Here is a 72,089-nt window from a genome sequence, read left to right on the forward strand (position 1 = left end):
GTTATCAGAATCACTGAGTTGCCAAAATAGTTCATTTTGCATTCATTATCCAGATGAACTAGTAATGTTGATAAACTTCGGTTTGTGATCCTTTAGTTAGCTATAGGATGCAAAACCAAAATCACAAATGAAAAATGTCACAAAGGGTTACCTGTTTTCTTCAGAAACAAAGAGCTGTAGGCACATCAGCGGGTGATTCCAGTGAGCATGAAAGAGAAATGGGTAGCAGAATCATGTAAACCAGCCTCTGATGTCCTCGCCTCTCCCATCAGGGCGTTCTACCCACACTTCCTCTGCCCAAGACAGAGTGTGATGGTGCCTCCATGTCTGCCCAGGAATGACATGTGGTGTAGTTAAAAGCATACTAGATCCACATTCAAATCCCTCTCCAGCACACTGACTGGATAAGGATATTGACAAGAAGAATGTTTCTTAAATTTTTAATTTCTTTTCTTAGTTAAGTAATATATGAATATGAGCTCATTTTAAGCAACTCAAACAACACAGAACAATATCAGGCAAAGATGGAGTCCTCCTTTCTTCTTACCAATCTCACGCTCCTCTCCAGAGACATATTCCCAGTGGAATTTCTGGGTGCATGTCCATCCAGATCTTTTCCTGGTGTGTGTGTATATATACACACATTACATATATATAATACATATAATGTATTATATATATTATATATGTATTATATATTATATATATTATATATATTATATATAATATATATATAGTCATAATATATGACCAAAACCTACCTATCATCTGTCTATCTAGCAAATCATTTTGTAAATACTCCTCAGCAATTTACTGTAATTCACCAACACGCTTTGGCGTTCCCTACTTGTGGGAACTGGATTTCCAGTATTTATGTATTCCCTCAGTAAGTTATTTAACCTCTGAGCTTCAGTTCGGATCTCTTCTTTGTAAGATGAGGATAATGATGCCGCTTTCACAGGCTTATAGAGCGTGTAAGAAAGAAGCCATTTGCAGAGCAGGGATTCATGGATTCCCTCCTGGTGAGCACTATGTGAAATCTTCATCTTTATTTGTGGTTTGTATATTTATTTTCTGCCTTCCGCCCCACTGGGAAATATTTCCCTTGAAGGCAGAGTCTGTGGCTTTTTAGTGCTGTGTCCCCAGTGCCTAGAACAAAGCTGGTGTATAGATGTGCACACTAAATGCTTTCTAATTGGCTGGCTAGCTAGCTCCTCAGCCATACGCATCTATACTGGTCCTGCCCCAAACTTCCAGCTGAGCACGAGTCACCAGGTGACGAAGGTCTGCTAGCCTATTGTAGGTGTAGGTGGTCAGGCCCGTGGTTGCCTGCTAGAAAAGAGTACATGGCAAAAGGCAGAGACAGATGGAGAAGGTCAAGCAAACATACTCTGGGACACCAAAGAGATGGGGGATGAGCAGGAAGGTGGTGTCAGAACACGGGGCTGAAAGAGGGTGTTAGCAACATGGATGCCTACCAGTGAGACTCCAGCTGAGTTGGCTGATTATTTTCCACCTCCTGGGTGGAAAAGGCCTGGGCCACAGATATAAGCAGGTCCAAAAGGGGAAGAACTCTGCCAAGGAGGTCTGCCTCTAGGAAGACAGCACCTAGCCTCAGAAGGAGCAGGGGAGCTGCCCATCAAGGGAGTCTGGAATCCCACAGTGTTGGAACTGAAGGGGGTATTGGCAGTATCTAATTCTGATAAAATGCAGAAGTACGGAATTCTGATTCTGTAGGCCTAGGGATGCGGTCCAAGCTCTTGGTTATACAGAAGAAGAAAAGATCCAAGCAGCGTGCACACACTAGGAGCTGGCAAAGCCCGTGCATCTGACACAGTGAGGGAAGCCAGAGTTGCTCAGCAGGAGGGCCTGGAAGGTAGCAGGAAGTCAGGCATGTGGTGTCCCGTTCACTCTCTCCAATGCAAGGCAGCAGAGCACCTCACAGGGCAAAGGTTCTCCAAGTCTGGACCCCATACCAGCAGCACCAGAACACCCTAGAACTTGTTTAAAAAGAAATCCTTAAAAAGAAAATCCCACCCCAGATCTACTGAATCACAAATTCTAAAGGTAGGATCCTGCAATCTGTCTTAACAAATCCTCTAGGTGATTCTGGTGCACAGCAGTGTTTGAGAGCCTTGCCACAGGGGATAATCAGGTAAACATTTATATTGCCTTCTGAAAAAATTCAACTTGCTTCTGGATATGGGTGTACCTAGTGTTCTGGAAACTCATTGCCAATATACTGCCAATATATTGGAGAATTTGAGAAATGACTCCAGTTTTCTATCCAGAGTAAACGATCAGTTCCAACAATGTCCAGAAATCCATTACATACTGGCAACTGATGACACAACATCTCAACTCCAGCTCAGCTGCCAACAATGGGAACTGCTGTGGGACACAACTGCCATCATCATCATCCCATAACCATCCCCATCCCCATCACCCACATTTACATAATGCTTACTGTATATCGGGCACTGTAGTTAGAACTTTATATAGCATACAAAATCACACAGTTGGTACTATATTTGCATTCTCCCATTTTATAGATAAGAAAACTGAAGCAAAGAGAGATTAAGTGAACTGCCAATAATCCCACTGCTCCTGAGGGTCAGAGCAGAGTTTTTAACCTAATTACATGGCATCCTATACCTCTACTCCTTAAGTCTGTGCAAGACAGGCAGCCTAGGTGGTGGTTAAGAGCACTCACTCTGGGGACGGGTCACCTGGATTTGAATCTGGCTCTGCCACTTACTAGTAGTGATCGCTTATTAACTGGTCTTCTGGCCTCTAGTCTCACCACCCTCTTCCTGGAAATCCATTCCAAAATAATTATTTTTCATATTCAACTATATTTCAGTCATTATCCTCTTTAAAACTCTTCCATTTGTTCCCTATGAGATAAAATCTAAGCATACTATGCCATTCACAAAGAAGTTTCCACATACTCATCCTGCTTCCTCTCCTACCATTCTTCCCTTGTGCACTGAGCCATAGTCATCCCAAACAATTTACCAGTCCCTGATTAAATCAGCCTGTATTTCCTTGACTGGAATTTCCTACCATCCCACCCTTCCCTCACTTGGAATTTTCCAAGTAATTCCTACTTAATTTTAGTTTTGGCTAACCATGGCTTTCTTTGGGGAAGTCTTTCCTGGGGACTCCCCATATAAGCTTAAGGCATCCTTTTCTTTCTGCTTCCATTGGCAAAATCCCCACCATAGTGGCTCTTATACTGTGTTGAAATTTCCTGCCAATCTGTCCTGTAGCCTTATGAATTTGAGGGAGCAGAAACTGTCATTTCATCTCTGCATAGTCACAGGGCATATTCACAGATGCAAATAAATATTGGTTAAATAAATGGATGGAGTAAATAGGGGGTAGGAGAGCCCTTTACTCCAGGGAAGGCAAGAGACAAAGTTCAAAAATATCTAGAGAGGGAACTGAAGTAACAACAAAGTCATAATAGTTGGTGCGAGATAATGCTCCAGGAATCCAATGTATAAACAATGCAGCATCCTAAGCACAGAGCTTCATTTCCTGACATGACATCATTGAGATATCTTCAACTGGGCACACAGTCCTAGGAGTCACTTAACTGAAAAATGTTTTTACCTATCTGAAGATTTCTTGGTACTCTCTATGACACAAATTTCTGAAAGTCCCAATAAGATTCTCTCTTCGTGGCTCTTGAAAGGGGTTCTCCTAGTTGAGATTTAGCTCACAGCTGCATGGATGAGAGGACCCACCCTGAGGATGACCGCTCACAAAGGCCACATGGAGGAAAAAGTGAGAACAATGGCTGGAGTAAAAGAAAAGACCTTAGGGGCACCTGGGTGGCTCAGTCTGTTGAGCGTCAGACTCTTGATTTCAGCTCAGGTCATGATCCCAGGGCTGTGGGATTGAGCCCTGCATAGGGCTCCACGCTAAGCATGGAGCCTCCTTAAGATTCTCTCTCTCTCTCTCTCTCTCTCTCTCTCTCTCTCTCTCTCTGCTTCTCTCCCCAACTCACTCTCTCTCTCTAAAATAAATAAAAATAAATTTTTTAAAAAATCTTAAATTATCTGAAAACGTGAAAAGTCCAGACCTAAGACTTTAACCATCAAACATGTCTTAAGAAACTAAAAGAAGACTTTCTCTTAAACCTAAATTTTCCTTTTGTTAAATAATAAAATGAAACTACCCAAAATATACTTGAAGTTTCATTATATGTTCTGCATAGTTTAATGGTACCTCTAACAGTGCTTTAGTTCAATCTGCTTGTCACTGATTTTCTTTAACATTTTTATTTTTTTTAATGTTCATTTATTTTTGAGAGAGAGAGAGAGAGAGAGAGAGTGTGTGTGTGTGTGTGTGTGTGTGTGTGTGTGTTGGGGAGAGGCAGAGAGAGGGAGGCAGAGGGTCTGAAGTGGGCTCTGTGCGGACAGCAGAGAGCCCGATGCGGCGCTCAAACTCACAAAGCACTGTCAGCCCAGAGCCTGCTTGGGATCCTCTCCCCTTCCCTACTCATGCACATGCATGCTCTCTTTCAAAAATAAATAAACATGTAAAAACAAAGAAGTACAGTTTGGAAAGAAGAGGTGCATGACAGGAAAAGCATATGTGGAGGGCAAAGTTACAGGGACACCCTGTGTGTTCTCACCTCAAGGACTTTGCATGTGCTGTTCCCTCTGCCTAGAATTCTCCCCCAGTAGATATACAAGTGGCTCACCCCCTCACTTCCTTCAGGTATTTATTCAAAAACCACTTTCTCAGTAGGAGCTTCCCTGCCAACCTTATTTAAAATTTCAAAACTTGCCACCCCCCAAAGTTTCATTTTCCCTTTTCCTGCTTTAGATGTTCTCTTTAGTATTAACCACTATCGAATCTATATTTTAATTATCTTATTCAATGTTTCTTCCACTAGAATGTAAACTCTACAAAGCAGAGAATTTTGTCTTGTTTACCACTTGATTCCCAGCACCTAGAACAGTGCCTGGCACAGAGTAAGTACTGACTGAGTAGACATTTGTTGAATAAATAAATAAGTTCTATGGAGGAGAAAGGGGTTGATGAATGGGCTATTATGAAAATATCAAATTGACAGAAATAGAAATTTTACAGGAGAGAATCAAGTTCATGAGTTTGGGCAGATGGTTTGGAGACAATTGGGGAAAACCTGGAATGTCCTGCCAAGGGCTTATAAATAAAGGGCTTTGGGGAGAATTTGAGGGGTCATCTGGTCTACTTCTGTCATTTGAAGGCAGCCCTACCCATAAGTCATCCCAGACAAAACAAGCTATTCAGCTTTCTATTTACACAAGGTTCATTGCATGTTCCTTAGAGGCTGGGGCAAACATCACAGAGCTCAAATTTACGGTCTGGCTGTTCCATTTTCAACCTCAGAGGGGGATATTTATGTCTTTGCAAAGCTGAGGCACTGAATTCCCTCCCAATGTTTCAGAAGATTGGTCCTGGTTATAACTTCCATTCACTCTAATGGAAAAACTGGAAAGGAAAGGGTGGTTTAGTGTGAATATGATGTTTTTCCATTCTAAAGTCCCTGAAATCTACATGGGGCCCCTGGCTTGTTGGCAGTTACCACTATGGTTGTGCTCACCAACAGAGAAGTTGCTAGGCAGTTGAAGCCTTGGGTGGACAGTGTATTCATTATCTGGTAATGTGCCCAAGGCAGGGTCCTAAACTCCACCTGCATCCATTTCCAACACCTCGTACCTATTTAGATGAGAAGAAGAGGTACAAGAAGACATGAGACATGAGGGAAACTGGACTTGTAGTTTGCTTCTACTCCAACTGCACGCTGTCACTTGGGTATACAGGACATTCACAAGTGCGGGTGTCCGCTGGAAATATAAGTCCCAACCTGCTTCCCAATGGGGGCGTGTGTTGTAACAGAGAAAGGTGAACAAAAGGAAATGACATGAGGAAGAAGTGGAAGATGGAACAGAAACAGGGAGACTTTGAGTCAACCACAAACCACACAATGTAGGCATTCAATATCTACTAGCTGAATTAAATCATTTGCTGAAAGCTGAACTTGTTTTTAAGGAACATTTACTCCCATTTAATTGGTTGAAATGGGTCTTAACATAACTGACAATAAGCTATTGCACCAACTAGCAAAAACACACTCCTGGATGTGTGCTCTGATTGATGAGAAAAACAACCCTAATTAACATTTGAAATTCTTCAGTGAAATATTCAACAAACTAATAAAACCAATTAAAACAAGTCAAATAAATAACCTATTTTCTAAATTATTTTTCTTGTATTTTTCACTCCATATCCAATATCTACTATTTGCTTTTCCAGTACAAACATTACACAGCTCGTATATGTTTCATAGGTAATATTCACCAATTTGGGGGAAAAAAACCCTGAAAACATCAATAGAGGTAAAATGGACGGTATAACACTGCCACTGAGCTTCTGTTTTATTGTGAGCCTTTGCTTCAGGTTTCCTTTTATAGTTTCATGGGCAAGGGCACTAATGGGACTAACTGTCCCATAATCTTCCACTTTTAAAGTTAGGCTCATCAATAAACTAGTGATATGTATATAAACTACAGAGCCTTCTATTTCAAAGAAGTAACTTTTGTGTCTGGAATTTGAAGTACTGATTCAAAAAAACAAAGGATTTAAAATAAAGAAAAGATATAACCCTTATTTTACTTTTAAAAAAAATTTTTTTTTATTTGAGAGAGAGAGAGCGAAAGCATGAGTGGAGGAGGGGCAGAGAGGGAGACAGAGAATCCCAAGCACGCTCGCACTGTCAGACCAGAGCCTAATGTGGGGCTTGAACTCAGAAACCGTGAGTTCATGACTTGAGCTGAAATCAAGAGTCAGATGTTTAACTGACTGAGCCTTCCAGGTACCCAACTCTTATTTTACTTTTGTCCTTCAATATATTTTTTTAATGTTTATTTATTTTTGAGAGAGAGAGAGAGTGAGAGAGAGAGAGAGAGAGAGAGAGTCAGAGCAAGACAGGGAGGGGCAGAGAGGGAGGGAGACAGAATCTGAAGCAGGCTCTAGGCTCTGCACCCGGACACGGGGCTCCCAACATAGGGCTCAACTCTTGATCCGTGAGATCATGACCTGAGCCGAAGTTGGACACTCAACCAACTGAGCCATCCAGGTGCCCAATGTCCTTCAATATATTTTTATTAATCAGTTTGCCATTATACTTTGCCCGCACAGTCAAAGGACACAGATTCCATTGACAAATCTCGAAAATTGTTGATGGTCCTGGGCTCATAATTTCCAACTTGATAGTGTTAAGACATTTCTAGAAGGGAAGGGGAAAAAATGAATATTTATTAAACAGCTTCTCTGTGCCTTCTTTTTTGTGTGTTGAATGTTTTATATGTCAACTCACTTCAGTGTAGGAATAATATCCTTATTTTACCTCTGAGGAAACTGAGACAGTAACTGGCCCATGGTCACACTGCTAGAAATAGCAGAGCCAGAATCAAATCCATGTCTGTCAAATTCCAAGGCCTGGGCTCTTGTCCAGGTGGGGACAGGAGACAGGACTATGCATCAACTGGAAGGAGCCTCAGAGATTGCCTAATCGAGCACAGAACAACCTCACCCCCCCCCCTCATTGGCTACAACTCTGCCAAAAACACATATTGCACAGACCAGAACACCAAAAATCAGATCATTTCAATGCTCTGCCAAGCCACAAGTTATGCAAATGGTGAGTGTACTCATAGAAAGTGATATTTAATAATTTTAAAATGTAAAATTATTTTTACATTCCCCCATTTCATCTTTTTAAAGTCAACTTCATTGAGATAGAATTCATATTCAGAAAACCTCACCATGTAAGGTATACAAATCAATAGGTTTTGACAGATGTATATGCTCCTGAAACCACCCTGACAATCAAGATACAAAATAGTTCCACCCATCCCCAAAGACTCCTTGTGTTCTTCTCCTCTTCCCTGTACCCACAGCCTGAAGCAAAAACTGATCTGCTTTGGTCACTTTAAAAAAATTTTTTTTTAATCTTTATTTATTTTTGAGAGAGACAGAGACAGATGAGAGCAGGGGAGGGACAGAGAGAGAGGGAGACACAGAATCTGAAGCAGGGTCCAGGCTCTGAGCTGTCAGCACAGAGTCTGATGCGGGGCTCGAACTCACGGACTGTGAGATCATGACCTGAGCTGAAGTTGGATGCTTAACCGACAGAGCCACCCAGGTACCCCTGCTTTGGGCACTTTTGATCAATTTCCACTTCCTAGATTTTTATATATTTGGATTCACAAAGTATGTTCTCTTTTGTGTCTGAATTCTTTCCCTTAGCATAATGATTTTGAGATTCATCCATGTTGTTTTGTGTAATAGTAATTTGTTCCTTTGTATTGTTGGGTAGTAAGTACTCCATTGCATGGATGTACCACATTGAGTTTCTCCATTACCTGTCGATGGACAGTTGGGTGATTTCCAGTTCTTTTAGCTATCATGAATAAAGTTGCTGTGAACATATGTGTACAAACCTTTATGCTATCATCTGTTTTCATTTTTCCTGGGTACCTATCTTGTGGTACACCCCACAGTGGTGTGGGTTGGCCATACATTAGGTACATGCTTAACTTTTTAAGAAACTGACAGTCTTCCAAAGTAGTTACACTATTTCACATTCCCACCAGCAATGTTGTGTTCCAATTTCTCCACATCCTTGCCAACATTTAGTCAAAATGTTCAATGTTTTTAATTTTAGCCATTTCTGGTAGATGTATAATGGTTTTCATTTGCATTTCCCCAGTGACCAATGATGTCGAACATCCTTTCATGTGCTTATTAGATATGATAATATCTTCTTTTGTGAAGTTCCTGTTCAATTCTTTTATTCATTTTTATAGAGTTGTTTGCCTATCAAAGCATTTAAGTGTCCTCTGTATATTCTATACACAAATTCTTTGTAGGCTATCTGTTATTGTTGCTTTCAAGGTTGGTCCACAAATTCTTGGATATTCCTTCCTTCAAGAGGTGAAACTTAGTTAAACTCCCCTTGAATGTGGGCTGGATTCAGGGTCTCACTTCTAGTGAATAGAATATGACAGTTATGAGATACCTCTTTGGAGAGCAGGGCATAAAAAGACTGCAGCTGTTGTTTCCAGTGTGTTCTCTCATGCTCTCTCCTGAGCTACTCAGTTAAGGAAAACTCAGCTGCCATACCCTGAAAACAGGCAGGCAACCTATGGAGAAACTCACATGACTAGGAACTGAGATATGCTGGTGGATACTCTGCCAACAGCCACATAAGTGGGCTTGGAAGTGAATCTTCCCCCAGTCAAGACTTCACATGACTACAAGCCCAACCACCACCTTACCTGCAATGTCCCAGATTCTTAGCCCTTGGAAAAATGTGAGATAATAAATGTTTATTGTTTCAAGTTGCTAAGTTTGGGGCTGACTGGTTGTGTGGCAATAGATAACTAACATATATACATGGCAAAATGTTCTCCCATTCTATGGCTTATCTTTTCATTTTGCTAAGGGTGTCACTTGAAGAGCAAGACTTTTTTTTTTTTTTAAGTTTGATTTATTTATTTATTTTGAAAGAGAGAGAGAGAAAGAGTATATTTGCATGTGAGTGGGGGAGAGGCAGAGAGAATCCCAAGCAGGCTCCACAATGTCAGCACAGAGCCTAGTGTGGGGCTCGACCTCACAAACTGCGAGATTATGACCTGAACCAAAATCAAGGGTCAGATGCTTAATTGACTTAGCCACCCAGGTGCCCCTGAGAGCAATGGCTTTTAATTTAATAGTCGAATGTTTTTTTTTCTTTAATATTCAAGATTTTTGTGTCAATCCAAGAACCTACCCCAAGGACACAAAGATTTTTTTCCTATTTTCTTCTAGAATTTTTATCCTTTCTGTTCTTAGGTTTAAGAACCATTTTGTATAGGGTTTGAGGTAAGAACCAAGGTTTACTTTCTCCTTGCAAATATACAATTGCCCCATATAAGTATACAATTTTGGTCAAACTAGGTTCTTTTCATTTTTATAGACACTTTAAAATCATTTTCTCAATTTCTACCAAAATAAGCTCCTGAGATTTTGACTGGGAATGCATTGAATCTATAGATCAATCTAGGGAAAACTGAACACTTAAAAATATTGCATCTTGGCTGTGTATTTTTCATACCATCATTGACCTTGTGGGATTACCTGTATGAAATATCACACTTAAAGGAAATTTCCTGTTGTGTAATTATTTGCCTTTTTCTCAATTTAGTTTTATAAATTTTAGATTCAAGTCTAAACTCAACTTGGATATGTCTCAGTTTCCTAATCTATAAAGTGGAAAAGAAAGATACTTCCCTCTGAAGATTGCAACTGGAGGGACAGAGTAGAAAAGAATTTAAGAAATAGAGTCCTATTTGATTCTAAGAATTTGTGAGGGATAAGTGTATTCCTAAAATAATTTTTAAAAACTATTCTTTAAGAATGCATCTTAACTAAAAAATTTGCTTTGTTTTGATTTCATTGTCTGCTGATCTACAAACGGGTTATACAAGCAGCTAATAATTCATACAAACTTGATAAGGAGCTGGTTTTGTTTCATTCATTATTCAACAAATATTTACTATGTACCAGGCCTGAATTAGGCACTGGGTATGAGGGGTGTGTGTGTGTGTGTGCGTGTGTGTGTGTGTGTGTGTTCTTGGTGTGCATAACATACCTACAATTACGTATTAGTTTATCTCATCTGTATGTAAACTTAGATGAAAGCTATAATTGCTCTTACTCTTCTCCTTGTATCTTTTGAGCTAGGACAGAAACTATGAATCACTGATTATTTCAACCAGTTCGCACTTTATTTTGTCCCTGATATAGTTGCAAAAACAAAATTTCTCTGGCCTGTGCTCTGAAGTTTGAAGAAGGAGAAGATGGAAACTGAAGTTAGAAGTAATGCTAGCATGATGACCTCTCCCTACTACAGGCATCCTACATCACAGGGGAAACACAATAGCTAACAAGTATTTACCATGTGCTTATTGGGTGCCTGGACTTGAATATATTTAAGGCTCTTTATGTCAATATTGTCACAACCTAGACCAGATGGTTTACCTGTAATAACTTAAGAAGGCTGAAAAGATGCCAGCAGACTGCTGGGAGGTTCCTGCAATCTTCCAGGTGAGAGGCAACTTAAGTCTCCACCAGTGGTAGCAACAGAAACGGAGAGAAGTGGATGCCTGTGGAGAATGTCACAGTGGCTGATGGACTAGATATGGGGTTTGAGAGAGCATAATGAATGCCAGGTCACTGCAATTGCAACATGGTTCATTTGTCTTATTCGTGTTGAATTTAAGGTGTTTTTGAGACCATCAAGTGGATACGTAAAGATACATGTGTCCTAGCATTCAAAGGAGAGACCTAACCTGGAGAAATAAATTTTCAAGCCACAGCCATGTAGACAAGAATTCAACCTTGGTCAGAGAGCTTGTCAAAGGAAAAAGAAGAGCGAGAAAAGAACAAGCGGGGCCCAGGACTGAGCCTTTAGGAATTCCAACTTTTAATGGCTACATAGAAGAACAAGAGCCTAAAAGGGAATTAAGGAAGAATGGAGAGAAAGTTGGAGAGCCAGTAGAGAAAGGAAATCAGGAGAGTGTTTCAAGCTGAGGGCAGAGTGATCTACAGTGTTAAATGCTGCTGAAAAGTCAAGCAAAATAAGAACTAGATTGGACAACAATGTTATAATAGGATATAGTTTCCAGCGAAGGAAAATCTTATTAGTGAAAGAGAGAGGAGGGGGGAAACGGGGGAGGGAGGGAGGGAGGTAAGAAAGGAGGGAGAAAGAGAGGAGGAGAGAAAAGAAGACATGTTCTTACGACAAAAAAGAGAGAGAGAGAGAGAGAGGCATGACTGATTCTTGGCACTCTCTACCTATGGATTAGAGATTCCAAGTTTCAGATTCTTCTTCTCATTATCTTCTTTGGCTAGCAAGTAGAAAATGACTTTCTTCACCTTTTGACAGAATTATGTCAGTGCTGTCTCTTGAGAAGAGTTCTAGATGTGAGATTGTCTAGCTCAAAAAGAAAAAAACTACAACCTATCACCACTTACATCAACATACTCCAGAAGGAAATATCAGGCTCAGCGAGCATCTTCAGTCCCCATAAGATCCAGTTCATGACATCTCTATAGCCTGAAGCACCTAAGACAGTTAGCAGTCTGTAACCCGATGCACTGATTTCATAACCATCATTTAGGCAACTGACAACTGGAGATGTGTATAGAAATTCTTCTATTCTCAGGGGTAAACCAGCTTTGAAATAGGGAGAGGGGCATATCCAAGAAATGAAAATAGAGGTTATTACCACGGTATACAATTTTCCTAAAGTTGCTTTTTGACATAGGAATTTTTTGGAGATTCTCAGCAGATAGACTTTTAGACTAGAAGTCAAGACGCCTGAACTTCATTTTCTTAAATAAACCAACTTGCTTCATGGTGCGGGCAGGCCATTTCACCACACCAAGCTTCAGTTTCCTCATCTTCAAATTTAAAAAGATGTCTAGCCTACCTATGTTTCACTGCTGTCATAGTGACCAAAGGCCACACACACAAATGTTCCTTAAAAACACCAAACGACATAAAAATGCCATGAAGAGATTTGCATTAATGTTTTCAATTCATGATGAATATGACTTAAATTTCCAAAAATGGTTAAGACAAACAATCCATAGAATGTCCCTCTAAGAATTTACAACAGAGATTTTAAAAGCTTGTTTTATTTAGGCATCATAATCCATATCCTATAATTTCCATGGTATTTTTAAAAGTTCCTCCCTGATGCTGTCTCAAGAACAAACAAATAAACCCACAAGCAAATGTCTTACTTTGGCGTTACGCTTTAAAATAAAATAAATGTCACCCCCACACACCCACTTCAAATTCTTATCCCCTCCATGAGACCTTCCCTGGCTTTAGCCTCACAGCCACAGGGATCAGCTTGTACTGTGCCCTTCTACTCCGGTCTCCATTTGCTCTCCTTATGTGTACGTTTTGCCCCACCAGGTTCAACTATGATAAAGAGAAACAACACTGAACAAGGCCAAGTAGCACCCATAGCTCTTTTACAGTTCCTCAGAGGACCTAACCCACACCAGACACGTATGTTTATTAAATCCTTAAATTGAAATAGCTGCAAGCAGTGTGTGGGGTAAAGAACAAAAAACTCCGAAGTTATAAAACTCTGGTTCCAGCTCAGTTCTGCCACTTACTCGCTGGTGGTGGTAGTGAGTAATTCACTCAACATCCTTGAGCCTTCTTTACCTGTAAATGAGAAAGCTGGACTAAATCCAGTCAGTCCCTTCCAGTTAATTCTATAAAAATTAAGTTTGTATTTATATATTCCTTCCAGCAATTACCTTCAAAATCTCTCCCTAAAAAGTACCACCTTAGGTCTGTTTTCAGATCTAATTTCTGGTCACTCACTACTTACTGCTACTACTACTACTACTACTACTGGTGTTTCTATTATTAACATAGTATTCATTGAGTACCCACCATGGATCTTGCCCTGTGCCAAGTGCTTGTATTATCTCATTTAATATTCACCTCTCTGAGACAGTATGCCAAGCAAAACTTGTAGTGCAAGCTATAAAAACCAATTTTGGCTAAAACACAGGAAGGAGAGTCCACATGCTGGACAACCAAAAAGAATCCCTAGAATCCCTATTTTTCAGATCAGGAGCTTCAGGCCTCACAGGGCTAAATAACTTGCCCAAGGTCACAGAGAGGGAAGTGGCCCACTCAGTCTATAACCCCAGTAATGCTCTGCTCCCCTCAGTCTCCATAACGTCCAGTGAACATCCAGACTTCAAGAACAGGTTAGTTTGGGCTACAGGTTTCATTTATCTTTATCATCTTCATTACTGCCATCACCATTATCATGATATTTAAAGACAGAATCTACAAAGTTGTGACTCACTGACCAATCTGCCCACAAAGACCCAAGTCACCAGAATGTACCTGTCGATAACAATAGACAAGAAGATGTATGTCACTTAAAATATTTTAAAAGTAGTTCCCATGGACAGAAATGAGAATAGATAACTCCAGACCGGGGCAAAATCATAACTCTTAACTAGGAGCCAAAGGTCAGCAGCAGGCCAGTGCTGGAAACTAGCATTTTCATCTCCTAAAACAGCTACCACTTCGCTAAGAAACTCGGTAACAACTCTCCAAATTGCAATCTGTTTTCTCTGCACCCATTTCCATCGTAATTATAAAAGAGGAAAGTCACTGGTCTGATAATAACAGCCCAGCCAAGAGGACACTATACACTTAAAAGAGTGGGATCCATATCAAGAAAGACTGAGGAAAGCTTCCTCTTCCCCCTTCCATATACCCTCAAAGGGCATCTTCCAGAGCATAAGAGAATGCTATACAGTCAGGTCCCGATCATGCGGGGCATGGCAGGAGAGAAAGAAGGGCAGCATGGGTAAATTACCTATTGATTGCCTCCCAAACCACACATTATGTTATAAGCATCAGTTTCCTCCACTGCAAACCCTGTCTCATAACTAAAAATGAGAAACTAAATTTCCAACCAGGGGTTGCTCTTCCTGCCCTGTTCCCAGTGCTGGCTTCCAATCCTCTTCACTAGAGGAGGTAATAAGCAAGTGAAGGACCTAAAAGCCAGCACAAGGGGGATGGCAGGAAGAATCCACTGGCAGGGACAATCCACAGGAACCATAAAGGCAGCTACTCACTTCTGAAGGAACCAAGGATCAAGCTACATTCTTGTTCCCTAAGTATGAATTCCTTCATGCTATGGTATTAAAATATTGAGCTTTGATCAATTTCTAGAAATTATTTTCTTGTCTCTAAACCCATATGTATAATCTGCTCCACCTCACTGGAGAAAGCGTGTGAAATATGTATACTCACTTGCCCTTAGTCATCTGATTCTAATTTAAACACACTTCCCAGCTTCCTACTCCAACCATAACTATTCATTGCACTGAACATAATAATTCGCCTAAAACAAGCAATAAAGGGAGCAGCGCTTCCTTCTGTGGCCAGGAACTTTCCCAAAGCTTAGGCCTGCCAACAATGACATGCCGTTCACTCTAGTGCCTTTACCACTGCTAATAAGGCCTCTTGTTCCTTTGAAGCCACAACTTTTGGAGACAAAGGGCAAAAACAACAGACAAAAAGGATGGATTCTCAGAGCAGGCATGTTGCTAACTGCCGCATACTGAAAACCCTCTATTCCTGGTAAGCCCACCAAGAGATTACTTAAAGGTCACACACCAATGATTTAGAATTGTTCTTTTAAAATAAACAATAATGGTATTACTTGTAGACAACCACACCAACATTATTTTTGATAATCAATGGATTATCAACAGAGGAAGATTATTTGTACAGATTTTGAAACAATGCAATACATTTTGGAAAGGTCTATTGCTCTCATTTGTAGCCTTGATTGGCTATTGGCTTAATTTATTTTACACACCCACGGGCTAAAGTACTAAAATCAATAAATTAATATTCCCAGCAGTGAATCCACAAAAGGACTTTGAGGCCTGCTTTGGGCCAATCACTCTGAGAAGCAGATGAACCAAATTTGAGAGCGTTGAAGGGATATCAAAATAGAGAAGAATGACTTGCCCATCATTGTCAAGAACTAGGTTTTCTGACTTCTACTCGGGGCACTTTCCCCTCCACCATTTGAACTTCATGCTTTAAAGAACAGATACATCAGTTTAGTGAGGAACGAAATGTTATAAGACACCATAAAGCTGAAAACATCCCACTTAGATTGAAGAGAATTATACATGATGAGGCACCACCCTCACTTCTCTTCCCCAAATTTATTTGTAAACGCTATTCTAATACCTTTGGAAATGTCTGCAGCTCTCTTCACGTAAAATGCACCCTCTCCTGCTCTCTGCTGCCCCAAGATCTACTTGGCCTACTTGGAGTAGTAAGCACAATGGTAAGTAGTAACTACAATACTCCAGGAAGCCCTCTTTGATCACTCTGGTCTTCAACACCCCTACACTCGCCAAGACAGAGGCAGCACAGCAAAGAGGAGACAAATGAGGGTTTCAGTAAGACAGCTACAGGTCTGAACCCCAAATCTTCTCTTTACCAAGTATACAGGCTTATGAGTGTTACTTATCCATGAAGTAAGATCATATGTTTTATTCATATTGTGTTTAGCTTAAAAACAAAACCAAATCTTTTTAGCATTATTGCCTACCCAGGGCTTCCCAAACAGTATGCCAAACACATTTATGGCCTAAGAATGGATTACACTGGTCATAATCAGTCTCTTCACCACTTGGGGCATCCAGAGAGAGCTTGAGGTAACTGGGGTGACTGGAGTGTTCCAGGCTTACCACTTCTGGCCATAAGCAGCTACAATCCCCTTGGTTCCCATAAGAAGCATCATGACTAGTTGTTTCTAGCATGTGCTGCTCCACCCGGCATGCACAGCACAATGAGGAGGGTCCTCTACTGCCAGGTCATCTGTGTCAGTAGCCAGCTTTGGACTAGCCGTCATCCATAATGGATGAAACAGTTGCAAAGGGTAGTCGAAGACTGGGCTAGTGGTGGGGTCAGAGATGGGAAATTAGATGGGACAGGAACTCCTGGAAGGCTTATATCTAAGCAGCAGACCCAAATTTCTGTCTTCACCTATTTTGGATACTTTGTCCACTTAAGGTTGATCTTAACTTTTTAATATTATACAACCCAGTTGCAGGATATTTATTTAAAAGACATCATGTGAAGAGTGACACTACAGAAAATATCAGAATAGGAAGCTCCAGGAATCAGTACCTCTTCCAAAACAATCCTTGGCAAGAACCATCAGAATCAACTATTTGGGAACTCTGGGGTCTAGTTCCACACCTACAGCATCCAGGGGGGGGGGGGTGTGCAATTAAGAAAGGGGCTAATTACACTGTATGTTAACTAACTCAAATTCAAATTAAAACTTGGGAAAAATAAAAAAATAAGGACAAAATTTTTAAGAAGAGGCTAATAAATTCCAGTGAATACTGACATTTCACTTAGCAAATACTATCTCCTACTACAGCTTTACAACAGGCAGCTATGACTACAATGGCCTAATTTCCAAATCTGGCTTGCTGGTACCCAGGTGGGATATAAAGATTTTATACCCCAAACATCAGTGGCTTGTACATTTTGATCTCTCTGGTAGATCACCAAGGGACAACCACAGAGGGTGGCCATTATTTTATAATCCTCTAGGCTGAAGCTAGCTTCCCTGATGGAATCTGTCAAAGGATTTATAGAGTCAAACAGCTTTTTTTTCTTCTTCTTTTTTTAAGTTTTTTAATGTTTATTTATTTTAGCGAGAGACAGAGAGAGCACAAGTGGGTGAAGGGTAGAGAGAGAGACACACACAGAATCTGAAGCAGGCTCCAGGCTCTAAGCTGTCAGCACAGAGCCTGACACAGGGCTCAAACTCACAAACCACAAAATCAGGACCTGAGCTGAAGTCGGATGCTTAACCAACTGAGCCACCCAGGCACCCTTTTACTTTCTTCTTTTCTTACTGAATCAAGGAATTTAAGGAAATTTCTGCCAGATCACTGGCTGTCCACAGAGATAATGGAATAGAGAATCTAGTGACCACACATAACAAGGAATATTATTTCTGGAAAAAAAATGGTTTGGGAAAGTGTCTAAACCAATGGTAACTGCAACCCTTAACAATCCTGTGGGGCAGGGCGGTGGCGGGGGCAGGGAGGGAAGAATCTGTATCTTAAAAACTAGAAAATAAGAGCAAAGTCAACCCAAAGCTAGCATAAGGAAATAAATAAGAAAGATTAAAATGGAGATAAGCAAAATAGAGAATAGAAAAACAACAAAATCAAAGGTTGGTTCTTTAATAAGATCAACAAAATTGACAAATTTTTAGCTACAGAAAAAAAGAGGAAAAAATGCAAATAACTAAAATCAGAAACGAAAGTGGAGAAATTACTCTAAACCTTATAGAAATGGAAAGAACTACAAAAGAACACTATGAACAACTGTACACCAACAAATTAGATAATCTAAATGAAAGGGACAAATTCCTACAAACCTGAAATTACCAAAATTGACACAGGAAGAAATAGAAAATCTCAATAGACCTACAATAAGTAAAAAACATTGAGTCAGTAATCAAAAGCCTCCCAAAAAAGTAGATTCTAGGACAAAATAGCCTTAATGATGAATTCTACCAAATATTTAAAGAAGACTTAACACCAGTTCTGCTCAACTCTTCCACAAAATATAGAAAAGGAGGGGATACTTCCTAATACATTCAATGAAACCAGCATTACACTGTTACCAAAGCTAGAAACCACAAGAAAAGAAAACTATAAACCAATATCCCTTATGAACATAAATGTGAAAATCCTCTACAAAATACTATCAAAAAATCCATCAGCACATTAAAAGGATTATATATCACCATCAAGTGAGATTTAACCCAGGATTGCTAAGGCAATTCAACATAAGAAAAACAATAAATGTAATATACCACATTAATAAAGCTAAAAAACACATGACTACCTCATTAGACACAGAAAAAGCATTTGACAAAATTCAATATCCTTTTACAATAAAATACACTCAGTAAACTACAAATAGGAAGGAATTTCCTCAACATAATGTAGACTTCAACATTTATGAAAAATCAACAACTAATATGGTACTTAATAATGAAAGACTGAAAGCTTTCCTCCAAAGATCAGGAACAAGAAAAGGATGCCTGCTTTCACCACTGCTATTCAACATTGTATTGGGACCCTAGTCAGAACAATTAGGCAAGAAAAAAGAAATAAAAGAATCCAAATTAGAAAGAAAGAAGTAAAACTATCTCTATTGTAGATGACATGATTATACAGAGAGAAAATATGAAAGGTGATCTACCCCTCCCCCCTCCACCAAAAAAAACCCCTACTAGATGTAAGAAACTCAGCAAATTTTCAGGGCACAAGATCCAAAAAATTCCATTTGTAATAACATCCAAAAGAATAAACTACCTTGAAATAAAATTAATCAAAGAGATGATAGACTTGTACACTGAAAAACTATAAAACACTGCTGAAAGATATTAAAGAACACCTAAATAAATGGAAAGACATCCCATATTCATGGATTAGAAGAAAACAGTATAAAGATGGCAATACTTTTCAAAACTATCTACAGATTCAATGCAATCCCTATCAAAATTCCAAAGTTCTTTTTTGTAGAAATGCAAATTCAATCCTCAAATTCATATGGAATTGCAAGGGGCCAGAATAGCCAATACAATATTGAAAAGTAAAAACAAAGTTGGAACATGCACATTTCCTGATTTCAAAACTTACTACAAAGCTAAAGTAATCAAAAGGCAGTGTGGTACTAGCATAAGGATACACATAGAGACCTATGGAACAAAATAGAGAGCCCAGAAATGAATCCATGCAAATATGGACAACTGATCTTCAACAGGGTGCCAGGAATACTCAGTGGACAAAGAATAATCTCTTCAACAAATGATTCTGGGAAAACAATATCCACATAAAAGAATGAAATTGAGACCCTCAATCTTGCACCATACACAAAAATCAACCCAAAAAAGACTTAAATGTAAGGCCAGAAACTGTAAACCTCCTAGAAGAAAATATAGGGGTAAGTTTCATGATATTGGTCTTGTAACGATTTCTTGAATATGATACCAAAAGCACAGGTAACAAAAGCAAAAATAGACAAGTGGGATTACATTAAATTTAAAAGCCTCTACAGAGAAAAAAAAATTAACAAAGTGAAAGGCAACCTTGGAATGTTAGAAAATACAAATTATATATCTGATAAGGGGTTAATATGCAAATATATAAGGAAGGAACCCCTACAACTCAATAGCAAAAAACCAAATAACCTGGTTTAAAATGAGCAAAGGACTTGAATAGACTTTTCTCCAAAAAAGCCATTTAAATGGCCAACAGGTATATGAAAAGATTCTCAACACTCCTAATTATCAAGGAAATACAAATCAAAATCACAAGATACCATCTCACACACCTTTTAGGTCATCCATTATCAAAAAACCATAAGATAAGTGTTGGCAAAGACATGGAAAAAATGGAACTCTTCTATTCTGATGGTGAGAATGCAAAATATTGCAGCCACTATGAGAAGCAGTATAAAAAATTAAAATATAATCACCAAACATATGATCCAGCAATCCCACTTTTGAGTATTTTTCCAAAGAACTAAAATCAGGATCTCAATGAGATACATGCACTCCCATGTTTATTGCTGTATTATTCACAATAGCCAACATGTGGAAACAACCTAAGTATCCATCAATAGATGAAAAGATTTTCAAAATGGGATATAGTCACACAATGGAATATCATTCAGCCTTAAAAAAAAAAAAGGAAGTTCTGCCATATGTGACAACATGATGAATCTTGAAGACATTATGCTAACTGAAAAAAAAACAGTCACAGAAAGACAAATACTGCATAATTTCATTTATATGAAGCATCTAAAATAGTCAAATTCATTGAAACAAAAAGTAGAACGAGGAAGGGGAAAATGAAGAATTGCTGTTCAACAGGTATAATGTTTCAGTTCTCTCTCTGCCCCTCCCCAACTCACACTCCATGTCTCTCTCTCAAAAATAAGTAAACATTAAAAACTAAAATAAAATAAAATAACATGGCTAATCATGTGTTCTATGAATTTCATCTCGATAAAAAACTTCACAAGAATTCTACAAATTAATGTTTCATTATTGTTTGAAAAACCTGGAAAATTAACTTCATTTGTCAGTAAAAGCAAAGGAAGAGCTGTTACAGTCTTTAAATATAATTTCAGCTAATATCAACTTTTCAATTGTGTTAAAATTTGTTTTAAACTTTGTTTCACATATGTGTTTGAACCAATTTTCTCACTAATGGTGGTTCTCAAAACTCTGAAGTTAGCATCATTAGAATGTCTTAATCAGGAATTATATGCAGCCATTTCAAACATAAATGTTAAAAAAAATGATTATGTTCATAAAAGCAATTTCAAGTCTCCTTAAAATATTTGAAAAAAAAATTTTTGGAAAGTTTCCACAAATTCAATATTTGATATATCCTCTAATATTTTTGCATTACATTTTTCTTACCACAATTGCACAGTATAAAAATGTTTTTGTTTTTGTTTTTTTTCACTCAAATCCCATATATGTAACCCTCAATTACTTCCAAATTTATCCATATACTATTTAAGTATTTTTTTCTGTGTGCACCATGGCGTGAAAAATGTTAGGAAGTTGGAAGGTATCTGCCCTTCAAAATCAATTAAATACTGCATTATACTTTTTATCGTTAAATTTTGTTTTCTCGGGCAGATCAAAATTTGCTCAAGAGCTGTGATCATGCCCTCAATTGCTGGACTTCTTTTGTATTTTCCATTGCAAACAGTGTTGGGTAGCTCAATAAATCCTTGTTGAAAAGAACTGAATCACTAGGAAAATGTTCCACTCTTTCAGGCTGATGCAAGCCTGGCCTTGAGGTGTTTACTTTGCAACAAGCCCAACACCGTATTCAGAAAGACACATGGTAAATATTTGGCTGTCTAGAGAATCTCAAGAGCTTTCTCACTTTTATGTGCTTTCAGCTGTGGTCCTGCTGTTCCCTCAAACCTCCAGAAGATTTGTGTGCCTTAGGCTAAAGCCAGATGTGCCTGTGACTGTTGAAGGAAGTGGTAGCACCACATGGAACATCATCCTTGAACTGGAGTCATCATGTGACCATGGACAACCCACTCAACAAACAGGAAAGCATGAATGATTCCTCCATGGGATTTAAAATCTAATGGAGATGGAACAGTCTATTTATCCTGTAAGGTTCTGAAAAGAAAAAACAAAACAAAACAAAAAACCTCTCATTTCAACACTCACTCCTCATGAGGAAAAAAAAAAATCTGTGTGTTTTGATTTCTTAGTTTGTTTCTTTTGAAGTTTTTATGTATTTATTTTGAGAGAGAGCATGAGTGTGAGCGGAGAAGAGACAGAGAGAGAGAGAGAGAGAGAGAGAGAGAGAGAGAGAGAGAGAATCCCAAGCAAAGCCTGATTCAGGGCTCGAACTCATGAAACCTGGGATCATGACCTGAGCAGAAATCAAGAGTTGGATGCTCAACTGAATAAGCCACCCAGGCGCCCCTGTTAGCTTGTTTCTAATTGAGAAATATATCAGAAGATCCAGCTTTACCAAAATTGGAAGTGTTAACTGTACTTGCACACTGCATTGCCAAAAAGTACACGGGAGTACTCTTCTCTAACTAATATAAATAGGTGGAGGGGGAGTCTATCTTGGGCCAGATTTAAATGTGGAGACAAATTCCTGTAAAGTTTGTGTGGTAGTTTTAAAATAAAACTTCACTAGGTACCCTGCTTATAAGAGACTTCGTAAAAATTCTACAGAATAAACAATAGCTCATAGAAGAAGAGAAGGACAAGCAAGGACTGACTGAGATCATCACCAGGTCTTAAGGCTATTTTTACTCACAGAATGAAAAATGAAGGAGTCAGTATATATGGGCTCTGACTCTTTAAGTGTCCAGCATTTCCACCTTGGTGCTCCCGCAAACCTCAGAAGCACATGCCAGCCACATGCATTTATTTCTGGAGAGACTCCTATGCCTCAAATGGAACACACACTTAACATTTTTTTGTCCATGTTGCATTGGGCCTCATTCCAGGAATACATTCTGTCCATCATGGCTGGTTGACCCTCATAATAGACCCCTGGAGCTCCCACTGTCACCCATGTAGGGTGTTACAACTAACACCAAGCCATTTCTGGAACTTTTTGACAATCAACTAGCCTATCACTGAGATCTTAATTAAGGGAGAGGCTGAGGAATGGAAAAGGAGAGGGTGATAAACAAGCTAACAGCACTGACCTTTAGCTGACCAGGGGAAGAAGAAGAGAAATGATTTCCACAAAGCTAAGGACATTAATCTATTGAATCACAGTTCCCTTACTATGCCATCCACATTTCACCAAAAGGGAGAAAGAAGGAGGGACAAGGGAATATTAGGAGCAATAAAAATTTTCCACTTCTGAAATCCAATCTTTTCTCCAGCAAGTGTATTTCAGTCTAAGATGGGCTTGCCTTCAAACAGGGACACATCAAGCACAGAGCACTAGAAGGGGAAAAGCAACATAGAAACCAGAGTCAGTTATTCTACTTTGCAGATGGGGACACAAAAACGTTGTCCCTTGTCCCAATCCAAAAAAAAATGAGTTGATGAGAGAAACCCAGGTTTCTTGACCCTCAGACCTGTTCTCTTTCTACCTCACCAACATTCCATAATCAACGCAGAATTCTGATCTAAAATGCATCTTATACGGGGAACTTCTCTATTTCCACTAGCGAGACCTTCAGGAATGAAAGAACAATAACCTTGGGCTATACAACAAATTAATCCTGTTAATATAAACCCATCCACCAAAAACCTACTTATTTTGAGTCTGTACTTGCCAAACCACCATCATGTAATTACGTTACTCCCACTATTCTTTATCCATATGCGTTAAGATAGAAATTATCTATATTTTATTAACCCTGAAGCATCCAAAATAATGTCATAAACTTTGACAATATTTAGAGAAGATAAAACTGATACAGTTTATATAGTATGATAACCAGAAATCCAAAAATATCCAAATCCTGTTCTACCAAACATCCTTCTTCCCTGCACACTAATGAGGAAGCATATACTCAATGAGCTCCATGCTACTAAGAGTTGATCAAAGACCTTAAATACCAAAAAATAGCTTCCAGTCTTAGATTTGGGGGACTACCTTAGCAGGCCTGAACAGGATATCCTATTTCCTATCACAAATGACAATCTGAGAACCAGCAAATTCAGATGGAGAAAGAGGTTGAATCTTTACAAAAGACCTTGGCTTCACTCCCTCACCCAAGGATATAATAGCAAGGGCAGAATAGAAGACTATATGCATAAATATGCATTGCTTTTAATGCAGTAAGCCTTCCGGTGAACACGGCTTAGTCAACCTCTTGGACTATAACCAATCACATTAGTGGCTCCTCAGACAATGATGATCATTATCATCTTGCAGAGATGCTGCTACCGATGTTCATAGCCATATAATGTAACTATGATACAAGATATGGGAAATCTGAAATCAATATAAAAACTTAACTGCCCCAGGACCTCACTGGCACACACTCAGATTAGAGAAGGCCACTTTACACAAACCTTCTTGGCCAGTTCCCATCTGTCTGACTCCAAAGCGAAGGAAAAAATATTCTCGAGTCCAACTCATCCAAATGTTTTCATAGAATATTTTCACCACCTCTGTAACAACAGCCACAATTTACCTTCTCTTTGAGTACCCCCAGGTCAAAGCTCATCTTTGAGAACACTCAATCGTGCAGCAGATTCTATTTTCCAAGGCAAAAGCAAACAAATCCCACATTCTTAACTACCAGTATTCCCAAGCTGGTTTTCACACTACCTGCTATGAAGAAAAGAAGATAAAAAGTAAGTGGTAAATTAGGATGACTCAAAAGTGAGTCATAGTATTTTTGAGCTTTCTTCTTACTTCTATACTTTTTTAACTTGCTAAAAATGAAAAATATATGTGTAAATGCATCCAAGTCAGTGAGATTCAGAGAAAACACAGGGTCATTTGTTAATTGCTATGGCACATAGGTCTCCATGTTTCAACTCTAAAAGCACTGTCTTCCATCTCATACATTTCCTAGGCATCCACTATGTTCAAGGTGTTGTTGGTATGCGAAAGGTATTGTGAGGAATACAAAGATGAACAAGATTCCTTTCATGCCCTAAAGAATCTCACAATCAAGTAAGAAAAGCAAAAACAATAATATAAGTGCCACTAAGGTATTTTATCCTAGTATTAAAAGTCCATACTCTGGAATCATATCTCCCAGTTTGAAATCTCACTTTGGCCATGTGTTATTAGAGAGGAGCCAAGATGGCAGGACAGCATGGAAGTTTTTTGTGTGTCTCGCATCAATGAAATACAGCCAGACAAAGACTAAACCATCCTACACACCTAGAAAACTGATTGGAGGATTAACACAACGATCTGCACAACCTGAATTCAGCAGAATTCAGCAGGCACGAGGCACGGAGAGGTGAATTTGGGGAGCGAGAAGCCGCGAAGGGTAAGGAGCTGCTTTTGTGGGCGGAGAGAGGATGCTCATGTGTTATTAGCCTCTGAACCTTGTACTTTGACTGCTCGGAGCCTCAGTTCCCTTACCTTCAAAATAGAGGTAATAAAAAATAGTATCAACTTCAGGAATTGTTTTAAGGGTTGCATGAGATTTTTTTTTCCATGTAAGTCAAAATGGCTAGCATACTTAGTAAGAATTTAATAAATTTTGCTATGATTATATAATGAGTGACATGCACAAAGTTGAATACATATTAGGTGGTTTGAATAGCTGTCCCTGCAAACAGTGAGCAAGTGCAATCCTTGGCCCTCTCTTGATAGATGATAGATGGTAGGTAGGTAGGTAGGTAGATACATAGATAAACAACAGATAAGGAAAAAAGTTAAACCAGCTTTCTTTTACCCAACGGAGCTTAAAGAGGGAATTATCTCCCACTCTCACATCAAGAAAAATGGGATTACTTTTACTTTGAGCTGGTGCCTGTTGTCCTTTCCCCAGCTCTGCCTGAGAGAGTGCTCACGGTCCTAGGGGTAGGGGGATGTTTCCTTGTTTTCTTTGATTGCAAATTTCTTCGGAATGAAGATTCTAAGGCCAGGTTCAGACTAACGCAAAATTAAAATGCGGGGGGGGGGGGGGGGCGGTAATCTATCAAATAATTTATATAGTAGTGATCTAAAAAGTCCACTAAATCAGTGTGAGAAAAAGCAGTGAATAATACTCAAAACTCTAGTAACACTTGTCAATAGTGCCAGTATGAACTATCCTCTGCATTTTTAAGAAAGACTTAATTAGTATAAATTATCACTGGGGTCAATTCATTCATTCATTCAAAAACTATTTGCTGGCTACTTATACTATGTCAGGGACTGTTATAAGCATCAAAGATATAATAAGGAACAAAACCAATGAAAAGCCCTTTCTTTATGAAATTAATATTGGCAATTCAATATTATTCGGTCTTCTATGTGCTTACAATGATCTCCTCAGTGCCATAGGGAATACAAACTATATCAAAGCTATTGGGCATTGATCTTCAGGTGCTTTATAATCTTGGTTAGCCATGGAGGTGGAATGAAAATAAAACATACACCTATGAAGTGGCTCATTGCAACATAAAGCAAAACAATGCAAAACAGGATTTGAGACAAAACAAGTGGCTCAGGTAATCAGAGTTCAAAAAACTTGAATAGGGGTGCCTGGGTAGCTCAGTCGGTTAAGCATCTGACACTTGACTTCAACTCAGGTCATGATCTCATGGTATTGAGTTTGAGCCCCACACTGGGCTCTCCACTGGATGTGGAACTGCCTAAGATTCTCTCTCTCACTCTCCCTCTGCCCAGCTTGTGCTCTCTTCCCCCCCCCCCCCGCCCCGCGCTCTCTCTCTCTCTCTCTCTCTCTCAAAAAACAAAACAAAACAAAACAAAAAACCAAAAAACTTGAATGTACTTGTACTTAGCAGGCACATTTGATAAATAAATCTCTCTTCGAGCAAGCGAAGTTTTTAATAAACAATTTTCTGGAATTTGAGGACTGAGTAAAATGGTAGAAACAAAATAGGGTGGTCCAGATAGGGTGGGTTATTTCTATTATTGCTTATTTGCTTGCTCAAAAAAGGATACCCTATAATTTACTAAAATTCAGAGTAAAATAGCACTTTGTGGCCCCTGAGACTTTGATGAAACCCTACTATTTAAAAAATCATATTGCCAGTTACAGATTAATATTGGCCAAAGTATTCAAATTACACAAAATTGTATTTTATGCAGCCAAGTATAAGTGACTTCCAAATGCGTTTGATTTATGTCCAAGTTTAGACCATAGCCCATTTGCAGAATGCCTGACACTAAATTTACTTGATTAAATTTCCCAGTCTCACTGTTTTCCAATGATGATTTCTAAATTAGTCTTTTCCTCATGTAGCTCAAAAAGCAATAATGACAGTGTTTTGGGGTGAGGGGATAGGGGATGAGTGGGATTTTTTTATTGTTCTAAAGTTAAAAACATCATTTCAAGATTTATTTTTAAAAAAGAAGAAGACCTACCAAGTCAGGAGGTAAATTCAAGTACCCTAATTAGATTACTTCTAGCAGGGCAAGTGGACACGGCTTGCTCTTTTGTGTTTCATATTTGTTAAAAGCCAGGTCTGGGTGATAGCAACATGGTTTATCGTCAACAAGTCCAGAAAGTGAAATCATGTGAAGCCATGTTGTATCTGGCTTCCTTGCTTTTCCAATACCGTGAAAAACTTACTGCCTTCTGATACATTAAAGTGCTTACTGCAAACATTTTTGAGTGAAGACATGGTTCCTTCACTTACTGCACTCTGGGTCTATTGGCAGAAATAAGTACACTAATAATTTAAGGTCATAATCAAAAGAACAACTAACTGTTAGGTGCAGCCTGATTTGAAGCTCTCCAACTTTTAAATTCTAAGTGAAAAAGGCTGTATTCTGGGTAGAGTTTTTCCTGAACACTTTTCTCCACTCGGTAACAAAGTATATACGTCAGGGGTCAATAGTGAATTAGCTATGCTTAAAGCCCTGGTAATAAATATTGGCCTTAAGGAAATTAGCACATAGTTTAGAAGAAAGATCAAGGAGCCAAGGAATCTAGCCTTTCAGGGAATAGAAAATTTCTCTTTTTTAAAAAAAAATTTTTTAATTTACTTATTTATTTTGAGAGAGAGAACAAGCAGTGGGGAGGGGGGCAGAGAGAGAGGGAGAGGGAGAAAATCCCAGGCAGGCTCTGTGTTGTCAGCACAGCCCCGATGTGAGGCTCGACCATGAGATTATGACCTGAGCCAAAACCAAAAGTCAGATGCGTAACCGACTGAGCCACCTAGGCACCCTGAAAATTTCTCTTTTGTAAAATATGGGCTAAATTTAACTGAGTTCAACCAGAGTTACCCATAGATTTGACTGTGATAAATAGGCCATGATCACTTTCAGAGTGGCTTCTCAGCATATCAGGAAATAAGCCACAATATGAGTCAGAAACTGACCCACTAACCAATGTGAGACAGAATTGCTAGGGCCCCCTGCAAAAAGCCACGTGAGATTTACGAAGTTTGTAGCACTGGATGGAGGGGCTTTCTTAAGTTACAAATATATCACAACCATGGTATTCAAAAGACAATGCCATCACCGTGACCATATAAATTGGTAGCAAGTCACTCAAATGCTTGAAATATGAGGAAGAAAGGAAAGAGTCACAGATAAAGCTATGTGGCCAGCAAATCTTGCCGTGGCCCCAGATTTCTATATACAAGTGGCCAGTGACATTGGATGCTCTTCAGCAAAACAATGTCCCCACTTCAATTTAAGAAAATCCTCTCATAAATGAGGCACTTTTTTCTAGAACCAACCCCCAGTCAGCTTTTGGAATCCCATCCCTTTCCTCATAAACCAGTTTTAAATAGTTATTCATTATACATAAAACATATTCACTGACAGCCTAAATGATTCTCTAAATGATGTCACCAAATCCTCAGACTGAACCAAACCTCTAACACAGCCTCCTCATTTCAACAGACAGAACAAGAACCACTTGGAATGCCAACAGCTGTGACCAAAATGAATATCATTTCTTCTAAAATTAGCGAGCTTCTATTATAGTATCTTTGGGCTCTTTCAGGGGTCCCGGCTGGTCTTCAACACTTCCCCAGACAGTTCGTATACCGATGGTGATGCAGGCTTTGTCCCTGCGATAAGTCTGGTCTGATTGATTGACTCATAGCACTGCTCATGGATCTGAAAACAGCACTGTTGACAGCAGTCACTAAATGCCAAGATTTGAAAGGACTAATGCATGACCAACAGCCCCTTCTACTTTGTGAACTAACTGCCTAGAAAAGTTGGGGGTGGTGAAAATTAGGACTTAAAAAGTTGAAAAAATCAAGATCAATTATTGACTTCCCCCTGTGCACAGAACACTATATATTATGCATCAAAGTGAGGTTAAAAATAGGTCCCATAAATTGTGTGTGATGTACTGGATAAAACAATCTTTAAACCTACTAAAGAATATTAGAACGTGTACAAAGCAACATTCTAGGGAATGCCACTACAATTGCTATTTTACACGCTCAAGGATGGTTCTCAACCTGTGTCGACCTTGCCCCCCAGGGGATATTTGGAAAAATGTCTGGAAACGCTTTTGGTTGTCATAGCTGAAGAGGGTGGAGTTTACTGGCATTTAGTGAGTAGAGGCCAGACATGCTGCTAAACATCCTACAATGCAAAGAACAGCTCCTTACAACAAAGTTACTTGACCCATATCATCAACACTGGTGGAGTTGAGAAATCCTGCTTTAGGGCAGTCCTGTCCAACAGAAATTTAATCTGAGCCACATACGTAACTTTAAATATTCTAACAGCTACATTAAAACAAAGGGGAAAGAAGTGAGAGATTAATAATATATTTTATTTAACCCAATATATGCAAAATAATGTCATTTCAACCTGGAATAAGTATCTTAAAAATGAAGATGTTTTCCCTTTCGGCGCTGTCTTTGAAATCCATTGTGTATGTTACACTTATAGCATATCTCAATTTGGATTAGCCACATTTTGAGTACTAAGCTGTAACATGTGGCTACCATATTGGAAAGTGTAGTTTCCAGAGAATTAAAGATACATATCTCACTTTGTTGGTACAGAAACAGCTGGTTCTCTCCAAGTTATAAGAGGTGAGAAAAGTGATCTCCCAACCTTATTAGACTGAAGATTTTCCCAGCTCTAACCAAGTGCCGTGGCAGGGACAAAACTGCAGATACCACTAAGAAAAACTCAGAGTATAGCATAAGAAGAGCAAGTGAATTTTAAAAATAGAATTGTCTGCCACAGGCTGATGAATGTTGATTTCATTAATGTTATGGTAAATAAAACTGGATAGGATATGGCCAAAGAGCAATTCGGAATGCTTACAACATAGAACCCATGGGTCTACTCACCCATTATATTTGAAATCCTCAGAAAGCATTAAAGCATTAGTTATCTAACAGAAATACTATACATTTTAAAGTCTCTTTTCCTTCCACCCAAAATTTAAAACAACTTTTGAATAGCCAATAAAAAAGTTTCAGTTAGTGCCAGATCAATCAGTCAGCAACATTTATTTAGCTATCACTGTACAAAGACCATTATATTATGCAATAAAATGGGATTAAAAACAGCTCCTTTGAGTTGCTTACAATCTGCTTGGGAATAAATAAATGATAACATATGAAAATGATTTTAGGACATTTACAAAGCAGCATTTTACTGAGTGCCTCTATAAACACTACTTTATACTCTGGGGCATCTTAAAATAATATGGTTCCTTTTGTTGATGTAGAAATAGCTGAATATCATAGAAATCTATTAAAATTTATTGCCCACAAATCAGCCAGCTAAACCAATTACAAACAATTGAGTGCAGATTTATTTAGCGCATATAAGCGTAGTTAGTTAAATAGTTTACTCTTAAAATACTTCATGTGTTATCTCTTCAGAAAAAGGAAATTTCATGGTTGGATTTAATAAAAATATCTACACCACCACAAAAATGTCACAAAATAGAAAAACAACATTCTTTCTCACCTCTATTCTCAAATTATAAACAGATTCAGACGTGCATAGAGCAATGGCAACAAACACCTTCGTGAGGGTTGGGGGACTCAAACCACAAGCTAAAGTCTGTGTCTTCTTTTGTCTTGAATTTAATGCCAAATATATCCTGAAAATGGAAAAACACTGTCATTTGTATATATTTATCTGGTATTTTTGTAGACAAGACGAGAGTCTGCAGTTCTTAGAACTTCTGAGTGAGTTCAGAAATAGTTATGAATGTGGACAAAACAGATATACGCATTGATTCATTTTGTGGAAAAATTATCTCAAGCATCTGGCTAGGCAAAGATAGCTAGAAATATTAGATCTTTGCCAAATGTACCTAAAATGAGTTCCACTTAATCATATTTTAATTCAACTTTTCATATGCTGTTTTCTAAAGGAATAAGGTTGTTTGTTGCAAATAATGGAAATCAAAATTCTGTGAATGATCAGAATTTGATCCCTCTCCTTAGGGACTGTAAATCTTCTTTACTACTCAGTAACAACAACAACAACTACAACAAAAACAACCTTATTAAAAAATGGGCAGGGGTACCTGGGTGACTCAGTCATCACACTCAATTTCAGCTTAGGTCGTGATCTCATGGCGCATGGGATCAAGCCCCCACATCAGACTCTGTGCTGGTAGCATGGAACCCGCTTGGGATTCTCTCTCTCTGCCCCTCTCCCATGTGCGCTCTCTCTCTCTCTCTCTCTCTCTCTTGCTCTCTCTCTCTCTCAAAATAAATAACCATGTTTTAAAAATGGGCAAAGGACTCAGATAGACATTTCTCCAAAGAAGATATACAAGTGGCCAACAAGACACATGGCAAGATGCTCAACATCACTAATCATTAGGGAAATGCAAATCAAAATCATAATGAGGTACCACTTCACACCCCTTAGGATGGCTATTAAATAAATAAATAAATAAATAAGTAAATAAATAAATAACAGAAAATAACAAGTGTCACTGAGAATGTGAAGAAATCGGAATACTTACGTATTGCTGGTGGAAAGTAAAATGGTACAGTTCTTGTGGAAAACAGCATGGCAGTTCCTCAAGAAATTAAACATAGAATTGTTATATAATCCAACACTTCTGCTTCTGGGTATAGACCCAGAAGAACTGAAAGCAAAGATCCAGAACAGATATTTGTACACCAATGTTTACAGTAGCATTATTCACAATAGCCAAAAGGTGGAAGCAATCCAAGTGGCCACCGACAGACGAATGGATAACCAAATGTGGCAAATACAGACAACAGAATATTATTCAACCTTTAAAAGGAAGGGAATTCTTTAATATGCTAGAGCATGGATAAGCCTTGAAGACATTATGCCTATTGCGATAAGCCAGACAGAAAGTGCCAAATATTGTATGATTCACTTATATGAGGTGCTTAGAGTAGTCAAATTCATGGAGACAGAAAATAAAATGGTGGTTGCCAGGGGTTCGGGGTAAGGGAAAATGGGGGGGAGGGGTCATATTGTTTAATGGTTACAAAGTTTCAGTTTGCTACCATCGCTACTTGGTATCACACAGGCATCTCAAACCCAAAGGGTGCACAGCTGAACCCACTATCTCCTCTCCCATACCTGCTTCTCTTCTTCGTTCCCAATATTAGTATCACAGGCCTCTTAGTCACCCAGTCAGAAAAACTGATTCTACCTCCTCACACCTCAGAGATCTGCTCTACTTTCTTATTTTACAATATTACTTCAGTCCCTAACCAGACAGACTCTTGTCAGTTTTGTCTACCTCTATTCATCCTTCACCATGCCATCAGTGTGACCTTTCTAAAATGTAAATATGTACATATGCCCTCCATGTTGGAAAAACTAAAATAAGGATGCCTGCTACTGCCATTACAGTGAGTCCTATTTCAGGAAATAGGGGCATAGATGGAAAAGAACGTATGATAGGACAGAACCATGTGTAATATCTGTTGATCAAGATTACATAACTCTGCTAACATCCATATGTATCCCTGATGAAGCATTTGTGAATTACATCACCTCCATCATAAACTGGTCTCATGAAAGAGTTTCTCCATATTTTTACACTCCATATTTTCTCACTCTTATATCTATTCTTAGTTTCAATAATTTTTAAATTTTCCAATTATGTGTCTTATATTTTAAAAAAAAAGTAAAATGTCAATAACATCTGTGATATCCCTAAGCAGTAAGCACATCTTGGAAAAGGAGAAAGCTGCATTTCCATGGGATGTGAGGTACAAAACTGCCTGTCTCTACTTCCTGCTGAAATTTAAGTCTGCTTAAGTATCCTGGGAAGCTGGACCGTACGTAGGTGTTTGAAATGCAAGCGAATGTGACTAATGGCAAGTGTTTACATTACAATATTTTAAAAGATCTGGAGTGTGATGAAATACACAACTGGGACATTCTTTAAAAAGGATTAAATTATCATTATCCGCACTTAAAGACTTTGATTTAGAAATCAGTCTTCAGAGAATCCAACTGAAAAACGGGTATAAAGTAGTCAAGACCCACAGATTTCTTGGAAACACACAAAAAAAGCATTTATAAAGTATGAAAAAAGTTCTATTCTCAGGAACAACAAAAAACAATATACCTAAAACTCATCATTTTAAAATACATGGGAATTAAGTGAGAGCTATATCATAGTTCTAGGTAAGAATATTGAATTTATAAAATTAAAGGTTCAATGCAATTACAGTCAACATTCTGATAGGATTTCCTTGGTAATGTGATTAAGTGTTTCTAAAATTTATACAATAAATGGAATACATTTTGAACAAATACAGAAAGTTCTTACTCTCCCCAGTTTATTCTTTTTTTTAATTTCTTGTGGTATATAGTTGATACACAATGTTACATTCAGATGTACAACATAGTGATACAACATTTCTATATGTTATGTTAAGCCCACCACAAGTGTAGCTACCATCTGTCACCATACACTATCGCAATACCACTGACTAATTTCTCTATGCTGTACCTTTTATTCCCATGATTTATTCACTCCATACCTAGAAGGCTGTATCTCCCACTCCCCTTCAACCATTCCACCCATCCTCCCCCTTCCCTCTAGCAACCATCAGTTTTTTCTCTATATTTATAGGTCTAATTCTGTTTTTGTTTGTTTATTCATTTGTTTTGTTTTTTATATTCCACATATGAGTGAAATCATATGGTATCTGTCCTTTTCATTCTGACTTATTTCACTTAGTATAATACCCCTTTAGATCCATCCACGCTGTCACAAATGGCAAGGCCCCATCCTTCTTTATGGCAGTGTAATATTCCACTATATATATATATATATATATATATATATATATATATATATATGTGTATAATATATATTATTGCAATGAAATATATATGAAGTATATATATATAAACAGTGATGTTTGATTGACATCACTGTTTATATATATACACTTCATATATATTTCATTGCAATAATATATATTATTCCATTGTATAATATTTCATTTTAGTGTATCACAACTTCTTTATTCATTCATCTATCAATGAACCCTTAGGTTACTTCCATATCTTGACTATTGTAAATAATACTGCAATAAACATAGAGGTGCATATATCTTTTCAAATTAGTATTTTCATTTTCTTTGGGTAAATACTTAGTAGCTGGATTATTGGATCACATGGTATTTCTATTTTTAATTGTTCAAGGAACCTCCATACTGTTTTCCACAGTGGCCGCACCAATTTACTCTTTAGTTTATTCTTTCAGACAATACTAGGCAGGGTCTGAGTCTCTTACGTATACCTAATGTATACCTCTGACACTATCACACTTCATACCAACTCTTCATTCCCGTGCCTTTTGTGCTGTTGAGGTGCTTGAAGGTCAGGAACAGTATCATTCATCGTTTCCAACACCGAGCATAAAACCTGGCTCACAGGGAGCACTCAATAAATATTTCTTGAATAAATAATTTTTAAACTGGCTGAACAACTGTGCCCATAGAGTGATGATTAACCAACCCATATTGCCCTAGAGGGAAGGCACCAGTGCCATGCTACAGGATTTACTTATCCTACCCACATCACCATTTCATCAATGATTACATTTGTACATGGTATTCTTGCTATTTTGTGAATGTCAACAGTCTGGGAAGAATTAAATAATAAGTTGGAAGAAATGAGAATGCCCCCAAATGCTTACAGGAAAGAGGCCCAATTTAGGAAGATGAAGTTCAATAAGGGGAAGTATAAAATAGTTTTATACACACACACACATGCACGCACGCACCCTTCTAATAATAAAGGTTGGATAACATGAGATGAGAACAGATTTTTGAGAACATACTTAGGATCTTGTAAGCAACACAGTGAGGTGGTCTCCAAAGCCTGGAACAAGGTGACTTTATGTGGTCTAAACAGTTCCCAGACTCACCTTGAAAAGTAACAAAAGATATAGTTTCCAAATTTAATACAACAATTTTTAGGTTTTATGAGTTATATTTGGTTGGATTAAAATCACCTAATATTTGGCTTCAATTTTAGATTTTTATGAAATCAGTTCAACTGTGTTTTTTTTTTAAGCAGAAATATAATTTTGTATCACTAAACAGTAGGTTCTATGAGTCTTGGGAAAATTAAGCTTTGCCCTGAAGCTTCATAGCATGTAAGGACTCGACTAGATTCAAAGTCAGACAAGAACTTGGCCCTTATCCTTTCCCATAACCATTAGAATAGCATAGTTATGGCTAAATGTAGATAAGCAGTCAAGGCACTTGTTCTGCTTATACACTTCAGTTTTTTCTGGAAGGTTCTCAAATGGTGAGATATACCTTATAGGAGTTGCTCCATCAAATAAATGTTCCCTTAAGACCCTATTAGAATATCACGATATGGCAGAGCAAGGCATATCTGTTAAAAATAGGGTATGAGAGACTTCCCCAACAAAGAATTAAGCATGTTATCCATGCCACATCTTACAACATCTCTGCTTTTCTTTGCCCATCTTTTTTTCTCTCTCTCTTCCAATTATGTGCAATTTTTCTAACAATGTAGCATAATGGAAGTACATAAACAACAACTTTAACTTAACATAAACAAGTTAAGCTTTAGATTCACCTTCATTTTAGACAGTTGTGAAATTTTCCTTTATTTTATTTTTTTAATTTATTTATTTTTATTTTTTTTAATGTAATTTATTGTCAGATTGGTTTCCATACAACACCCAGTGCTCTCCCCAACAGGTGCCCTCCTCAAAGCCCAACACCTATCACCCACTTTCCCATCAAAGCCCATCACCCACTTTCCTGTCTCCCCCACCTCCCATCAACCCTCAGTTTGTTCTCAGTATTTAAGTCTCTTATGGTTTGCCTCCCTCCCTCTCTGTAACTTCCCCCCCCTTCCCATCCCCCATGGATCTCTGTTGGAGAAAACAGAAATTTGTCCTTTTCAAAGGAAGTTCAAGCAATGGGTCATTGATACTTTTTCACTATGGCCCATGGCCATTATTTACTAGTGATGATAAGCCAAAAAAATGTGGGCATCTTCAAACATGTAGATGCCAGTCTTCAAGCCACATACAGCACTACTTCGTATAAATATTTCCACATACAAACAAATTCCCCTGCACGCCATTTGGAATGCTACAAAGCAAGACAGCCTATAATTACACTTCCAATAAATGCAAATGCACAAAATAGTTTCAAAACGGTTGCCACAAATTTCAGCAATATCTTTTGGTTTACCAGATGCATAACTGACTAGCTTGAACTTGACTTGAAAAATCAAAATAAATGCTAAAGACTGGTATGTTTGTAGAAGAAAATGCCAACAGCATCACGTACTACCGATAATTAAGACTACAATAGAAAGTGAAGCCCAAGAAATCAAATTTTTTCACCTCTACTTCCTCCCTTAGTTAATTATAATCATTTCAGGCCATATTGATGTAACCTAAATATCAGCTGGAATCTACTTCCTCCTTGATTCAAACATCCCATGGGTTGTAGAAGACCAAAGTCCTCTCCAAAAGTTGTACACATTTGGGGGCGGGGGGGGGGGGAGGGGGTGGGGGTGGGGAGGAGGAAGCTGTTGTTGGTATGTTTTCAGGGCTTCCTTGCCTCTGAATGCCTGCTTCTGCTTAATTTGTTCATGTGATGGCTCTTCCTGCTTGTGCTCACCCTATCCCACACCATGTGGAATGAGGCCTTTCCCATAATTTTCAATCTGAAAACAAAATGAAGCCCACAAAGCACAAACACTTATGACAGACTTTACTAAAGGCTGAGGAGTTGGAATCATTTACAACTGCAGAAACGCAAACATTCTCATCACATATAATACATTCTTGCTCCTAAGGATTCTTCAGTCACCCCGATACCTGGGAATTTTCCCTTACTGCCCTCACCCTCTGTAGTTATCCAGCATCACAGCTGCTTCCCTGGCTACTTTCCTCCTCTCCCCCTCTTTTCCTCTCTCTTCCCAACTTGAGCTCAGCTCTCTGCATGTCTAACATTCAAAAAATTCATACTAAGGCCACCTTAATATATTCAGACCCAATATGGTACTCAACAGAACAAAATAAATCTTCAAGGGACAAGATCCATTTTCCTTTGAAGCCAGCCGTGATTGGTCTTGCCATTTCCCCTATCTATATTACAACCATATTTGTTTGTTTAAGTAATTTGGCACAGGATTTGAAAATCTGGAGAAACAAGTTGTTTATGTCTTTGCAAATCATACCCTTTTTAGACTATAAAATTCAAATTCACCCAAGTATTCAAAATAATTCTAGTGAGCCAGGTCTCTCTTTTTTTTTTTTTTTTTTTTTTGGGGCATATGATAATTTATTACAGTCATATATTCACCATCAAAACTTATAATCTTAGTCTTTCATTTTTGCCTTTGTATAAAGCCAAAAGAGGCACACTGGCTACTTTGACAACCTTAAAGCAAACTCCAGGAATGTCACCGACAGCATGACCTTTGTGACCAAATCTAGCAACCAGAACGTCATTGCTTTCCTCAATAAAATTCGAACAACCATCATAGGGTAGAAAGGCTGTGATTGTTTTTTTGCCATTCTTGATCAGCTGGACCCTGACATACTTCCTGATGGCAGTATTTGGTGTTTGGTTTCAACCCCTACTTCTTGCAGCACAATTCTCTTTGCATGGGGAGCACCCCCAAAATGGTTGGCCTTCAGGGCTGTGCCCAAATGGGCTTTCTTGTACTGTTGATCATGCCACTTCTGATCACATTGGAGGCTACGGAGCTTCTTGGCAGTAGGAAGACGGTTACACTTGCCCCTCCTTCTGCCACCATGGGCCTGAGCAAAAGAGACACCAGGTCTCTTGTTTTGTGTCCATGTTTGGTCGGTCCTAAACTTCTCTACACAGACAGCCATACTGCTCAGTGTCTGGAAGCATGTTCTCTAATACAACTATCTCCACCTGCTACCGAGCCTCTAAGCAAGATGGGCATGGCCTTAACAGGAGTGAATCGTGGCAGTTAAGAAAAGAACATTTTCTTCCAACCTCCAACTGACTTGTGTTATGTTTCTCTTCCAAATTGTTTTTTTCAGCTTTCTATAGATTATGCAGCAATAATTTGTTTACAAATCTTGTACCCTCATACTGTTGTTTATATTTTGCAGTCATGTAATAAATGATGGTTAAACAGATAGGGGCAGAATCGTTCATTCTCAAACATCACTGTCTGGAGTCTTACAGATCCTAGTATTCAATTCTCAAATAAGAAGTCTAAATGATTCCACACTTTCACACACAACAAGTTTTTTCGTGGGATTATTAGCCTAATAATATCAGCTCGGGGTGAGTACACTTTGGGGAAAAAAAAAAGGAAGGAAGAAGTATTTTTGCTAAAGAGGAAAAGAGTTCCCCAGTTTACCTTTTTTCTTCATCTAGCTAAAGCCATATTTCTGGCTAGAGGTGTCTCTTACTCACCTTGTTATTCAATTCATGGTTTAGAGATGTCCTGGGGACAGGGATGATTGCTGAAGGCTCATTCTATCCAGCCCTATGATTCATTGATCCTATGAGTCCACAGTTTGTAATTATAACATAATGGAAGATATTATTTTATGAAAGGAGAAGCTATAACTTGTCCAAAAAAGGAATACATATTATAGTAAATATAAGAGGAATTAGAACACAAGTTAAAAGCAATTTCCTTTTGTATGAACAAGATTTGAGGGAGTCATTTTAGATGGGAAAAAGAGACACCTAAAGTTTAATTTATTATTTAACATATTTGTTTTATTCTTCATGAATAAATTATCTTAAATTATGTGGGTTTTGCTCTTAGGAAATTAAGGTTTTGAATAAAAGGGTTTAAATATTTTAACATTAATTAAAATGTATTTTTACTTATTTACTTTAGTTCCTTAAGAAATGTTTTTATTTTAAATTTCCTTTTGCTGATATACTCCCACTTAATTAACAAAAAATTGAATTATTACTATAATATAAACACAAGCACTAAAAAAAAAAAAAAAAGTAAGCGATTTGCCAACAGGATTAGTAGCTACATTTAAAACGCAGATCCTTTATGAACCGACTGACTTACAGTAATTGTGCTGTATTTTTCCATTACAGACAAGAGCATTTTGGACTATCTTATGAATTCAGAGTCCAGGGAATTCCAATGAGATAATGTCATTGACCTTGAGTACAAATAATCAGTGGTGAATACTGTAATACGATAATGTGAAAGTTGCAAGGAGCTCATTCTCAGACTCTACCAGAAAACCTGCTAAATCAACAATAGGATGAGACACAGTGTGAACTAAGAGGGCAGAACTTTAAGGCATGTTACTTAAAATAGAAAGGCTTCTAAATATCGGGGAGATTAAGTGTGAGCACTCGCGATTAACTGCTATTAAATTAGTTCGGCACGTGAGCATCTATCATGTATCTATCAACCCTGCGTCACTTAAAATGGCAAAAGGGAAATGTCAGCTTTCAGCTCAGTGGTTCTCATTCGTCTGTTCCCTCTGCCTACTGTATCTTTCAAGTCAACTAGTTTTCCCACTCTTCTAAAAGCATACAGCTTCATCAGAAATGCGCCTATTTCTGCACACTCCACCGTGACTAAGAGACAAATGCTGACTCTTTAAAGGGGCAATGCCATCGGAGAAAAGGATTATCTGAGCCACACTATGCATGTTTACACCCACAGGCTGCCAAAAAAACTCCTTGATATTTGTTAGAAATGCAATTGTAATTAGGGAGAGCAGGAGAAAATCAACCTCAGTTTGCTAACTGACCTGAGGCATCTAATTTATGTACATGTTCATTTTGTTAAAACATGCAAGCAAAGAGCTATTGGAGGCCATATGCCATTCGTTATGAAAAGCACATTCCTTTAGTCTTTGTAACAAAAGCCATATGGCTTTCCGAAAGTTAATTATATCATAAATATGCTGTAATAGTGGGGAGTGTGGTCTAGCAATTGCTGGAAAAAACTTTGAGACCTGGCTTTGAGTCAATTTCTCAATGGATTCCATTCAGAACCTTGAGGAAGTGACATGGCCATCATGCCTCAGTTTCCCAATACTCAAAGGGAAGATCATAATAATATTATGAGAGAATAATATTATGAGAACCTAAATGAGAGAAGAAAACAGAAACGTTTTCCTACTTAAAGGTAAAATAATGTTTCAAACTATAATTCAGGTCAATAAAACAGTAAAACAGTAAAAGATTTTTTAGAAATAGTAACGAGTTCATCAAAATAGTCTCTTCCTCCTTCTAATGCTCTTTCCCACCATTGCCAGGGTAACCTTTCTAAAACACAAATCAGATTGCTTAACTCCACTATTATATGTTACTTATAAAATAGCACTTGAATTCTATAAATGGCCCTTTATAGTCTCCCCCAGCCTGCTGTGCAGACTCATCTCCCTGCCCTGACACACAGGCATACACACCAGTCCCTAGACAGATATTTCTCATTTACATCTCTGACTATTTCAAAGTCTGCTCCCTCGGCCAAGGATGCCCCACCTCCTCTTCACTTAACTCCTAAGCATGTGTCAAGACCCAGACCGTCATCTGCCCCGTTATGAGGTCTTTGACTTCCTCAGGCCATCAGTAGTTCCCTGCTCTGTGCTACAACAGCACTTGCTGCATACTTTCTTAAGTAAGCACTTATCACATTGTGCAGTCATTATTGGTAAGCATATTCCTTTCTCCTCCACCATAACTGGGCTCCTGAAGTGGAGAGTCTAAGGCCTGGCAAATAAATAGAAGGTGCCCAACAAATAGTAGTTTATTGTCCATTCTTTAAAAATAGAGGTAACCAGCTATTTGACCCCAGGGGTCTAGTTTTTAACTAATTTCCATGTTCACTTCAACCTCTCAGGTCTCCCTCCATCTGGAACATTTTCTAATAATCAGAAAATGACCCTGTGGGACTTGTAATATTTTTAACTACCAATGACAGACTCTTCCACTGTGCTATCCTTTTGGTGCAAGAAAATGAAATGATTTTAGAACGTTTTTAAGCAAGGATTAAAGCCAAACATTTTCTGGTTAAACTTCAGCTAACCAAAAAAATTAAGTGAAACACAAGTTATCATTCCTGAAGCATTTTAGTTAATCATGGTTTCATGGAAACTTAATCCAGCACAGAGGCTGAACTGAAACCAGAGAGCCAACAGGTCCAACAGATAATCACATCTCCATGTGACATAACCAAACTGGGTAGAGTTGTGCATGGAGTAATAGTAATGACTGTAAGTTGTCTAACATTAAATTCTCATCTCAGTGATAGAGAACATTGTTCTAATGGCCTAATTTGATGTTTTAAAAATTTTGTTTGATTATGCTTCTGGTTTACACTTTGAGACAGAAAAACCTCACTCTGATTCCACAGGATTTGGATTTTGTAAAAAAGTAGGTGTCCAAAGAATTTTCTTTCAGAAACTAAATCATCTCCACATGTGCTAAGAGTAGAAAAAAAAAGAAAAGAAAAGAAAAAGAAAAAAGAAAGAACATTTATGTCTATGATACATACACGTAACTTGGAACAAAACCAGAAGAATGTCTGAAAGTCAAAGAAGAGAAAGGGCAAAGAGTTTGACTTACAAATTTGCTGGAAGCTATTTTATAGGAAACAAGTTTTAAGACCTGATTTAAGGGCAAGGCAACAGGGAAATAATAATAATAAAGGCAAGAGGGAATCATTGATATAGTTGAGCTCCTAAACTTTAATTTCCTCAATATAGTTTCCAGATGGTTAAGAATGTCTTTCTATGTACAGTATTTCCAGGAGCTAAATAAAAAGTTATACATTTGCCTACATGGTAATTTTTTAGGAAAATGGCACATTCATTTTAAATTGTCACTGCTGATACCAACCCTTTGATGTTGGAGCCACCTGCCTGGGGGCCAGCAGCATACTCTAACTTTATCAGAATGTCAGAAACTGTCACAAGGACCTGGGCCCTAAGAGACAGGGCTGTGCGTCATAGGTATGTAGCAATTCTGTACTTTGATGTCTACTTTCCTTCCAGAAGGAGAGTACTAACCAAACGTCTCAAGGTTTTCTCCTTTCTTCCTTCTGCATCTATAGAACGCAAGTCATGGAATGATTATAGGGGAGAAGTAAGAAAAAGATTGAAGAGGGAAAGAAAGTGGCATTTCTTGATTCTCCTTTTCATCTTAGTGGAAAGATACCCACACTGGGACTCAGAAGACTGGAAGCTCATCCTCAAGCCCACCTCTTTGCTGAATTAATGAATTTCTGTGTACTTTACTTTCTCTGTCAGCCTTCTATTTTCTTATTAGAAACACTAACAGTATGAATAACCCTAGTAACTACATGTGAATTTCTTAGGAGTCTATTACATAAACACAATGGCTTTCAAAGTATCATTTGGTAATTACCAAGCCATTCATTCATTCATTCATTCATTCATACATTTGACAACTACTTTTGAATGCCTACTATACATCAGACACTGGTTGCTAAAATTTAATGGTAAGCAAAACACAGTACCTTTCCTCGTGGAGTTTAAAGTCTAATTCGGAAGACACGGACTGATCAAATAATCACACACACTGAGAATTACAAGCTGGCATGTATATAATTACAACACACTCTTACCATGATCCAAAAAATACTGTATTTTGACGATTGAATATACCTGTTTGTTCTCCAATTTGTTTATCAGTTAACTTTAATCATCAAGTGAGTCTTGGAAAATACTTTCCTGATATAGTGCATAACTTATCAATTCAGACTTTTAGGTAATGATTAGAATTGAGGTTTTCAGGTGGAATTGGGCCTTCATTCACTAAAACAGAAGAAATGCTGGTATAAATTTAAAACCATAAGATAGGAAGCCGGGACCTAAAGGAACTTCCAGCATAATTACAGAAAAGCCATCTTTCAGTCTTTATAATAAAGAGTCCTACGTCTATGGTGATAGTGGCAGCCTACACATCCTATGTGCCAAGGTACAATTCTAAGCACTTTATAAATATTAAGTCATTAATCACTGCAACAGCGCTCTGAGGTAGGTATTGGTAGTGGCGGTATTGTTATCCTCATTCTACAGGTAAAGAAACTGAGGCACAGAGGGATTAAATACCTTACCTGCTGTCACACAGCCAGTAAGTGGGGTCAAACTACAAACCTAGTCTGTGCTCTTAACCACCATGTTGTACCACCTCTTGTTCATATAGTCGGTCTGCTGAAACATGTTAAAAACTGAGTTTTTGGGGTTCAATATTCTAATATGTTCAAAACCTCTCTCTGTCCCCTCACTGTTCGTCTCGTGACTTTATCCTTCTCACATAAAGAATAAATTCCACTTGGTAACTCCCGGTGGGAGTTGCATGTAAAACAAAGCAAAACAAAACTTTCAATTCCTTTCAGTCAGAAATTTGATCTACTAGGATAAAAAGAAAAAGGAGAGGATTTCCTAATTACTCTTTGAAAACAAGAGGCTCAGTTGCTCATGTTTTAGCAAAATGTCTTCTCCCATTATTATTGCACAGTGAGCTGTTTATAGGTTTGATAGCAAGTTCTACCCTGAAGGTAATGTTTCTCCTAAAATCTGATACAACACAGTGTGAAATGGTGCCATTTATCTAAACTTGAGACTCTACGATAAGGTGGACAAGCCACCCCTGAACTGACCAGGTTCTATCTCCATATAATTTTGAGGCTAGAAATGCATCTACAGCATTTAATGCTGACAACTACAGCATTTTCATCTCAAATCATGCTGCTTCCCAGGCTTCAGTCATGCCAGAAGACTTCAAGAGCAAAAGCAAAAAAGAGCAAAGCAAAGGAGACGTGCTCTGACAAGTTGGTGTGGAATGCCTTTTGACTTTTTCTTCTGGTGCAAAGATTCTCCGGGGGATGAAGATTAAGCAATCATCAGAAATGAGCCTCCTCATTTGACTCCTCATATGACTAGAGAATTAGCACAGAGACTATTTTCTGAACTTAAAACATCAGAAGCCCATATTGAAATAAAGAATTACTATAAACAACTAACCGTTGTTAAGCTTGATACTGCTTACAAGACAAAACAGGAATCTTCTGGGCAACTGCCATCAAGATGTGTTGGGAACAGGAGTTTTACTACCGCACAGAACATCAAGAACATGAAAATTGTGTATAGCTGTTATATGTAAACAGCTAAAACAAAAATAACACTAGAATTTATAAAAGCACTTTTCCTCTCAGCAGATATTACCTGCTGGGTCCGTGAAATACATCGAGTGCTGTGATTATTCCTTATTTTGTAAATGGGAGTTGGGAGGAAGAGTTTAGCTCTAAAATGACAAGTTAATACTTTAAGAAAAAAGACTATACCAGAATATGTGGGTACACAGTCATCCCTTAACAGAACTCCAACTTGAATCTCCTAAACCTGTCACGAAAATGTTAGCTTTAAGCAGGTGCGCCTTTCTCAGGAATGGGAGGGAATCAAGCTAAATAATTGGTGATTGGCTGCCAGGAAGCAATATGTAAATGAGGAGGATAAAGGCTGGTTGGGGGCAGGAAGCTCTCCGCTACTCGGCCCCAGAATCACATTAAAAATACGTGCCTTCAGACTACCCTCCACCCCCTTCACCCAACTCTTTAGTCCCATAAATAAATTAGAATGCTCTGAGCAAGATACACCCAGCAAGGGACACCCCCCCTTTCAGACAAAAACTAAGCTTTGTCCGCTTGCCCAAGATGGCCTAGATCTTAGAGCTAAGATACGGAGGTGGGAACAACAGGAAGGACTGGTTAAACTCCACTTTCTCAGCTAGAAGGGGATAGGAATGATGTAGGCAATAAAGGGATTTCCCAGAGCTGCTTTTTCTGTTTCGGCCTCCTGTAACTAAGCTTAGGGGTCTTCAAACATAGAAACTTAGTAACAAGGTTTCAGTCTAAAGAAGAAAATTATTTAGAATGAAATGCAGTCAACCATAGCATTGTATGATGAAGAATCCAGTGAGCCAGACCTCTGTCTAATAACAAAAGACCTAGGAAGTGATGCAAAATAAATGAAAGTTGTCTTTAGAGGAACTTAACAATTGTCTGGGAACTGCCCATGAAACAGCCCTGAAGATTTTCAAAGTAACAAACGATAAACGCAAGCTCATACAGCTCTAAATGGATAATAAATCACAGCCAATGTCTATCAACTGCCAGGCACTTTACATATATTTTATCCCCCATTTCACAGATGAACAAACTGAGACTCACAGGATTTATTGGCCTTGCCCAAGGTTATATACAGGTTGGCTACATATCCTATTCTGTCTCTACCATCACTCACTGCCCATAGATAACAGTGTGTTATCTAAACACAGCGAAATAATGTGTTTAAAGTGAAACGCTCTGACTTGCATTTCATTGGTCATCAAGAGATACGCCAAATGGAGAGCAGAAAGGTAAAGATGTCTAGGTGGGTGGTGGACAAACTGCTAGAGACAAGTAAGTAAATAAATAAATTTATTTCTAAAAATAGCTGCTATGTTAGGTCCATACAACTTAAGGGCTTTGTGAGCTCACTTCTGTGTGACTTCACACCATGGTATGAGCACATACTTCACGAAGACTGCTCTTGTTCTAATTATGGAAATGACGGAGCCGATCAAATTACTCACAGCATATCTTGCATTACACCAAAGAAATGATTGCGACAAAAGGCTTTGATTTGATGATTGAAAGTCGCCAGCCATTTGTACAGGCCTTTGAAGGGAAGGAAGGCTCACCTGATGATAAAACATAAACAAGGGCAGTAGAAGGTTGTTTAACCTTTAACACCACTGTTGTGGTCATGGTTGTTTTATCCTTGGTTACTGCTGCCTAGTTTAAAGAAAAAGAACTCTTAGGAAAAGGAGATATATTAATCCTCTGTTAACGCTGGACAGAAATACTGATTTCTTTGATGATTTTTTTATAGATATTATTGTTAGGTGTCTGTTTGTATCATACTTGCTAGATTTTTTTTTATTTTATTTATTTATTGAGAGAGAGAGAGAGAGAGAGCGCACGGGAGGGGCAGAGAGAGAGGGGGAGAGGGAGAATCCCAAGCAGGCTCTGTGCCGTTAGAGCAGAGCCCAATGCGGGGCTCAAACTCACTAACCATGAGATCATGACCTGAGCTAAAATCAAGAGTCAGACGCTTAACCAACGGAGCCATTCAGGCACCCCATACATGCTATATTTTAAGATAAATACTTTGCCCAATTAAAAAGGATTGGGGGAGAGGGACAAATGTGGCCTGATGTTGATAATCTGATTGATTCATTCCCTGTGTCCTAGCTCCTGGGAATACCACCAGAAGATTCAGACTCTTTGCCTATCTCCTCAGATTCGCGGCTTGCTGTGGGTGGTGTGGTTAGTAAAACACCAAGGTGGGGGAGCCCCCAATCATTGCTGAAGCAGAAATCCTTGGCACTTTTGCAAGGGGAAAGAATGAGACTCCTCCTAGGTTGCCTGGGGGCAGGGAATAGAAAAACCAGTATCCAAATGGACACGGCACACATTCTTGTCATTTTGTGTCCCAGATAGTAATTATGATATGCGTGATAATAAGATTTTCTGCTCCACAGTTATTTTTACTTCCAGGTAGATCGTGCTCACTAAATAGTCAACCAATTCATTTTCTTGGGCAATGCCCATTAATTCTTGACACTCTCCATCCTGCCCAATACCCCTCCACGTACACAAACACATGCCATAGGGTGAGAAAGCAAAAGTACTAACGTGTCCACGTAAAACAGTATACCTTCAAAGACGTTGGAGTTTCAATGGTAGAGTCAAAAATGACCCTCCTAACAGTGCTGAAGTTCAAGCACACGGAGGGACACTGAGAGGTCATGGTTCCAGATATGTTTTTTTCTCCAGTTAGCCTAAGTGATGGCAAAGAATGATAAATAAATTCGTGAAATAAATTTCTATCAGCCCGTCATTTACTGAGCAACCCGTACTGAACTGCATAAAAACAGCATAATGGTTAAACCCTGATCAGTTAGCGTGCATTTCCCAAGTCAGGCTTCCTTCCTCTCCCTGCTGACAGGCACTGTATTCTCTCCCACCCTTCCCTCAAAAAGTGTTCACAAGAAAGGAGCCTAAAGACACAAAATGACTAATGAGGCTGTAAGTGGGCCCTTGTTTAGAATAAAGAGCTGCAGGTCTCTGCAGCTAAAAGGACAGGGACAGGGGAAAGGTCTGCTTGGAGCCTCTGAAATTATGCCTGCCTCACCCAAGGATTCACACACATTCTTGAATTGGCTCCGAATTGGCTCCGAATTGGCTCTTGAATTGGCCAAATGCCAAAAGAACCAACTATCAGCTCATTGCTTACATTTCACTGACATCCGTTCCACCAATATGTATTTATTGGTTGCTGTGGCAGCATGTTTATTTGCTCTGATTTCAGCAGTTAAAAGAGACTATGGGGGTAATGTCCTTAACCAAGAAATGTTGGCTTTGTCTACCTCCCTGGATCCCTGGGCTCCCTTGCCTATAGCTTCAGATGCTGGGCCTCTTTTTCTGTTGGCATTTCCACTAAAGCTGGAAACACTGACCTGAAGAATCCTTCTCCTTAATCTCTCTTTTATCAACAGCTACTCTGGAGGAGGCAGGAGAGCACCATGATGTCAGCAGGATGCTGATAGGGAGCACCTTCCTGGCACCTCCTACCCCCACTCACCAATACCCCCAGGTAAGAGAAATGCTGCTTCCATGCAAGCAAAACCCAGCACAGAACTTGCCGGGTTGGGTTTATGTGGGAACACACTTCTGCCATGTGATCACCATCTTCTCCCGTCCCCTCTCCAAACCTTCTCTTCCTGGTCCCTCGGCACAGGAAGTGTCTGAACCTGCCACGGTGACTGATGGCATGGGCTTGGGAGACACATACCGAGTTCAAATCCCAACTCCATTTGCTCCATATGAAATGCTGGCAAGCTTCCTAATTGCTCTGAACCCCACCTTTTTCATCCATAAAACGGAGATGATCACTACTTTGCAGACTGATACGAGGATGAAATGGAATAATGCATGCAAAGCAGTATGCCAGGTATATAATAAAGCACTCCATAAATGGCAGCTAGTATTATAGATGGAGCCACCATATATGTAATTGCTCAAATGAAGTGGGTACCTTAGACAGCATTCCTCCTTTTCTTTGTAACCTGACTTTATGTCCAATTAACTCCACCTCCTAAATACAGTTAAAATCCATTTCCACCTCCCCATCCCTGCTGCAATAGCTAAATGTCTTTTCTACCATCATAACCCTTTAACTTGTATATTCAACCTCTTCCTAATCCAACCATCCTGCACACTAAATTTTCCAAAATGGGAATGTGCTCTTGACATTGCCTGTATTAAGGTCCAGGCTCCACACATTACCCTCAGGATGCAATCCCAATTCCTCAGGGCAGCATTCAGAGCTAGGACCACATCTCACCACCCCTCACTACTCACCACATGTTCTCTCCTCACAGAACAATTTGTACTTCGTACAATGGCCTCATGCCCAAGTGCCTTTGAACATACTGATCTCTATACATGTTCCTGTCTGCACATAATGGACTCCCAGGTATCCTCCAAGATTCAGTGCCCAGAGTCCTTTTCCAACAGCCTTCCTGACTCTCGCTCACATATTAAACTATTTTATTTTCTGTTGCCTTGTCTCCTTGTGTTTAGGACTCAGTTTCTGGAGGTGAGAAACTATTTCTCCTGCTGCATCTGAATCGCAAGTAACACGGATGCTGAATCAATCCATCCAGCAGACATTTAATGGGCACCCAGTCTGGGCCAAGCACTGACGTAGGTGCTAGACACATGCTTGCTCTCCATCACCACACGGTCCCCTGTGGTTTTGTGATCCTTGGTGCCATGGGGAAGTGTGAGCAGGATTTGACTACCTAAGATGTCTCTCTTCAAAACTCCCACTCAAACCTCAACAGCTGCCCATTAGTAGATACACACACTCATCCATAAATGCCACCTAAATTTATTCTCACAAAAGCCTTATAAAATATTACTTAAGTTGTGCAAATAAGAAAGCTCTGGGAGATTTAATGCCTCAGCCAGTGTCAACCAGCTGGTGACTGGCACACCCAGGTATTAGGGAAGGCAGCTTTGCATAGCGGTTATGAGCTAGCTTTTGGAGACCAACCTGGGTTCAAACCCGACCCTTTCCACATATGAGCTGTGTGGTCTTACAGAAACTATTTCATCTCTTTGCACCTGAATTTCCGCTCTTGGAAAGAGGGAGAAATAATACTTATCTACTTCACAAGGTTGTGTGAAGTCCAAATTAAAAGCTGAATACAAGCTTTTCGTCCCAGAGCCTGGTAAGATCCCCCAGGGTGACCCAAAATCATTTCAAAGCCCATATTCTTAGTCATTCCATGGTTCTTACTTTCTGAAGAAGGATTGGGACTGATAGGAGAAAAGTAGATTCTATCTGAAGTTGCATAGGGAACCTGAGGCCCAAACAGAATGCCCTTGTTTCCAGTAATCAAGGACACTGAGAAAATTGCTTGTGTGCCGACGACATTACAGATATTTCCTAGAGAATTCAGATCTTGTCAGCCATCAAATAATGAGGCTTTGTGAAGTAGGGAAGTCCTTTGAAAAGTGCAAATAGGCAGGATTGTTTTCATTACTAACAGTCTGGGTTGGGGCCCTCTGTAACTCCAGTGAACTTCTCAGGTTATCTAAAAATCATTTCCTTCTTCTGTCACTTCTTTGGGTAGTATAACCATGACTTTTTTATTCACTTGAATACCCACTAAAATTAGTGTGTTGTTAATTCTGTTAGGTAGAGTATTTTGGTCTCGTTTTGTAAAAATAACATGATCTACTTGTAGGAGTGGCATAACGGAATAAAATTGTTTTACTGTTTATTGTAATTTTAAAACTATACACAATTATAATAATATTACGCAATTATGAAGGTCATACTATGTGCTAGGTACTGGGGATCTTTTAAAAATATATTACTTCATGTATTAGAAGAACACAGTGAGATAGCTGAGGTTTAGTGGGGTTAAACTCCTTGCCTCAGGTCATATGCTGTGAGTGGCAGAGCAGGAAATGAAACCTCTCAGAAGCCAAGTTATCTTCAGCCGTTCTGTACAAAGCACCTAATGCACAGTAGGTCGTGAACTATCAGGAAACCAATATAAGTACCATACCTCCCCTGTCCTAAAGGGACTTACCACGTAGCTCCAACTTAAATCTTGTTTTGGACAAAAGAAGGGATAAATAAACACCTTGGTAGACACATTGGAATAGTCAGCCTAAATCTAATACAAAACAATGTCCGTAGGAGGGTAAATAATTGCTGAAATGAAGTATAAAGGCAGGAGGAGAGGAAAGTAGAGCTGGGAAATGAGGAAAGTGCTATCATGAAAAAATGCTATCTGAGATCACGAGGCCTCCATAAGCTGGTCTTAGCTCTCAACTTCAGCGTCCTTTGCTAGTCTCATTAGAATTTCCATTCTATTTATAATTTTGACCTAAGTCCCAGCACCTGCTGTGACTTTATCTCGTAATCAGAGTAAGAGGATCTGGCTTGCCTCTCCCTCTCTGTCTCTCTGTCTCTCTCTCTCTGTTTGCAACATTGTTCCCTTTTAAACACTTCTTTTCCCATGATCTGCCTCTTACCCTTGGCGTAGTATGACTGTCACAGGAGCCCTGGTCCACGAGCTCATACCTCACTGAGTCTGAGCCACGGAAACATTCCAGATGAGGGTGGGAAATGACAGAAAGCTCCTGGCTTCAGCAGGGACAACGCAACTTCAAATCAGACTATGTCTTTTGGATTGGGAAATCATATCATTTTGTGAAACTGCATCTAAAAATCATGTTTTGTACTAAAACCAAGTTTTTACTGGGCACCTGGGTGGCTCAGTCGGTTAAGCATCTGACTTCAGCTCAGGTCCATGATCTCATGGCTTGTGGGTTCGAGCCCCGTGTTGGACTCTGTGCTGACAGCTCAGAGCCTCAAGCCTGTTTCAGATTCTGTGTCTCCCTCTCTCTCTGCCCCTCCCCTGCTTGTGCTCTCTCTCTCTCTCTCTCAAAAATAAATAAACATTAAAAAAATTTTAAAAAACAAGTTTTTACTAAACATTAGAGTCTTTTATTTGGAACACTTGAAGTGTTCAGTCTTAGGATTACATTTACTTTTGAGTGGGTTTAACAAACTTTCACTTTATTGTTATTTCTTGTGTCTCGTGTTGATGGACTATTCAAACGTGTTAATAACAACCTGAAAATGTTCAGTATGAATATACAGATAATAACACCTGTGCATAAACCTGTATAACTCATTCAAGATTTAAATCATTGCATTCTTTTGTTCTATTATCTCTTCCTGGTTTTGTGAGGCTTTGAATTGTAGAGCTTAAAAGTCACACACTAGCAACTTAGACACAACTGTACAACTGCTTGAGGCTTGTGTATATCTGCAGGCTATAGACACAGCTTTTAGGCAGTCCTAGTCCCCTTTTCAGCGTAGCCTCGAGCTGTAGAATGTGCCAGAAGCCATTTCTCAATAATGCAAATCTGGCCAGCCCTTTGCTCAGTCAGAAGCTGCCTATCAATTACAGAATCAAGTTCAAGCACTGTAGGAAGGATGAAGGGCTGCCACAGTGTTTTGGCCTGGGTTTCACCGGCTTCCCCAGCCGCGCCATGCACCTCACGATTTCCAGCCTCGTGGAATGGCTCACCTTAACCTCCTACATAAACTCTTGCTCATCTCTATGCCCTTTGCCCAGACTACCCCTCAGCTTACAGAGGCTGCTCCTGTCTACAGCCCTCCAGGCAAACCTTTCCATTTGTCCTAAAACCAAATGCAAACATCAGTGTCTCTGAGATGGCTCTCTGTCACTCCATCCCCCACATACTTCTTCTGGGATCACACCACCCTCTCTGCCCCATTTTATGAGTTTGCACATTGTGCTTTCCATACCGGCTGATATGGCTGCCTCTCCCCTACACCTGCACCCCCTGCGAGCATGATTATTTCTTCCCCAGCCCCAGTGCTTCTCAATCAACAAAGTAGATTCTTAGCTAATCTTTGTTGAATAAATGAACAAAACAGGTGAAATTGATCTTTCATGTTCTTGCACCCTTCCCCATCCCCAGCTGCCCTTTCTCAGCCTTCCTTCCAAGCTCCCCTTCCCCTGCCCTGACTTCCCTGCCATTGTCAATCCCTTCTCTCAGTGCCTAGCTGTCTGTTTTGTTCCATCCATCAATATCAAGACCTGCTCTCATTAAAGGTTTTGATAAATTCATCACATTGACCATGCCAACTCTGACATGTGTTTTGTTTTGTTTTTTTATTTGCTGAGTGTTAAAAATCTTCAGCCAAAGTAATGAATCTCTAACTGTAGGATTTTAGCCTGGTCGGAGGCCGTCCCTGCACCCACGCCATGGCATTTTGTGTAGAAGTCGCCTTTTCATGATTGTTAGAGGTGCCGGAATCTCTATAAACTCTTGGCTATGTGATCTGGACCCTAGAAAATCAGCCTGCTTCAAACTGAATGGCCCAGCCATTCTCCTAGAACTATCAAATTATTGAGACTACTTGAAAAAAATAGAGTTTTCAGGTTTTTTAATAAGGCCCCTCTCATGTAAAATATAAGGAAGGTTTTACCTACTAAAAAAAATTAAACTCAGAAGATCTTATTTAAGCTCTAATTCATTTTATCTTCTTCTCTGGCCAGCTATTTAAGACATAGTTATTTCCTAATGGGGACAGGGAAATAGAATCACTAAAACCCCAGTGAGAACTGAGCAGAGGAAAAACTTTCCCAATTGTCTCTGAGTAGATGTAACAAGTTAAAGGGTAAGATGAGCTCAGAAGAATACCAGAGTTCAATATACATTCAGCTCACTTTCCTAGGAATTCTGAAAGCACCCTCTGTTTTGTGAGAGATCTTTTAGGAACGTAATGGATGGATGGTGAGTTCTATCATGCCTGTACATCAAAAGAAGGCATAATCTAGACGGAAGTGACCCACACTCCCTAATTGTACATTGGGACACTTGCACTATAAATAGGATTCTGTCTGTCACACTGTTCCCTTGCCAGAATGGCCCCTTGGACCAAGGCCATCCTACTGATGCAGAGAAGCCAATTACAAATCATCTGGCAACATAGATCCTGAAGTCACCTCCTCCACAGACTGAGTCTACAGCTACATATGGAACAGTCTCCTCCTAAAAATCCCTCAAGGCTGGCTGAGTGATGATTACACATTGGGTAAATGAGAAGAAAACTGGGTGAGAGAGGCTGAGACACAGTCTCACCATATATCCTGTCCCTGGCACTGCGACCCACACTTGGATGGGAACTCAAAACCCAGAGCTTCTCCCTGAGGAGCAAAGGGCTCAAACCCCACATCATGAATCCCAGCTTTGAAGACACACACTTGAAAGATGAACCTCCAAAAAAAAAAAAATCTAATTTTGAAAATCAGAGGGGCTCATGTCCCAAGACCCACAAAACAGTAGTGATCTGAGAAAGGGCTCTTAAAAAGGGCCCACATCCCCACCAGGCCCTGAGGCGGCCATGGCTCCCAGACAAAGTGAGGGAGGCTCACCTGCTTCTATTAAAGATGCTGCCTGAGAAACTGGCGTCTGATTGAGCATACGCATTCAGGAAACCACTGGAATGTTCTCCAGGGACGGACACTGGCAGGTGCCATCTTTGTGCTCCCTTTGCTGTGCTCCAGAGCAACCGTGTCTCCCAAGAGGGACCCTTTACATACATCTAGGGCCCTGATTTTTGCAGCTGCTGCCCAGGGGATGCTTGCCTCTTGACCACATGGCTTTTGAGGCTAGGGGAGCCTGTGTTCCTATCACATGGCACTGGAATAATCAGTGTCACCCCAGGGAGGAGCCCATTCCCCTGTCTGGAATCCCAATTTTTGTGTTGCCAGGAGATGCCTCTTTATTACCTGGTTCTGGGGGGCAGCAGGGCTTCTGCCTGTGTGGCCCCTCAGAACTGTATATATTTGTATACTTTTATAAGCTGCTGCCTGAGGATCTGGCATCTGGTCAGCCTGAATCTAGATGCTTAGATCCTCCCCTTTGGGACACTGACAGGTCTTGGCACATCCTTAACCACTGAAAATATATTCAGCTGCTTACACAATCACAGGAGTTTGAGAACCAAAAGCTGGGGCTAGATGAAAAGTTTCCACTCTTTCAAGCCTGGGGGAGCAGGTTGTTTCCTTATTCCTTAGGTATTCTTTAAAAATGTCCCTTTCTGTGGCGCCTGGGTGGTTCAGTGGGTTAAGCACCAGACTTTGGCTCAGGTCATGACCTCACGGTTCATGGGTTCGAGCCCCGCATTGGGCTCTGTGCTGACAGCTCAGAACCTGGAGCCTGCTTCAGATTCTGTGTCTCCCTCTCTCTCTCTGCCCCTTCTTGGCTCACACTCTGTCTCTCCCTCTCTCTCAAAAATAAATAAACATTAAAAAAAAGTTTTTTTAATAAATAAAAATGTCCCTTTCTTAGGGAGACCTTCCTTGGCAACCCCAAATAAAGTCTCAACCTCTCCTTAATACTTCCTTGCTTTTCCCTAAGACATTGCTATTTAACATGCAAAGTATTTTCATATTATTTTGATTTCTCCCACATTCCAACAAAATTTTTATGAAATCAGAGATTTGTATCTGTTTTTGCCTGATTTTTACTGCTTAGCTCCTTCTCCCAGAGCAGTACCTGACATATGGTAGGTGTTCTATCCACATAAAATGAATAAATGGGTACACATAAGTATATCAGCCTCCCATACCCATGTGTGTTTGTTACTCAGCTCTTATTCCATCATTCTAATTATTTATCCCGCACAAATAAACCACTGCCTTGTTACAGCTTTGATACAAAAACTCTTCATATCTAGTTAGGAAATCTCCCTGCTCCTTTTGCCCCAACTCTGCATCCTGACTTTCCTCAAAACTTTTGTCCTTTGCTCCTCCACATATGTTTTAGAGTCGGCTCATCAAAATGCTCTTGGGGTTCTGATCTGGAATTTATAGATGAATTTGGAGAAAGTTCACATTTTCACAATATCGAGTCTTCTCCTTTATGAATGTGTAACAGGTAGTTCAGTCAGTGAAACAGCATGGATGAGAATCCAGGTCTGTCAGCTGTCCACACCACTTCTCCTTCCTTCTGCTGAACTTTGTGGAATTGATTATACATGTGGCAGGGCTCTGGAGCTCACTCTGCTTAGTGTCATAACCACATCCTAAAATATTGGCTGATTGCCCTCCTTTACTTGTAACATGCTCTGTGGTTGACTCAGGGAGCTGTTGTCATCCTGCAGTCAAGGGCAGTCAGTCCTATGTCTTCTTTGAGTGTGGCAATGACCTTCAACCTCTGGAAAAAATCTTTTTAGTCACCCTGGGAAGAGGGTTTTTGATGAATTTTTAAATTAATTGCCTTGGGAATAAAAGTGAAAGTTTAAAAGAAGATAGTGACATATAGTACCGAGGCTCCTTTTACTTTATTTTGCTAACATGTTCCTCATGAACCATGAGAATTCATGAGGCAATAATTGGAGTGCTTGAGCAATCCCTTAAGGGACTGCAAGTTCCTGTTAACATGTGCTGCTTCTCTCTGACCCCACCACAGATGGCTAGCCAAACATCATTCTCTTTTCCAGTGAGCCTAGACAGTCTTAGAATCCTCTCAACATGGTGGGCCAGTAGGGCGTACTAATGATTGGCTTTAGTAAAAAGGGAAACCTGGGGCACCAGGGTGGCTCAGTCAATTATGCATCTGACTCTTGATTTCGGTTCAAGTCATGATCTCACAACTGTGAGATCGAGTCACGAATCGGGCTCTGTGCTGGGCATGCAGCCTGCTTGGGATTTTCTCTCTCTCCCTTTCCCTCTACCCCTCCCCTGCTTGCGTGCATGCATGCTCTCTCTCAAAAAGAAAACAAGGGTGGAGGGACCTATTTACCATCCTTTTCCTCTTAAGTTTAGAAGCACTTAAAACTGGGATGAGGACAAAATCAGGGTCTGCTCTGTGGCTTAGCAAGGATACTGGGAGAGTTCTGAAAGCTCTGAAAGAGAGTGTCAGTCTCTTTGTCTAAAGGCAGGAAGTCTTGAGTGGAGGAGCCAACTGAATTTGTAAAAGCAGTTTGGTTCTGATGATGGGCTAGACAACAAAATACATGTGGGTGCTCAAAGGGTGCAGAAAGAGCTGGGCTTAGTAGCAAAAGCAGATGACCCAGCAAGCAGTGTTGGTAAGAATGCAATGCATAAGAACACTGCTTTTCTTTACAAATAGTAAGGGACACCTGTGGGTTGGGTTGTAGAACAATTGTCATGTTAATTTCAAATAATATGCCTGCACCTTGGTAGAGTCATATTTAACAGCAAAAGCATAGGGATTCCACTCTTAATTTGCAATTATTGATCCAGGCTGTCTGTTATCCTGCATTCCTGTAGATCTAGGATTGATGCTGAGCAAAGCAGTACTTGATCGAACATAGCTGAGCTCTGCTGGAGTCAGATACAGGTTCAAATCTTTGCTTGGCCACTTTCAAGGCATGTGTCCTAAGACAGCATATATAACCTCTTTAAACTTCAGTTCCCTCCTCTGTAAACTAGGAAGAGTAACAGAATTTATCTAAAAGGGTTATTTAAGGAATGAACTAATGCATTTAGAGTGCTTAGCTTGGCATAAATAAGTACTCAACCCTGTATTAAAACTCTCTCCCTCTGTCTCATTCACAGATACCTTAAAAGTGAGAAAGTTTGGGGTGGGGGCACCTGGATGGCTCAGTTGGTGGAGTGTTCAACTCTTGGTCTCAGGGTTATGAGTTTAAGCCCCATGTTGGGTATAGAGCTTACTAAAAAAAAAAAAAAAAAACACCTTAAAAGTGAGACAGTTTGGCACTGATTAGGAGAATGGACTTTCTTGAGGTCTGGGACTTGACTCAATATAACTGTGATATGATCTTTGCTGCTAGGAGACCTATTTGACCTGAAAATTATATCTACACATTTTGAAGAATAAAATTTGGGTTCTGAGTTACAAAATCTATCAAAAAATCCTGACTTCCAGTGTCATCATTTTAGACTCAACTCATGGATTCTTAAAATCATTTCAGATATCAAATACTGACAGGTTAAAAAGCCCTATTGCCTGAAATATTAAAAATTAAATATTACTGAAGGTATAGATGTCTACATTTTAGTTTGAGACTCTCAGGCTGTTTATAAGATAAGCATTAGGATAGCTAATAGAGTTTAGAAAAAAAATTAAGAAAAATGCAAGGGTTAAGGATTACTGATAGTTCTGTGTGATTTAAGATATATGAAAATTGGAATATTTCATATATATTTTTGACAGAAAGCATTTATTGATGCTCTAGCAAGGATACAGAAAATGTAGACTTTGACTTAGTTCTCTGGAAGAGGGTTTTGATTTACATAACAATCCTTAATGTATATATGTCTAACAATCAAGTGTCAAAATATGTGGGCAAAAACTGATAAAATTGTAAGGAGAAATAGATGAATCCACTATCGTAGTTGGAGACTTGAACACCCCTTTATCAGAAATGGACAGATACAGAAGACAGAAAATCAGTAAGTACATAGTTGAACTGAACAGTATCACTAATCAACTGTATATAATTGACATTTATAGACTATCTCATCAAACAAAAGCAAAATATACATTCTTCTCAAGTTCACATACAACATTCACCAAGACAGACCACATTCTGGGACGTAACACATACCTTCACAAATTCAAAATAATAGAAATCATACAGTGTCTGCTCTCAGACCACAATGTAATCAAACTAGAAACCAGTGACAGAAAGGTATCTGGAAAATCCCTAAATACTTGGAGATTAAACAAGACACTTCTCAATAACCTGTGCATCAAAGGAGAAATTTCAAGAGAAATTCAAAAATATCTTGAGCTAAATCAAAATGAATGTACAACTTATCAAAATTTTGAAGATGTAGTGAAAACAATGCATAGAGGGGAACTTATAGTACTGGATGCATATATTTGAAAATAAGAAAGTTCTAAAATCAATAATCTTAGTTTCCACCATAGAAAACTAGAAAAAGAGGAGCAAATTAAGTCCAAAATAAGCAGAAGAAAAGAAATAATAAATAGTAGAACAGAAACCAATGAAATTGAAGGGAAAATAAAAAGAAAGTCAATGAAATGAAAAGGTGATTCTTTGAAAGATCAATAAAATCAATAAGCCTCTAGACAAGTTAACTATGAAAAAAAGATACAAATTATTAATATCAGTAATGAAAGAAGGGATATCATTACTGATCCCATGAACATTACAAGAACAATAAAGGAATACTATGAACAACTCTATTTCCACAAATTTGATAACCTAGATGAAATGGACCAATTCCTTGAAAGACTTAATCTATCAAAACTCACACAAGAAGAAACCATTTGAATAGGCCTATATCTACTAAAGACATTGAATCAATAATCAACAACTTTTCAAAATAGAAAGTATGAGGCCCAGATGGGTTCACTGGTTAATTCTACCAAACATTTAAGGAAGAAATTACACAAATTCTCTACAATCTCTTCCAAAGACAGAAGTAGAAGGAATACTTCATAACTTATCCTATGAAGCCAGCATTACCTTAACAACAAAACCAAACATCACAAGAGAAGAAAATTACAAACCAATCATTCGTGAACATAGTTGCAAAAATTTTCAACAAAAATTTACAAGTCGAATTCAACAATGTATAAAAGGAATTATACACTAAGACCAAGTGGGATTTATCTCAAATATTCAAGGCTGGTTCAACATTTGAAAACCAATTAATGCAATCTATCACATAAACAGGTTAAAGAAGAAAAAAATCACATGATCATATCAATAGAAGCAGAAAAAGCATTTGACAAAATCCAACACCCATTCATGATAAAAACTCTCAGCAAACTTGAATAGAAGGGATATTCATAAAGAACTTGATAAAGAACATCTACCAAATATATATATATATATATATATATATATATATATATATATATATATATATAAAACTAACATCACTGTTAATGGTGAGCCCCTAGAAGCTTTCCCACTAAGTTCAGGATCAAGGCAAGTATGTCCCCTCTCACCACTGCTTTTCAACATCTTTCTGGAAGCCCCAGATAACATAACAAGACAAGAAAAGGAAATAAAAGGTACACTAATTAGAAATAAAGAAATAAACCTGTCATTGCTTGCAGATGACATGATTGTCTACATGGAAAATCCAAAAGAATCAATCAAAAAACTCCTGGAACTGATAACTGACTATAGAAGTTATAAGGATAAAAAGTTAATATACAAAAGATGCAGGATTCAAGCTTAATATGTAAAAGTTGATCTCTTTCCAATATACCAGAAATGAACAAGTGGAACTTGAATTTAAAAACACAATGCCAGTTATATTAGCACCCAAAAGAATGGAATACTTAGGTATAAATTTAACAAAATATGTAGTCAATGTGAAGAAAACTACAAAACTCTCATAAAGAAATCAAAGACCTAAAAAAATAGATATTTCACGCCCCTGGATAGAAGGACTTGATACTGTCAAGATGTCAGTTCTTCCCAATTTGATCTATAGATTTAACACAATCTCAATCAAATTCCAGGCAAGTTTATTTCATGGATATCAACAAACTGATTCTAAAATTTATATTTTAGAATACCAGAAGCAAAATACCAGAATAGCTAAAACAATAGTGAAGAAGCCCAAAATTGGAGGAATGACACTACTTGACTTCAAGACTTAATAATATGACACTATGACAAATCAGTGTAGTATTGACAAAAAAAAAAAAAAAAAAAAAAGATAAATCAATAGAACAGAATAGAAAGCCCAGAAATAGACCCACATGAATATATAGTCAAGTGATCTTTGACAAAGGAGCAAAGACAATACAATGAAGGAAAAATAGTCTTTTCAACAAATGGTGGTGGAACAACTGGACAGCCACATGCAAAATCATCATCCTGCTCCTCCTCCTCCTCATCATCATCATTTGGACCTACATCTTAGTCTCTTCAAAAAAATTAACTCAAAATGGGTTACTGACTGAAATGTAAAACACAACACTATAAAACTTCTAGAATATAACACAGAAAAAAATCCAGATGACCTTGATCAAGGTAATGACTTTTTAGATAAAACACCAAAGGTGCAATCCGTGAAAGAAATAATTGATAAGCTGGACACCATTATAACGAATTTATGATAACAAGTACCCACTGTTATGGTTATCATACAGAGTGGTGCCACTTCCTTAAGAAATCCTCTATGTGCTACTATTCATCCTTTCATCTTCCCTACCTGCTGGCAACCCCTGATCCTTTTACTACCTCCATAGTTTTGCTAAGGCTTCTTTTACTTAGTAATATACACCTAAGTTCAATTAACATTAAAAAGTTTTGCTCTGGGAAAAACACTGTCAAGAAAATAAGAAGACAAGCCACACACTGGGAGAAAATATTTGCAAAAGACTTAACTGATAAAGAACTGTTATCCAAAGTATACAAAGAACTCTAACATCTCAACACTAAGACAAACAACCCAACAAAAAATGGGCAGAAGACCTGAATAAGCACCTGGACCAAAGAAAATATACAGATCGCAAATAAACATATGAGAACATGTTTGACATCATATGCCATTAGGGAATTACAAATTAAAACAACCAGTACAAATTAAAAATACCAGTACACATCTATTGGAATGGCCTAAGTTCAAAGTACTGACAACACTAAATGCTGACAAGGATATGGAACAAGAAGAACTCTTTCATTGTGGTAGGAATGCAAAATGGCAACTCCACTTTGGAAGATGGTTTGGCAATTTCTAACAAAATTAAACATACTTTACCATACGGTACAGCAAATGCACTCCTTGGGATTTACCCCAAGGAGCTGAAAACTTATGTCCACACAAACACCTACACACAGATATTTATAGGAGCTTTATGTATAATTGCCAAACTTTGAAACAATCAAGATTTCCTTCAGTAGGTGGATGGATAAACAAACTATGGTACACCCAGACAATGGAATATTCAACACTAAAAAGAAATAAACTATCAAGTCATGAAAAGACATGGAGTAAACTTAGATGTATATTACTAAGTAAAAGAAGCCTTGGCAAAACTATGGAGACAGTAAAAGGATCAGTGGGTAGGGAAGATGAAAAGATGAATAGTAGAGCATAGATGATTTCTTAATGCAGTGGCACCACTCTGTATGATACTGTAACAGTGGGTACATGTTATCATACATTTGTTGTAAGCCATCCAATGTGTAACACCAAGAGGGAACCCTAATGCAAACAATGAGCCTTGGGAGATAATGATGGAAGGAAAAGAGGCTGTGCATGTTGGTGCAGACAGTATATGGGAACTCTGTGTTTTCTGCTTAATTTTGCTGTAACCCAAAACTGTTCTAAAAATAGTCTATTTTTAAAAACTATATACCTAAAAATGTAATTATTTTTCTCTCACATTCTTTCTCCTGTTTTCTCTCATTTTTTTTTGTCATCCATACTAGTTAGATTTTTTACTTCTTAGTTTATCCTTCTAATTTTGTGTCCTTTTCTTTCAATGGCTCATGTTTTTTGTCTTTTTATTCTGCTTTCTGGGAAATATCTTCATTATACTCCAAACTTCTTATGGGCTTTTTTCTGCTGTAGTATTTTTAAATTTCCGTGATTATTTTTTGGATTCTCTGAGGTGTTTTTCCTCCTGTCCTCTATCTCCCAGCCCCAGATTCTGTTTATTTCATGGTTTAATATCTTCTCTTATGTATATGTCTTATGTTTTGGTTTTGCGTTTTATCCTCTTTTCTAAAATGTCTTGAGTTCCATTAAATTGTAGCTTTTAATGTCTATGTGTTTTTCATATTTATTGGAAGTGTTCCTCCTATGTCTGAAGTTGTGTCTCTCCATTCAAGAGTGAGGCACTACAAAGTTGATTGGGAACTAAGTGCGTGACATCGTCATAGGATGAAAGGGCTGAGAGTTAGCTTTTCTGTCAGTCAACCCACAATTACGGTACCTGAGGCTTTCTAAGCATCTGGTTTGTTTTGTTCTGTTTTGTTCTAAGACTTTCCAATTTGTTGCCTTGTTTATAGTAGCCTAGCAGCCAGTGTTCTGGAAGGATCTCATCTTTTCACTTACAGACTTTCATTAAATCCCCATTTTTTGCCTCTTATATCACCTCTGACTTCTCTCCTGACCTCTACCAGACTGGACAATCATGTCTACCAGGTTCTCTGGTTCATTTTCTCCGAAGAATGAGTTCTCTGTGTCTTTGGGTAGGAAGGGATAGTCCCTTGGCTATACTCTGTTTTTGTAAAATCCTACCATGTGATCCTGACATTATCTTTATCATTGTTATTATCATTACTTAAATTTAAATGCCCAGTGTTTGATTCATTTCAAGTCATAATCATGTTATTTAGGCACAGAGGTTATGGGGCCACATTTATTTTTGTGGTCTGGTAGAATCAAATCATTCAACTTATTTGTTCACAAAGTAAAGTAAAATTAACTAAGTTGGATATGCCCTGCATTACTTTCAGGGGGAGGGGGATATTTTACTGTTTCATTGAGGCCTGGAATAATTTTCATGTTTTGTTTTGTTTTTGGATAAAGCTCAGAAAGTCATGGTTCCTAGCTGTTCTCCTGCAGCCATGGCATTTTGTATAGCCTGGAGCATCCTGTGGGAGTATATTTGCTAAAATATGTCTGTAGGTGCTGGTTATTGTTAAATTATACAGCTGGAGCCCTGAGATATAAAGTATATTATCTAATTTTCAAGCAAATACAATTTTAATGAAAGTAATCATTCAGGGATTTTCTTCACCACATTTGCTTTTTATGTCTGGGCTACTTTTATGAAAGGAAATGGGAAAAATCATTTGAAAATCTAAAGTAAATCAAACTTTATGCATTGATATTCTTAAACTGGACTATCTGAACATATAAATGGTGGAATTCACAATGAATTACATAGAAATAATCAGCTCTTCTAAAACAATTTTTCAAAGTCTCCCAGATTGAGAGTAGAGATGAGTTCTAGTCCCAGCCCTGCCACTAAAAAGCTCCAAGATATTACTATTAGTACTATTAATAGCAACTTTTATTGAAGGCTTAGTACATGCTAGTTATTGTGCTACAGGCTCTACATGCGTGAACTCTTATAATCTCCACTACACCCATCAAAGGGTTAGACTAAATAATTCCACATCTCTTTTCCAAGCTTACATGATTCCAGGGGATATGTCCCCACAGACACACCACAGTTCCACTAGGGGAGAGGGGGAGGAAAGTCAGGAAGTGAAGAAATCTTACCCTCACTAAATGGGATGGGTAGACAACCTTCTGGGAGCCCAAGATGAAAAGTCAGAGCTGTTTTCTATTCTAAACCAATATGTAATCTAGTGTAACATATATTATAATCAGATGTTTTAAATGGGTTTTTGTGGTGGCCAAAGCATCTGATATCAAAAATAGCATTGCTTTCTTAGATCACAGCCTATTTAAATTGGGCAGGGAAAAGGTGACTTGTAATGACTTGGCCATCAGTGTGGGTCCTATGTTTGACAACTTAGCCATCAACTCTACCAGTCAAGTGGCATAATGTCACTGATCACAATATTCCACCACCACCTTATATTTATAAAGCATCTTCGGGTTTTAAATGCATCTCTTCACCCATGATCTCATTTGATATCTAGTCCTCAATACTGTATCATTATGTTATAGGTCTGGAAGACAAGAACTTCTAGAATAGCCTCTTGTATCTGTCTGAATTAAACATCTGAGTACAGGGCTGTGTCACCATCCAGTGGATTTAGGGAGGGAAGATAAAATACAGAGACTTATTCTCAGCTCTGACTCAGTGGACTGAAAGCTTTCACTGCCTTTTCTTTTTTCTTTCTCTCTTTCTTTCTTTCTCTCCCTTCCTTCCTTCCTTCCCTCCCTTCCCTTCCTTCCCTTCCTTTCCTTTTTTTCTTTCTTACTTTCTCCTCCTCTCACTCTTTCTTTTCCTTCATTTTTCCTTCTTAGCTTTTTTCTTTCTTGTTTTCCTTTTTCAGAATTTTATTTAAACAAAAACAAAAACAGCTCGACCACTTCTCCCACCCTCCACTCTCTGCCTGTTGCAACCAACAATTTGTTCCCTGTATTTATCAGCTTGGTTTTTTGGTTTGTTTGTTTGTGTTTTTAGGTTCTACATATAAGAGATATCATAGGATAGTCTGTCTGACTTATTTCATTTAGCATAATGTTCTCAAGGTCCACCCATGTTGTCACAAATGGCAAGATTTCACTCAGTTTTATGGCTGAGTAATATTTCATGGTAAATGCACACCACATCTTCCTAATCCACTCATTTATTGGTGGACACAGGTTATTTTCCATATCTTGGCTATTATAAATAATGCTGCAATGAACATGAGGGTCCATATATCTTTTTGAATTAGTGCTTTCATTTTACTTGGCTAAATAACCAGAAGTAGAATTGCTGGATCATATGGTAGTTCTATTTTTAATTTTTTGAGAAACTTCCATACTACTTCCCACAGTGGTTGTACTAATTTACATTCCCACAAATGGTGCACAAGGGTTCCTTTTCCTCACATTTTTGCCAACACGTGTTATTTCTTGTCTTTTTTTGTTTTCTCCTTTTGATAACAGCCATTCTAACGGGTGCATAGTGATATATCATTGTGGTCTCAGTTTGCATTTCACTAATGATTAATGATGTTGAGCATCTTTTCATGTACCTGCTGGCTATAAGTATGTCTTCTTTGGGAAAATGTCTATATAGATCTTCTTTCCCATATTCACTTTTTGCTTTTTAGTTGTATGAGTTAGTATTTTGGATATTAGCCCCTTATCAAATACATGATTTGCAATTATTTTCTCCCATTAAGTTTTCTTTTCATTTTGTTGATCACTTCCTTTGCTGTGCAGAAGGAAACACCTTTTAGTTTGATGTGGTCTCACCTATTTATTTTTGCTTTTGTTGCTTTGCTTTTGATGTCAGATTTAAAAAATCATTGCCAACACCAATGTCAGGAGTTTACTGCCTATGTTTTCTTCTAGGAGTTTTATGATTTCAGGTCTTATGTTCAAGTCTTTGATCTATTTTGGGTGATTTTTTTGTGAATGGGGTAAGAGAGAGTCATTCCTAAATGTAGCTGTCCGATTTTCCCAACACCATTTATTGAGGATATTGTTCCTTCTCTCATTGTATGCTCTTAGCTCCTTTGTCATAAATTAATTGACCATATATGCATGGGTTTATTTCTGAGCTATTAGGTTCCATTGATCTATGTGTTGGTTTTTATACCAATACTATACTGTTTTAATTAATTACTATAGCTTTGTAATATGATTTGAAATCAGCATGGTGAAACCAGCATGGAGCATGGTGCCTCCAGCTTTGTTCTTTCTCAAGATTACTTTGGCTATTTGCGGTCTTTTGTGGTTTCATACAAATTTTAGGATTGCACAATTTCTGTGAAAAATACTATTAGAATTTTGATAGATATTGCACTGAATCTATATTTATTTGGGCACTATGGACATTCTAACAATATTAATTCTTCCACTCTGTGAGCATGGAATATCTTTTCACTTATTTGTGTCTTCCTCAATTTCTTTCATTAATGTCTTGTGGTTTTCATTGTAAATCGGATTTTCTTAATTTCTCTTTCTGATAGTCTGTTATTAGTATAAACATAACAGGTTTTGGTGTATTGTTTTTGTATTCCACAACTTTATTGAATTCATTTCTTAGTTCTAACCAGTCTTTTAATGGAATTGTTGGGGTTTTCGAAGTATAATATCATTTCATCTGAAAATTGTGACAGTTTTACTTCTTCCTTTCCAATTTGTATTCCTTCTTTTTCTTGCTAATTGCACTGGCTAGGACATCCAACACCATGTTGAATAAAAGTGATGAACATCCTTGTCTTGTTCCTGATGCTGGAGGAAAAGCTTTCAGCTTTCAGCCATTGAGTATGATGTATCTATGGGCCTGTCATATGTGGTCTTTATTTGCTGAGGTAAGTTCCCTCTATGCCAGCTTTGGTGGGAGTTTTTATCATAAATGAATACCAAATTTTGTCAAATGCTTTTTCTGCATCTTTTGAGATGATCATTTTTTTTATTTTTATTGAAGTATAATTAACACAGTGTTACATCAGTTTCAGGTATACAACATAATGATTCAAAAATCTGATACATTATTTGATCCTCAGTATGATAAGTGTGGTCACCATCTGTCACCAAACAATGTCATTACAATCTTACTGACTATATTCCCTATGCTGCACTTTTCATTTCCATGACTTCATTATTTTGTAACTGCAAGTTTGTACCTCTTAATCCCCTTTATCTATTTCAGCACCTCCCCACCTCCTCTGGTAACCATCAATTTGTCCTCTGTATTTAAGAGTCTGGGGTTTTTTTGTATCTTTTTCTTTGTTCATTTGTTTTGTTTCTTAAATTCCACATGAGTGAAATCATACGGCGCTTGCCCTTTTTCTGACATAATCTCATTTAGCATTGTACTTTCTAGGTCCATCCATGTAGTGAATGGTAAGATCTCATCTTTATTAGGCCAGGTAATATTCTAGTGTGTGTGTGTGCAACATCTTATTTATGCAACCATCTATTGATGGACACTTGGGTTGCTTTTAATCCTTCATTTTATTAATGTGGTGTATCACATTGACTAATTTGTGAATGTTGAACCATCCTTACAACCCTGGAATAAATCCCATTTGATCATAGTAAATGATTCTTTTAATGTATTACTGAATTTGGGTTGCTAATATTTTATTGAGGATTTTTGCATCTATGTTCATTAGTAATATTAGCCTGGAATTTTCTGTGTGTGTGTGTGTGTGTGTGTGTGTGTGTGTGTGTGTGTGTGTATGAGATCTTTGTCTGGTTTTGATGCCAGAGTAATGCTGACCTTGTAAAATGTATTTGGAAGTGTTCCCCCCTCTTTCCTATTTTGTTTGGAAGAATTTGAGAAACTTTGGTGTTAATTCTTCTTTGAATGTTTGGTAGAATTCACCAGTTAAGCCATCTGGTCCTGGACTTTTGTTTATTGGATGCTTTGGTAACTGATTCATCCTCCTTGCTAATAATTGGTCTGTTCAGATTTTTTTTTAATTTTTTTTAATGTCTAATTTTGAGAGAGAGAGAGAGAGAGAGAGAGAGCAGGGGAGAGTCAGAAGAGGGAGACACAGAATCCAAAGCAGGTTCCAGGCTCCAAGCTGTCAGCACAGAGCCCAACATGGGGCACAAACCCACAAACCACGAGATCATGACCTGAGCTGAAGTTGGACGATTAACCAACTGAGCCACCCAGGCACCCCTGTTCAGATTGTCTATTTCATCATGATTTGGGCTTGGTAGGTTGTATGTTTCTAGGAATGTATCCACTTCTAGGTTGTCTAATTTGTTTGCATATAATTGTTCACAGTAGTCTCTTATGATCTTTTGTATTTCTGTGGTATCGGTTATAACATCTCCTCTTTCATTTATGATTTTATTTATTTGAGTCTTCTCTCTTTTCTTGGTAATTCTAGCTGAAGGTGTGTCAAGTCTTCTATCTTTTCAAAGGACCAGCTCTTTCTTTCATTGATCTTTTCTGTTATCTTTGTTGTTTCATTTGTTTTCTGTTCTAATCTATATTATATCCTTCCTTCTACTAACTTTGGGCTTCATTTGTTCTTTTTCTAGTTCCCTAAGGTGTAAAGTTAGGTGTTTATTTGAAACTGTTCTTGTTTCTTGAGACAGGCATTTATAATATGAACTTCTCTCTTAGAACTGCTTTTGCTGTGTCACATAAGTTTTGGTATGGTATATTTCCATTTTTGTTTGTCTCAATGCATTTTTTTAATTTTCCAGATTTCTTTATGTAATTAATTTCTAGTTTCATATCATTGTGGCTGATAAAGATGCTTGATATGATTTTACCCCTCTTAAATTTATTAAGACTTGTTTTGTGGCTTAACATATGATCTATCTTGGAAAATGTTCCAGGTGCACCTAAGAAGACTGTTTGTGTTGCTGTAGGATAGAATATTCTATAAATATCTAAGTCCATCTGGTCTAACATACTATTTAAGGTCAATATTTTCTTTGAAAAAAAATTTTTAATGTTTGTTTATTTTTGAGAGAGACAGAGACAGAGCACAAGAGGGGAAGGGCCAGAGACAGAGGGAGACACAGAATCTGAAGCAGGCTCCAGGCTCTGAGCTGTCAGCACAGAGCCCGATGTGGGGCTCAAACTCATGGATTGTGAGATCATGACCTGTGCCGAAGTTGGTTGGACACTCAACCAACTGAGCCACCTAGGTGCCCCAAGGTCGGTATTTTCTTATTGACCTTCTGTCTAGATAATAATCTATCCATTGATGTGAGTGAGGTATTAAAGTACCCTGTTATTACTGTATTCATATTTATTTCTCCCTTTAGGTCTGTTAATATTTGCTTTATATATTTAGGTGCTCTATGTTGGGTGCATAAATATTTACAAATGTTAATCCTCTTGTTGGATTGACCCCTTTATCACTATCTAATGCTATTCCTTGTCTCTTATTATAGTTTTTGTTTTAAAGTCTCATTTGTCTGGTATAAATATAGCTATTCCAGCTTTCTTTTGGTTTCTGTCTGCATGAAATATCTTTTCCTATTACTTTCAGTCTGTGTATGTCCTTACCTCTAAAGTATGTCTCTTATAAGGAGCATATGGATGGGTACTGTTTTTATCTATTCAGCCACTCTGTATCTTTTGATTGGAGAATTTAGTCCGTTTACACTTTAATAATCATTAATAGGCATGTGCTTATTGCCATCTATCTAATTGTTTTCTATATGTTTTTGTAGTTCCTCTCTGTTTCTTTTCTCTTTTCTTGCTCTCTCTTCCTTTGTGGTTTGATGATTTTCATTAGTAGTATTCTCATATTCTGTTCCTCTTATCTTTTGTATATTTACTATAGATTCTTGCTTTGTGGTTACCATGAGGCTTCCACATAACAATTTATATCTATAACAGTCTATTTTAAGTTAAAAACAACTTAAGTTTGATCCCATTCTAAAGCTCAACATTTTTACTCTGTTTTACATTTTGATGTCACATTTTACATGTTTTATCTTGTATATCCCTTAATTAGTAATTGAAGTCATATTTATTATTACTATTTTTGTCTTTTTACCTCCACACTAATTTTAAAAGTCATTAATCCACAACCTTTATTAACACCTTTACTTTTCCAGTGAGATTTATTCTTTCATATATATTCATGTTAATAATTAGTGCCCTTTCTTTTCAGCATAAAGAAGTCCTTTTAATATTTCTTGTAAGAATGGCTTAGTGGTGATGAACTCCTTTAGCTTTTGCTCATCTTGAAAACTTTTTCTCTCTCCTTCAATTCTGAATGATAACTTTGCTAGATAGAATATTCTTGGTTGAAAGTTTTTTCTTTCAGTACTTTGAATATACTGTGCCACTGCCTTCTGGCCTGCAAAGTGTGTGCTGAAAAATCTGCTGAGAGTCTTATGGGAGTCCTCATGTATGTAACAAAACAAGTTGTTTTTCTCTTGCTGCTTTTAATATTATTGTCCTTAACTTTTGACATTTTAATGTGTCTTGGTGTGGGTATATTTGGGTTAATTTTATCTGGTACTTTCTAGGCTTACTAGATCTGAATGTGTTTTCTTCCCCAAGTTAGGAGTTTTCAGCCATTATTTCTTCAAATAGGATTTCTGCTGCTTTCTCTCTTCTCCATCTGGGAGCCCCAAAATGCAAATGCTTATCTATTTGACATTGTCCCATAATTCCCTTACACTATCTTTTTTTAAAATTCTTGTTTCTTTCTGTTACTTTAATTGGGTGAGTCCCACTGCCTTGTCTTCAAGCTGACTGATCTTTTTTCTGCTTCATCAAGTCTGCTGTTGAAGGCCACAGTGTATTTTTCAGTTTAGTTACTATATTCTTCAGCTCTGTGACTTCTAATTGGTATTTTCTTATGTTTTCCACCTCTTTGTTGAAGTTCTGTGTTCATCCACTCTTCTCCCCAGTTCAGTATCGTTACAACCATTACTTAAACTCTTTATCAGATATTTTACCTTTCTCCACCTAGTAAAGGTTTTTCTGAGCTTTTATCTTGTTTTTTTCATTTAGAATATATTTCTCTATTTCTTCATTTTGCTTGGCTGTCTGTGTGCCAAGACACAAAAGCATAAACCATAAAGTAAAAGATTGATAGTATGATTGCATTAAAACAAAAAAGTTCTAAACATAAAAGGATACCATACACAGTAAAATAAATAAATAAATGGGAGAAGATATTTACAAAGCATAAAGTTAGCATTTGATTTGTATCCTTAAAAAGTACTTCTATAAATCAAGAAAAAATAAAAGATAAAAAACTAAACTTAAAAATGGACAAGGGGTATGAGTAGGCAACTTTAAAAGATCAAGAAATATATGAACCAGCCATGAAGGAAATGCAAATTAACACCTGACATTGTACAGATTAGAAAAAGTTTAGAAGTCTGACAATTCCAAGTATTGCCAATGATGTGGAAAGATGACTCTCATAGTCTGTCGAGAAGGAGCATAAATTGGCATAGCCACTTTGGAAAGTGTACCATAGACACGAAAATTATACTTTAAATATAAGCTCCCTAAAGCAGTGATTTTCAAATAGTGGGTCTCAATCTATGTGAAGTCAAGTTAGTAAGTCAACTATTTTTAAATGAAATAAGGCAAAGTAAAAAGACTATAATATGTCATAGTGTGTTGCAAACAGTAAATGTTTAGTTTTGTGAAACTTTTGTTTGAGTTATAAATATTCAGGTACTTATACATGTATGGGTATTCTGGGCACAATATACAAAATCTATTTCTTACTGGGAGTCATAGTCAAAAATGTTTGAAAGCCACTGGCTTAGAATAGCAGTTCTCAAAGTTTAGTCCAGAAACTCCTGAGGGTCCTTAAGACTCTTTCAGTAAATCCATAAAGTCCAAACTGTTTTTATAACAATACTACAATGTTATTTGCCCTTTTGACACTCACAAGTGTACGGTGGAATTTTCCAGACACTACCCAATCTGTAATATCACAACAGGATAAATGCAGAGGCAGATAGGAGAATTCAGCTACCTTCTATTAAAGAAATTTATAAAAATCTAAAGCAATGCCACTCTTCACACTAATTTTGTTTTACTTTTATAAAATATAGTCCTTCTATAGAACACCTTATACTATTTTATAGTTTTTAAGATAATTGTTATTTATGTTAACTGGCATATAATGGGTTTATTACATTATTTTAACTGAACTAATAAATATGTTTAAACTTATCAGGTCTAATTTACAACACGATAAATACTAATAGACATAACTCACCTAAATAAAGATCTTTGGGGTCCTTAACTTTTAGGAGGGTGAAGGGGCCCTGAAACCAAAATGCCTAAGAAATGCTAGCTCAGAAAAAGTCTCCCACATGTTCCCAAGGTGACAATTATGAGAATGTTCAGTGCTACACTGTAACAGCAAAAAAAAAAGAAAAGAGAGAGAAAAAGCATGGAAGAAAACAGAGAGAGAGAGGGAAAGAATGAAAAAGAAAGAAAAGAAAAAAGAGAAGGAAAAAGAGAAGAAACAACTTAAATATCCATCAACAGGGAAATGGATAATTTAATTAATTTTGATATATTCCTACAATAGAAGACTATGCAAA

The sequence above is a fragment of the Neofelis nebulosa genome, chromosome 8 (assembly GCF_028018385.1).
Source record: "Neofelis nebulosa isolate mNeoNeb1 chromosome 8, mNeoNeb1.pri, whole genome shotgun sequence".
Taxonomy (NCBI): domain Eukaryota; kingdom Metazoa; phylum Chordata; class Mammalia; order Carnivora; family Felidae; genus Neofelis; species Neofelis nebulosa.